Here is a 71,368-nt window from a genome sequence, read left to right as displayed (position 1 = left end):
ACCAGTGGGAAACACGTGGCTGGGAGGCCGGAGAATTCCGGCCATAGTGTGTTTTATAATGTTTCAGGAGAACGTTGTAAAATTCATTTTTTTCTACAGGCAGTTGGTATGTCTGGAGGGAATGCAGCTCAGATGCTGGGAGAGCAGGATAATTACATATTTTAGCCATGTAGTGTTTACTTAGGAGAGAGCTAATGAATGCTTGTTTACAAAAGTAAGAGTCTCCAGGCTTTTTGATTAAAGGAAAGGAAGATGGATTTAGGTCAGGTGGTAATGTGGTTAATAGGAGGAGCTAGGTATGTCGCAGAGAGAGTAAAAGATTTCTGTTTAGTTTCTGGCTGGGATTGTTTAAAGACAAAAGTCTGTAAACTTCTCTGAAATTCAAAACCTCTTTGAAAGCTTCAAGGCTGTTAATCCAATTTATAGCAAGTATGCCTGGGTTTGCTAACTGTATTCATGAGCTTTTGCGTCTCAGAGGAATGTTACCTGTTTGGAACTGAAATAATGATAAGTTAGAAATTAAAGTTATCTCCTTACATTTTTTGAACTATTGTTCAACTGTTAAAAGTTAAGCTGCTTCATTTTGTTAGAGTTATATTTAAACTGTGTTATGAGTAAAGCTTGTTTTGATAAAAGATCTCTAATTTGTCAGTGGAATTGGAGAGAGGCATCCTCTCCTCACATTTATGCCAAAATAAAAAAGTTGTTGGAGTCTGTTTTTCACACAGCGGGTGGTGAGTGTCTGGAACAAGCTGCCAGAGCTAGTAGTAGAGGCGGGTACAATTTTGTCTTTTAAAAAGCATTTCGATAGTTACATGGGTACGATGGGTGTAGAGGGATATGGGCCAAATGCAGGTAATTGGGATTAGCTTAGGGGCGGCACGGTAGCACAGTGGTTAGCACTGCTGCTTCACAGCTCCAGGGACCCGGATTCGATTCCCGGCTTGGGTCACTGTCTGTGTGGAGTTTGCACATTCGCCTCGTGTTTGCGTGGGTTTCCTCCGGGTGCTCCGGTTTCCTCCCACAGTCCAAAGATGTGCGGGTTAGGTTGATTGGCCATGCTAAAAATTGCCCTTAGTGTCCTGAGATGCGTAGGTTAGAGGGATTAGCGGGTAAATATGTAGGGATATGGGGATAGGGCCTGGGTGGGATTGTGGTCGGTGCAGACTTGATGGCCGAATGGCCTCTTTCTGCACTGTAAGGTTTCTATAATTTGGGGTTTTTTAAAAAAAAGGGCGGCATGGACAAGTTGGGCCGAAGGGCCTGTTTCCATGCTGTAAACCTCAATGATTCTATAACTATGACTCGTCTAGCTTCAGAATATACCTTGGGGGCTTGAACCAACAACCTGCTGTCTCAGGTGTGAGCGCTCCTCACTAAATCACAGCAACACCTCAGTCTTTCAGCTAAGCTTTGGTAAAGATTGTGAGCAATGTCCCCATTAAACTGCGTGTGTATGCAGCCACACAGTACGGTGCAGATGTTGCTCCTTGCTAACTAATCCATGTATAAGACTGTGCAAAAAAAGTTTAAAAAGGTCGCACATTGAAAATAAAACTAGCCACGCACAACCAGAACCTCTTCAAGGGAAGGTTCATTGTGAGCCTCAGGTTAAACATTCACCCTGAGGTGCAAACACTTGGCCCATTTCTTCATCCATATCTCAGCCTGTCATGATATCACTTCCACTCTCCATTACAGTGCCTCCTCTCTAACCCCTGCCCCATCATCTGCCCCATTCCTCCATCCCACTGTCCCATTTCCCCACCACCTGCCCCATTTCCCCATCCCCCTGTCCCAATCCCACTGCTCTCTGCCCCATTCCCCATCCCTCTGCCCTGTCCCATTGCCACTACATCCTCAATTTATGCATTCAGCACCTTGCAATTGGTGACATCCTTGGCCCGTCACCAACACTCTTCTCCCCGAGCTGCTAAGTATCACTCGTAAACCATTAGCCACCCACGAACTCTCAGTCCTGGCCTTCTCTAATAATAAGTTCCACTTCCCCTGCCTGATGCAGTCTCGGGCAGATGGGCACACCCAGCAGGGATGGAAAGTGTTTCTACTCTGGTGGAAGCTGGCACTGGGCACCTGGCACGAGGAGGAGATGGAAGGCTGAGTGATGTGTGTCCATTCAAGGTCCAAACTGAGGAAAGTGCACCACTGACACTGGGTTGTTATTGGAGGAGCATTGGCTCCCCTGTGACAGGGCCTTGTCTTCATGTGACTGGAACCCCTGACTAATGAGCTGCCAACAATCATTATCAATGTGATTCCAACACAACAGAGAGCTCCTTCCACTGTTAACGGGGATATCTACCACCTCTATCTACGGGTATTGTGTGTGAGACAATAGATTCAGCAGGCTGAGATATCCATTGTATAAACATTAGCTATTACTGATACTCTGTAACTAATCTCTGGAATATCCTTCCGTCCTGTAATCCTCTGAGATCTCGGCAGAAAAGGGACAGAAAATGGAGGACAAGTTGAGCAAGTGTGTGTTACCCGGAATTTTCCAGCAGGTTTGCCCGCGGCGGGTGTGGCGAGCCTTTCAAACAGTCACTGACTTGGTCTCGCTGGCAGAAGGCTTTGGAAAGTTCCAGCCATGGGATCTATCCTGACACGCCTGTATTCCCAGTTCTCAAACAATCCAACCGTCCCATCATCTCCACAACACTGCATCCTCCAATTCCATTCCACCGATTGGACAATATTTCCACCACAGAAACAGGCCCTTCGGTCCAGCCAATCAGTGCTGGTGTTTAAGCGTTGTCATGGAAAAAGCCACGAGAGATCGATGGGCTGCCCAAACTCCCGGATGATTCAACCAAGCTGCTTTCTCCATGGCAACTCCTCAGCCAATTAGAATCCATAGAATCCCTACAGTGAATAAGGAGGCCATTCGGCCCATTGAGTCTGCGTCGACTCTCGAAAGAACCTCTCACCCAGGCCGTTCCCTTGCTCTATCCTTGTAACCCCACACATTTAGCATGGCCAGTCCACCTAACCTACACATCTTTGGAGTGTGGGAGGAAACCGGAGCTCCCGGAGGAAACCCACACAGACACAGGGAGAATGTGGAAGTTTGCACAGTCACCCGATGGCGGAATTGAACCCATGTCCTTGGCACTGTGAGGTAACAGTGCTAACCACTGTGCCACTATGCTGTCCTACTTAGAAGTGACTTGCCAACCAATCAGCACCTTTTCCTCCTGTAGTATAAATTGCTGTGATGGTCTGAAATTTGGTATTCCTGTGTTTGTCCTGATGAATGCAAAGATGAAAACCTTTACGAACACGTCTCACCTTTCAACAACATTCCCGTTCTGGACAGACAAGCGGCTGATTGGTGAAGACTCCCATCTGCCTGTTGGGTTGGGGTGTGTCGGGGCCTTCAGGCCTGCAGCAGGTTCAGAACAATACGTGGGGTTTAAAAGGAAGAGCAGGGAAGCGCAAACGGATCCGATGTGTTGAATGGCCTCCTGGTCTGTTGCACCATCCTCTAATCCTGCAATCAGGTGGCACCACTGCCACTCAAGGGGCAAACCGGATGATGGAATCATAGAGGTTTACAGCACGGAAACAGGCCCTTCAGCCCAACTTGTCCATGCCACCCTCTTTTTTAAAACCCTAAGCTAATCCCAATTGCCTGCATTTGGCCCATATCCCTCTGTACCCATCTTACTCATGTAACTGTCTAAATGCTTTTTAAAAGACAAAATTGTACCCGCCTCTACTACTACCTCTGGCAGCTTGTTCCAGACACTCGCCACCCTCTGTGTGAAAAAAATTGCCCCTCTGGACACTTTTGTATCTCTCCCCTCTCACCTTAAACCTATGACCTCTACTTTTAGACTCCTCTTCCTTTGGGAAAAGATATTGACTATTTACCTTGTCTATGCCCCTCATTATTTTATAGACCTCTATAAGGTCACCCCTCAGCCTCCTACGCTCCAGAGAAAAAAGTCCCAGTCTATCCAGCCTCTCCTTATAACTCAAACCATCAAGTCCCGGTAGCATCCTAGTAAATCTTTCCTGCACTCTTTCTAGTTTAATAATATCCTTTTTATAATAGTGTGACCAGAACTGTACACAGTATTCCAAGTGTGGCCGTACCAATATCTTGTACAACTTCAACAAGACGTCCCAACTCCTGTATTCAATGTTCTGACCGATGAAACCAAGCATGCCGAATGCCTTCTTCACCACTCTGTCCACCTGTGACTCCACTTTCAAGGAGCTATGAACATGTACCCCTAGATCTCTTTGTTCTGTAACTCTCCCCAATTCCCTACTATTAACTGAGTAAGTGGAGTGGCTACAATTCCTGGTGCCCATGTCACAGGCACGGTCAGAGGGAGAGAGAAGCTGTAAGTAAAAGTTCAGCTCAGAATCCACAAACAGGCCGTTAGTGGTCAGCTCTATATACACCCTGCTAAATTCTCACTTATTAAGAGTTCCAAATGACAGGCAAGGAATAACAGTCCCTCACGGAATAAAAACAGTTTGATGATGGAGGGCGAATGGTATGCAAAGCTGTTCCACAACCCACACCTCCTCGTAAGTGACACGACCTCGTGTGCAGCGCAGACAGAGAAGTCTTTATAAGTTGTACTATATTTTTTTCTTCCTGCTCCTGTTCTGTGCTGAGTGGGATGGTTCCAGTCTGTGAAACAGCAGTTCCACAGAATTCTGCACAGGGGTGGTTCGCACTGCTGCCTCACAGCTCCAGGGACCCGGGTTCGATTCCAGCCTTGGGCGACTGTGTGTGTGAACTTTGCACATTCTCCCTGTGCCTGCGTGGGTTTCCTCCGGGTGCTCCAGTTTCCTCTCACTGTCCAATGATGTGAGGGTTAGGTGGATTGGTTAAGCTAAATTGACCCTTAGTGTCAGGGGGTAAATACGTGGGGTTACTGGGATGGGACTATTGCCGGTGCAGGTTCAATGGGCCAAATGGCCTCCATCTACACCCTAGGGATTCTATGATTGTTCTATGTGCAGATTAAGTGGATTGGCCTTGCTAAATTCTCCCTTCATGTCCAAAGATGTGCAGATTAGATGGATTAGCCATGATCAATGCCTGGGATTATGGGGATAGAGTGGGGAGTGGGCCTAGGTAGAGTGCTGTTTTGGATGGTCGGTGCAGACTTGATGAGTTGAATGGCCCTTCCTTCTTATCAGGGTCCCCGACCAGAACCAATATGCTATATTGGGAAGTCAGACTAGACCTCGAGTTTTGTTTTGTGAGGGTCGGATATTCCTCTCCAGGAGTGATCCCACTGACAAAGCAGAGATCTTCTACAGTGAAACAAACTTTATTTAATTACACAGTTTAAATATAGCTCTAACAAATGAAGCAGATTAACCATTAACAGTTGAACAATATTTAGAAAGGAAAGTCAACAACTGCTAGCTTAGTCCCAGTTCCAAACAAACCCCATTCATGTATAAAATCAAATCCACTTTTAAATAAATAGTTAGCAAACCCAGGCATACTTGATTTAACATTTAACAGTCTTGAAGCTTTCAGAGAGAGGTAGATTTCCAGAAGCAAAATCCTTCTAACTTGAACCAGGCGTCAGCTGCAACTAAATTACTTTCTGCAAAAGCGTTTTTTTCCTGCTACACACCCAGGGCTGCACATAAACCACATCATCACATGACCCTGTCAATCACTCATCAGAAATCTCAGGGGAATTTAAGCAAACAAAAGTCCATTAGCTCTTCTTAACATAACCACTTGCAAGGCTGAAATGAGTAATTATCCTGCTCCCCCACATCTGAGTTGCATTCCTCCCAGACATACCAACTACCTCTAGAAAAAAGCTGAATTTTTAAACATTCCCCTTAAACACAATTATATGTATATATCTATATTGATTGCACTATCACCACATTCTGAACTGTAGGGATTATGTGAACAGTTCCCACTCAATGCTCGTGTTTAGTATCTACATGAACCTCTTTCCAATTCTTCCTGCCCTTTGCTCAAACTCCCACCCACCATATCCCTGCTTCCTCATCCAGACATCAAGCCTTCTGTTTAATTGGGTGACCAGAAGAACGCAGACCACGTCCCAATTGTGGGCGGCACGGTGGCACAGTACTGCTGCCTCACAGCGCCAGGGATCTGGGTTCGATTCCCGGCTTGGGTCACTGTCTGTATGGAATTTGCATGTTCTCCCGTGTCTGCGTGGGTTTCCTTCAGGTGCTCCGGTTTCCTCCCATAGTCTGAAAGATGTGCGGGTTAGGTGCATTGGCCCGAACAGGTGCCGGAGTGTGGCGACGAGAGGATTTTCACAGTAACTTTGTTGCAGTGTTAATGTAAGCCTTCCCGTGACTAATAAATAAACTTTAACTTTAAATAAACGTTACTTTAATTATCCAATTCAACCCCTCCGCTACACTACACTCGATCCCTACCTGTTCCCCCACCTGATAAAAGTCCATTGTGGAGCTATGCAAATTCAGCATTGAAGGATCCCAATACGTCTTCACTCTCTTCCCAACCACTAACCACCCCCCCATCCCGGCAGTACACTACAGAGTTGCCAACTGTGATTAAAGTGTATTCCTGGAGGTTTCATCACATGACTTGCCCCCCACGCTCCAGCCATTAGACTGCCCACACATCCATCCTTGTGACACACTGACCTTCCTACACCAATTGGAAAGCAAGAACACTCATTACCCAATTGGATGAAGCCTGACCGTCGGACAAACAGCTTTTTTCCACAATTGTCAATATTTCTACATCTGATAGAGAAATGTTCAAAGAAAATGGACAAAACAATTCCCAAAAATGTCCCGATGAGGTTTCTCCAGGGTGGCACACAGCAGTGTCCCAGAGACTCATCTTCAATTCCTGGAGGCTCCAGGCCAATCCTGGAGGTTTGGCAACCCTATGAACTCCCCGCCCCCTCGAACAGGGTTTCCTCTTCCACATTTTCCAATTCTCCCTGGTAACTGGTATCCTTGTTCCTCCCTCAACAACTTCTTGTGACAACTGTTACCATATTCTAAATAGGCCCTTTGTATAAACAGATCCCTTTAATTCTCACTCTTGCCCTCTACCCTAGCCCAGAGATCCTTTCCACTCCGCCCCCCCCCCCCCCCAACCCCCCTCCTTCAACAAGATAAAATCCTTCACATTTCAACCTCCCTTCAGCACTTTGAATATCGTGCACAGTTTTGGTCCCCGTATTTGAAGAAAGATGTAGTGGCATTGGAGGCAGTTCAGAGGAGGTTCACTAGATTGATTCCAGAGCTGAGGGGTTTGTCGTATGAAGGGAGATTGAACAGTTTAGGCCGATACTCGCTGGAGTTTAGAAGAATGAGGGGGGATCTAATTAAGGTGTACGGGATGATAAAAGGTTTTGACAAAGTAGACGTGGAGATGATGTTTCCTCTTGTGGGGCAATTGAGAACAAGAGATCGTAGTTTTAGGATAAGGGGTGGCAGATTTAAAACAGATGAGAAGCGGTGAGTCTGTGGAATTCACTACCCCAGAGTACGGTGGACGTCGGGACTTTGTGGGGGAGGGGGGGCAGATTTTTAACGAGTGAGGGTTTGAAGGGCTCTGGTGGACAAGCAGGAAGTGGAGTTGAGGCAGAGATGAGATCAGCCATGATGGTATTGAATGATGTACCAGGAATGTGGTGTCTGGGGTGTTATCTGTAAGGTATGATTCTGTGAGAGTGACTATGTCAGGCTGTTGCTGACTACTCTGTGAGACAGCTCTCCCAATTTCGGCACTAGCCCCCAGTTGTTAGTGAGGACTTTGCAGGGTCGACAGGGCTGAGTTTGCCGTTGTCTTTTCCGGTGCCTCGGTCGATACCGGGTGGTCCGTCCGGTTTCATTCCTTTGGCTGGACTTGCGGATAGCGAAGAGCATTGTCGGGCAATACAGCAGGATATAAATAGGCTGGAAAATTGGGCGGAGAGGTGGCAGATGGAGTTTACTCCGGATAAATGCGAAGTGATGCATTTTGGAAGAAATAATGTAGGGAGGAGTTATACAATAAATGGCAGAGTCATCAGGAGTATAGAAACACAGAGGGACCTAGATGTGCAAGTCCACAAATCCTTGAAGGTGGCAACACAGGTGGAGAAGGTGGTGAAGAAGGCATATGGTATGCTTGCCTTTATAGGATGGGGTATAGAGTATAAAAGCTGGAGTCTGATGATGCAGCTGTATAGAACGCTGGTTAGGCCACATTTGGAGTACTGCGTCCAGTTCTGGTCGCCGCACTACCAGAAGGACGTGGAGGCGTTAGAGAGAGTGCAGAGAAGGTTTACCAAAATGTTGCCTGGTATGGAGGGTCTTAGCTATGAGGAGAGATTGGGTAGACTGGGGTTGTTCTCCTTGGAAAGACGGAGACTGAGGGGAGATCTAATAGAGGTGTACAAGATTATGAAGGGTATACATAGGGTGAACAGTGGGAAGCTTTTTCCCAGGTCGGAGGTGACGATCACGAGGGGTCACGGGCTCAAGCTGAGAGGGGCGAAGTATAACTCAGATATCAGAGGGACGTTTTTTACACAGAGGGTGGTGGGGGCCTGGGATGCACTGCCAAGTAGGGTGGTGGAGGCAGGCGCGCTGACATCGTTTAAGACTTACCTGGATAGTCACATGAGCAGCCTGGGAATGGAGGGATACAAACGATTGGTCTAGTTGGACCAAGGAGCGGCACAGGCTTGGAGGGCCGAAGGGCCTGTTTCCTGTGCTGTACTGTTCTTTGTTCTTTGTAGCGATTGATACAACCGAGTGTCTCGCTCGGCCATTTCAGAGGGGAGTTAAGAGTCAACCGCATTGCTGTGGCTCTGGAGTCACATGTCGGCCGGACCGGGTAAGGACGGCAGATTTCCTTCTCTAAAGAACATTAGTGAACCAGATGGGTGCTTTTCAATGACAATCGACAATGGTTTCACAATGATGATATTCACGGAGGGGTTGAGCTGGAGAGGATGGTGTCAGTGCCATCTAGAGGCCACCTCTACTAATTGCAGGGTTTGCTATTTTCTCTGCATGTGGAGATGCCGGCATTGGACTGGGGTAAACACAGTAAGAAGTCCAACAACACCAGGTTAAAGTCCAACAGGTTTATTTGGTAGCAAACGCACTAGCTTTCGGAGCGTGCTGCTCCTTCATCAGGTGGAGTGGGAGATATGCTCACAAACAGGGCATACAGAGACACAAACTCAATTTACTCTGGAGACAATACACATCTCTTTAACCTGTACTTAATGCTCTCTCCACTCACATTGTCTGTACCTTTAAGACTTGATTAGCTGTATTAGCATTGATTAGCTTGATAGCATTCCAATCATTATTCTGTAAATTGAGTTTGTGTCTCTGTATGCCCTCTTTGTGAGCAGATCTCCCACTCCACCTGATGAAGGAGCAGCACGCTCCGAAAGCTTGTGTGGCTTTTGCTACCAAATAAACCTGTTGGACTTTAACCTGGTGTTGTTAAACTTCTTACTGTATTTTCTCTGCACTCAGTGTTTGACCGAATACAAAACGTGTCCAGAAGCCACGGGCTCCACAGATTGGAGCAGTTTAAGAGCGGTTCTACACAGCTACCTGCAATGATGTGGGATCTGGAACATGCCGGCATTAAACTCTCAAAACATTCATCAGGTACGGAGGCAGGCTTATCGAAGGGAGATGTATTAAAGAAGAACGGAGTCAATAATTATCGGGGGTCAGTGCCAATGTGAAGTTGAGGCCACAATCCATCAGCCATAATGGCAGGCCGGGCTCAAGGGGTCGAATGGCTCACTCCTGCTCCTTATCTGTGTGTTTGCATCAATCCCCCAACCCCTCAATGAATGTTCTCTTCGAGTACCTTCTCCACTCTGGTGGTTGAGCTGTCAAGTCCATGTTGTAGAGGTCACTGGACAGACTTCAAGGGGTCACAGACTCTCACAATGAGGAGACAAAGTCAGTCCCCATTGATAATCATTCACCAGTACAGGGATCAAACTGCTTTGTGGCTTCATCATCTGTTCAGCATAATTTACACACAATATTCAAAAAGGCAGAAAAATTAACAAATGTTAAATACAGAGTAAAGCTCCCTCTACACTGTCCCCCATCAAACACTCCCAGGACAGGTACAGCACGGGGTTAGATACAGAGTAAAGCTCCCGCTACACTGTCCCCATCAAACACCCCCAGGACAGGTACAGCAGGGGATTATTTACATGTAAAGCTCCCTCTACACTGTCCTCATCAAACACTCCCAGGACAGGTACAACACGGGATTAGATAGAGAGTAAAGCTCCCTCTACACTGTCCCCCATCAAACACTCCCAGGACAGGTACAGCACGGGGTGAGATACAGAGTAAAGCTCTCTCTACACTGTCCCCATCAAACACCCCCAGGACAGGTACAGCACGGGATTAGATACAGAGTAAAGCTCCCTCTACACTGTCCTCATCAAACACTCCCAGGACAGGTACAACACGGGATTAGATACAGAGTAAAGCTCCCTCTACACTGTCCCCATCAAACACTCCCAGGACAGGTACAGCACGGGGTGAGATACAGAGTAAAGCTCCCTCTACACTGTCCCCATCAAACACTCCCAGGACAGGTACAGCACGGGATTAGATACAGAGTAAAGCTCCCTCTACACTGTCCTCATCAAACACTCCCAGGACAGGTACAACACGGGATTAGATACAGAGTAAAGCTCCCTCTACACTGTCCCCATCAAACACTCCCAGGACAGGTACAGCACGGGGTGAGATACAGAGTAAAGCTCTCTCTACACTGTCCCCATCAAACACCCCCAGGACAGGTACAGCACGGGATTAGATACAGAGTAAAGCTCCCTCTACACTGTCCTCATCAAACACTCCCAGGACAGGTACAACACGGGATTAGATAGAGAGTAAAGCTCCCTCTACACTGTCCCCATCAAACACTCCCAGGACAGGTACAGCACGTGGTTAGATACAGAGTAAAGCTCCCTCTACACTGTCCCCATCAAACACCCCCAGGACAGGTACAGCACGGGGTTAGATACAGAGTAAAGCTCCCTCTACACTGTCCCCACCAAACACAGTAAGAGTTTTAACAACATCTGGTTAAAGTCCAACAGGTTTATTTGGTAGCAAATGCCATTAGCTTTCGGAGTGCTGCTCCTTCGTCAGATGGAGTGGAAATCTGCTCTCAAACATACAGACACACAAAATCAAGTTACAGAATACTGATTAGAATGCGAATCTCTCCAGCCAACCAGGTCTTAAAGATACAAACAATGTGAGTGGTCGAAGAGAATGATGCTCCACTTCTCCAGCTTCCACCCTAAACACGTTAAAGAAGCCATCCCCTACGGACAAGCCCTCCGAATACACAGGATCTGCTCGGATGAGGAGGATCGCAACAGACACCTCCAGACGCTGAAAGATGCCCTCATAAGAACAGGATATGGCGCTCGACTCATAGATCGACAATTCCGACGCGCCACAGCGAAAAACCGCACCAACCTCCTCAGAAGACAAACACGGGACACAGTGGACAGAGTACCCTTCGTCGTCCAGTACTTCCCCAGAGCGGAGAAGCTACGGCATCTCCTCCGGAGCCTTCACCATGTCATTGATGAAGACGAACATCTCACCAAGGTCATCTTCTTGCCCCACTTCTTGCCTTCAAACAACCGCACAACCTCAAACAGACCGTTGTCTGCAGCAAACTACCCAGCCTTCAGGAGAACAGTGACCACGACACCACACAACCCTGCCACAGAAACCTCTGCAAGACATGCCGGATCATCGACACACATACCATCATCTCACATGAGAACACCATCCACCAGGTACACGGTACCTACTCTTGCAACTCGGCCAACATTGTCTACCTGATACGCTGCAGGAAAGGATGTCCCGAGGCATGGTACATTGGGGAAACCATGCAGACGCTACGACAACGGATGAATGAACACCGCTCGACAATCACCAGGCAAGACTGTTCTCTTCCTGTTGGGGAGCACTTCAGCGGTCACGGGCATTCAGCCTCTGATCTTCGGATAAGCATTCTCCAAGGCGGCCTTCACAACACACGACAGCGCAGAGTCACTGAGCAGAAACTGATAGCCAAGTTCCGCACACATGAGGACGGCCTAAACCGGGATCTTGGGTTCATGCCGCACTATCAGTAACCCCCACAGCTTGCCTCCTGGGCTTGCAGAATCTCACTGGCTGTCCTGTCTGGAGACAATACACATCTCTTTAACCTGTGCTTAATGCTCCCTCCACTCACATTGTCTGTATCTTTAAGACCTGGTTGGCTGTAGAGATTCGCATTCTAATCAGTATTCTGTAACTTGATTTTGTGTCTCTGTATGCCCCGTTTTGAGAGCAGATTTCCACTCCATCTGACGAAGGAGCAGCGCTCCAAAAGCTAATGGCATTTGCTATCAAATAAACCTGTTGGACTTTAACCTGGTGTTGTTAAAACTCTTACTGTGTTTACCCCAGTCCAGCGCCGGCATCTCCACATCATGACTCCCATCAAACACTCCCAGGCCAGGTACAGCACGGGGTTAGATACAGAGTAAAGCTCCCTCTACACTGTCCCCATCAAACACTCCCAGGACGGTACAGCACGGGGTTAGATACAGAGTAAAGCTCTCTCTACACTGTCCCCATCAAACACTCCCAGGACGGTACAGCACGGGGTTAGATACAGAGTAAAGCTCTCTCTACACTGTCCCCCATCAAACACTCCCAGGACAGGTACAGCACGGGGTTAGATACAGAGTAAAGCTCCCTCTACACTGTCCCCCAAACACTCCCAGGACAGGTACAGCACGGGGTTAGATACAGAGTAAAGCTCCGTCTACACTGTCCCCATCAAACACTCCCAGGACGGTACAGCACGGGGTTAGATAAATGCTCGATGTAACATGGTGCTGTAACTGTTCCCGGTGTGGTCCTGCTCTCTTTACTGAGCAGAGACTAACTCTGTGCCAATCCCATTCGCTGCAGCAGGGTTATAAATAAGGACAATGAGAGAACGAGTCCAGTGAACAAGGAGCAGAGTTGAGATCACCGTTGGTGCCATAACTTTTATTAATGTTTGTTAGTATAAAAAGATGATATTCACAACCCAATTACAAATTAGAAAAAGACTATTCTATTCACTGTCGGTCAAACAGCAAAGTAACTTCATCAATGGAGCTTCGGAAAGACGGCAAAGGCACCCCCACGGTATCCATGCTGAAACGGAAACACCTTTTAATCCCCTGCTACAAGTATTCAGTCTCTCCAGCAGCATCTCTCTTTAGATTAGTTCACACAATCTCACTCCCCTGGGACATCAGACCCAGGTGCCTGGATCTGGCCAGGAAGCTTCCTGAACTAGTCCGCATCGCAACACCCTGTGTCAAAGTGTCAAGCCTGGGCCGCATTGATCTAACCTCTCGCTCCTTTACTATCCAAGTGCACTAAAATGTGAAGGCTGGCCAGGTTTGAACGGGAGGGGCAGCGGCGAAGTCGTTTTCCTTGGGATGCATCTAACTGTAGCTGTGTACACAATGCGGAGGGGAGGGGAGGGGAGGGGGGTTGTGGAGATGTGACCCACACCGATTGAGTTTTCTGCATTTAGCACAGAGGATAAAGGTGTGAGTCGGATCTTCTATATTGGGCAGGGGAGGGGAGTGAGAGAGGATGAAGAAAGCAGGGCTGCATTAGGGACAGGCTGCTGGGGAGAGAGTCCAGCCGGAAAGGGAACAGGCAGGTTCATGATTCAAACAGGACTGAGATATTCCTCTGCGTCACTCAGTAACACTGACGCACAGTATACACAACAACATCTACCTCTGTCTGCCTGGAACCACCCACAAGAATTCACTCCCAAATTAACACAGCAATAGGAAGGAGAGAGAGACAGAGGCAGAGAGAGAGAGAGACAGAGGCAGAGAGAGACAGAGGCAGAGAGAGACAGAGGCAGAGAGAGACAGAGGCAGAGAGAGACAGAGGCAGAGAGAGACAGAGGCAGAGAGAGACAGAGGCAGAGAGAGACAGAGGCAGAGAGAGACAGAGGCAGAGAGAGACAGAGGCAGAGAGAGACAGAGGCAGAGAGAGACAGAGGCAGAGAGAGACAGAGGCAGAGAGAGACAGAGAGAGACAGAGGCAGAGAGAGAGAGAGACAGAGGCAGAGAGAGAGAGAGAGACAGAGGCAGAGAGAGAGAGAGACAGAGGCAGAGAGAGAGAGAGAGACAGAGGCAGAGAGAGAGACAGAGGCAGAGAGAGAGACAGAGGCAGAGGCAGAGAGAGAGAGAGAGAGAGAGACAGAGGCAGAGAGAGAGAGAGACACAGAGGCAGAGAGAGAGAGAGACAGAGGCAGAGAGAGAGAGACAGAGGCAGAGAGAGAGAGAGACAGAGGCAGAGAGAGAGAGACAGAGGCAGAGAGAGAGAGAGGCAGAGAGAGACAGAGGCAGAAAGAGACAGAGGCAGAAAGAGACAGAGGCAGAGAGAGAGACAGAGGCAGAGAGAGAGAGAGACAGAGGCAGAGAGAGAGACAGAGGCAGAGAGAGAGACAGAGGCAGAGAGAGAGACAGAGAGAGACAGAGGCAGAGAGAGAGACAGAGGCAGAGAGAGAGAGAGAGAGACAAGAGGCAGAGAGAGAGAGAGACAAGAGGCAGAGAGAGAGAGACAAGAGGCAGAGAGAGAGAGAGACAAGAGGCAGAGAGAGAGAGAGACAAGAGGCAGAGAGGGGGGGGGGGAAGTGAGACAGCAATATCGAAGCAGAGTGAGAGATGCAGAGGGACGGAGGGATAGTGAGGAGAGTCAGGCAGAGACGCTCAGTGGTGTTCACTTACTCGGAACGAGAAAAAGTGGTGAAATGTTGCAATCCACATTGAGATGTTCCTGAAATACAGAAATTTGTAAAGGGAGAGAGAGAAATAAACCATAAAAATAAACTCCTGAAGATAGAGAGCGAGTGCTGTGAGGAATAATCTCGGGATTGCAGTGTGTGTTATTACAGTAACTGACTGGGATATACTCTCCCCAAGATGTGTGTGTGTGTGTCTACCCTCTCACCAGACTGAATGGCTGAGCGCAGCCAGCAGTATAACTCACAGCCCACTCACATAACCCAAAGATTAAGGCCCCTCAAACTGACTGGTGAAGATTAAAAATGAGGAGAAACACCAAGGAGCTGATCCCTCCGGGATCCGGGATCCCACGTCACGGCTCCCGATAGCAGCATTCCCAACAAGTGTCCGTGCTCTCAGGCTGCTTCCCGGAGGAATCTCTGCACTGCCCTTTGTGTCCTGGCCGTCCCGTAGGTCTGAGCCAGTGTCAGGGCCCGGTCTCGGAGCTCACACGGGAGGATGGAGGGAGCGAGCGAGGAGATGGACAGGAGAACGAGGCTGCTTTCCACAACATCGGGAAAGGGATGAAGCTGGAAGAGAGAAAAGCAGTCAGTAACTGGGAGAGGGAAAGGAGCAGAGTACAGGGAGCAAGCGGGGGGAGGGAGAGAGAGTGGGGGGAAGAGAGGAGAGCGGGGGGGGGGGGTGGAGAGAGGAGCCAAGACATTTACTAAACATCCACAAATTACAACCCAGTTAATTCAGTGTCAGCTGATGGCATCTATCCTAGACTGCTCAGGGAGACGAGAGATGAAATTGCTGGGCCTCTGACGGAAATCTTTGTCGCTTCTTTGGACACAGGTGAGGTCCCTGAGGATTGGAGGATAGCGAATGTGGTCCCGTTGTTTAAGAAGGGTAGCAGGGATAACCCGGGAAATTATAGGCCAGTGAGCTTGACGTCCGTGGTAGGGAAGTTGTTGGAGAGGATTCTTAGAGACAGGATGTATGTGCATTTAGAACGGAACAATCTCATTAGTGACAGACAGCATGGTTTTGTAAGAGGGAGGTCGTGCCTTACAAATTTGGTGGAGTTTTTTGAGGAAGTGACAAAAACGGTTGACGAAGGAAGGGCCGTGGATGTCGTCTATATGGATTTCAGTAAGGCATTTGACAAAGTCCCACATGGCAGGTTGGTTAAGAAGGTTAAGGCTCATGGGATACAAGGACAAGTGGCTAGATAGGTGGAGAACTGGCTTGGCCATGGGAGACAGAGGGTAGTGGTCGAAGGGTCTTTTTCCGGCTGGAGGTCTGTGACCAGTGGTGTTCCGCAGGGCTCTGTACTGGGACTTCTGCTACTTGTGATAGTTATAAATGATTTGGAAGAAGGTGTAGCTGGTATTATCAGCAGGTTTGCGGATGACACAAAGATGGCTGGACTTGCGGATAGCGATGAGCATTGTCGGACAATACAGCAGGATATAGATAGGCTGGAAAATTGGACGGAGAGGTGGCAGATGGAATTTAATCCAGATAAATGCGAAGTGATGCATTTTGGAAGAAATAATGTAGGGAGGAGTTATACAATAAATGGCAGAGCCATCAAGAGTATAGAAACACAGAGGGACCAAGTCCACAAATCCTTGAAGGTGGCAACACAGGTGGAGAAGGTGGTGAAGAAGGCATATGGTATGCTTGTCTTCATAGGACAGGGTATAGAGTATAAAAGCTGGAGTCTGATGATGCAGCTGTATAACGCTGGTTAGGCCACATTTGGAGTACTGCGTCCAGTTCTGGTCGCCGCACTACCAGAAGGACGTGGAGGCGTCAGAGAGAGTGCAGAGAAGGTTTACCAAAATGTTGCCTGGTATGGAGGGTCTTGGCTATGAGGAGAGATTGGGTAAACTGGGGTTGTTCTCCCTGGAAAGACAGAGAATGAGGGGAGGTCTAATAGAGGTGTACAAGATTATGAAGGGGATAGATAGGGTGAACGGTGGGAAGCTTTTTCCCAGATCAGAAGTGACGATCACGAGGGGTCACGGGCTCAAGGTGAGAGGGGCGAAGTATAACTCAGATATTAGAGGGATGTTTTTTACACAGAGGGTGGTGGGGGCCTGGAATGCACTGCCAAGTAGGGTGGTGGAGGCAGGCACGCTGACATCGTTTAAGACTTACCTGGATAGTCACATGAGCAGCCTGGGAATGGAGGGATACAAACGATTGGTCTAGTTGGACCAAGGAGCGGCACTGGCTTGGAGGGCCGAAGGGCCTGTTTCCTGTGTTGTACTGTTCTTTGTTCTTTAGCTGTGGCTCAGAGGGCAACACTGTCACATCCGAGTCCGAATATTGTGGGTTTAAATCCTAATCCAGATGCAAACTCCTGGCGCAGTAACGAAAGAATGCCGCACTGTCAGAGGTTCAGTACTGAGGGAGTGCCGCACTGTCAGAGGGTCAGTACTGAGGGAGTGCCGCACTGTCAGAGGGTCAGTACTGAGGGAGTGCCGCACTGTCAGAGGGTCAGTACTGAGGGAGTGCCGCACTGTCAGAGGGTCAGTACTGACGGAATGCCGCACTGTCAGAGGGTCAGTACTGAGGGGGTGCCGCACTGTCGAGGGTCAGTACTGAGGGAGTGCCGCACTGTCAGAGGGTCAGCACTGAGGGAGTGCCGCACTGTCAGAGGGTCAGTACTGAGGGAGTGCAGCACTGTCAGAGGGTCAGTACTGAGGGAGTGCAGCACTGTCAGAGGGTCAGTACTGAGGGAGTGCCGCACTGTCAGAGGGTCAGTACTGAGGGAGTGCCGCACTGTCAGAGGGTCAGTGCTGAGGGAGTGCTGCACTGTCAGAGGGTCAGTGCTGAGGGAGTGCTGCACTGTCAGAGGGTCAGTACTGAGGGAGTGCCACACTGTCAGAGGGTCAGTACTGAGGGAGTGCTGCACTGTCAGAGGGTCAGTGCTGAGGGAGTGCTGCACTGTCAGAGGGTCAGTACTGAGGGAGTGCCGCACTGTCAGAGGGTCAGTACTGAGGGAGTGCCGCACTGTCAGAGGGTCAGTACTGAGGGAGTGCCGCACTGTCAGAGGGTCAGTACTGAGGGAGTGCAGCACTGTCAGAGGGTCAGTACTGAGGGAGTGCAGCACTGTCAGAGGGTCAGTACTGAGGGAGTGCCGCACTGTCAGAGGGTCAGTACTGAGGGAGTGCCGCACTGTCAGAGGGTCAGTACTGAGGGAGTGCTGCACTGTCAGAGGGTCAGTGCTGAGGGAGTGCTGCACTGTCAGAGGGTCAGTACTGAGGGAGTGCCGCACTGTCAGAGGGTCAGTACTGAGGGAGTGCCGCACTGTCAGAGGGTCAGTGCTGAGGGAGTGCCGCACTGTCAGAGGGTCAGTACTGAGGGAGTGCCGCACTGTCAGAGGGTCAGTACTGAGGGAGTGCCGCACTGTCGAGGGTCAGTACTGAGGGAATGCTGCACTGTCAGAGGGTCAGTACTGAGGGAATGCTGCACTGTCAGAGGGGTAGTACTGAGGGAGTGCTGCACTGTCAGAGGGTCAGTACTGAGGGAGTGCTGTGCGGGGGGGGGGGGGGGGGGGGGGGGTCAGCACTGAGGGGGAGTGCTGTGCAGTCGGGGGGCGGGGGTCAGCACTGAGGGAGTGCTGTGCAGTCGGGGGGGTCAGCACTGAGCGAGTGCTGTGCGGGGGGGGGGGGTCAGCACTGAGGGAGTTCTGTGCTGTCAGAGGTTCAGTTCTCAAGGAGTGCGGCGCTGTCGGAGGGTCAGTATGTCAATACTGCAGAGCACCTTTTGGTCGTTGGGTCAGTATTTAGGGAGTGCCGCACTGTCAGAGGGTCAGTACTGAGGGAGTGCTGCACTGTCAGAGGGTCAGTACTGAGGGAGTGCAGCACTGTCAGAGGGTCAGTACTGAGGGAGTGCAGCACTGTCAGAGGGTCAGTACTGAGGGAGTGCCGCACTGTCAGAGGGTCAGTACTGAGGGAGTGCCGCACTGTCAGAGGGTCAGTACTGAGGGAGTGCTGCACTGTCAGAGGGTCAGTGCTGAGGGAGTGCTGCACTGTCAGAGGGTCAGTGCTGAGGGAGTGCCGCACTGTCAGAGGGTCAGTACTGAGGGAGTGCCGCACTGTCAGAGGGTCAGTGCTGAGGTAGTGCCGCACTGTCAGAGGGTCAGTACTGAGGGAGTGCCGCACTGTCAGAGGGTCAGTACTGAGGGAGTGCCGCACTGTCGAGGGTCAGTACTGAGGGAATGCTGCACTGTCAGAGGGTCAGTACTGAGGGAATGCTGCACTGTCAGAGGGGTAGTACTGAGGGAGTGCTGCACTGTCAGAGGGTCAGTACTGAGGGAGTGCTGTGCGGGGGGGGTCAGCACTGAGGGGGAGTGCTGTGCAGTCGGGGGGGGGGGGGGGTCAGCACTGAGGGAGTGCTGTGCAGTCGGGGGGGTCAGCACTGAGCGAGTGCTGTGCGGGGGGGGGTCAGCACTGAGGGAGTTCTGTGCTGTCAGAGGTTCAGTTCTCAAGGAGTGCGGCGCTGTCGGAGGGTCAGTATGTCAATACTGCAGAGCACCTTTTGGTCGTTGGGTCAGTATTTAGGGAGTGCCGCACTGTCAGAGGGTCAGTACTGAGGGAGTGCTGCACTGTCAGAGGGTCAGTGCTGAGGGAGTGCTGCACTGTCAGAGGGTCAGTACTGAGTGAGTGCTGCACTATCAGAGGGTCAGTACTGAGGGAGTGCTGCACTGTCAGAGGGTCAGTACTGAGGGAATGCTGCACTGTCAGAGGGTCAGTACTGAGGGAGTGCTGCACTGTCAGAGGGTCAGTACTGAGTGAGTGCTGCACTGTCAGAGGGTCAGTACTGAGGGAGTGCCGCACTGTCAGAGGGTCAGTGCTGAGGGAGTGCTGCACTGTCAGAGGGTCAGTGCTGAGGGAGTGCTGCACTGTCAGAGAGTCAGTGCTGAGGGAGTGCCGCACTGTCAGACGGTCAGTATGGAGGGAGTGCTGCACTGTCAGAGGGTCAGTACTGAGGGAGTGCTGCACTGTCAGAGGGTCAGTACTGAGGGAGTGCCACACTGTCAGAGGGGCAGTACGGAGGGAGTGCCACACTGTCAGAGGGGCAGTACGGAGGGAGTGCCGCACTGTCAGAGGTTCAGTACTGAGGGAGTGCTGCACTGTCAGAGGGTCAGTACTGAGGGAGTGCCGCACTGTCAGAGGTTCAGTACTGAGGGAGTGCCGCACTGTCAGAGGTGCTGTCTTTTGGATGAGATGCTGTATTTTTAGGTGAATGTAGATCCCTACTTACAGGAGCAGGGGGTTCTCCCCAGTGCCTCAGCCAATATTTATCCCTCAATTAACATCACAAAAACAGATTATTTGGCTATTATTACACTATTGTTTGTAGGAGTTTGCTACGTGCCAACTGGCTTTATTTATTCATTGAAAGGGTGTGGGTGACACTGGTAAGGCTGGCATTTACCCTCCATCAATAACCACCCTCGAGAAGGTGGTGTTATCTCCTCAGAGCTGCAGTCCGTGTGTTGAAAGTTCATCCACAGTGCTCCCTATTTCCTGAATGTAACCGAGTGACTCGTTCGGCCTGTTCAGAGTCCCCCACATTGCTGCGGCTCTGCAGTCCCGTGTAGGCCAGACCGGGTAAGGACGGCAGATTTCCTTCCCCAGGGGACCTCCCTCACGACAGTTCAGTAACTTACTTGTTGACCAATTACTGAGGCATTCCAGATTTGCTCTAATGAACGGAATTGAAATTCCCCTCACTACCCAGCTGGGATTTGAACTCGTATCTCCAGAACACTGGTCTAGGCCTCTGGATCACTCATCCAGTCACATAACCACCCGTAGCTGCTCTGTCTTCACCATGACAACACTGACTACCCTCCGGGGGGGCGAGAGCAGGGGGGCGAGGGCAGGGGGGCGACGCTACAGCTGCTGGAGATGGGGACAGTGCAGTGAAATGTTTGTACCTTCACACCCTCAGTCAGCTCTGACTGTTGCTGGGTAACGTCACGTAACTGTTCCATCAGAGTCGTCATGGAGTCGGGCCCTTCTTTACTGTGGAGGCAAGAGGAAGGAAAGACACTTATTTTTGGAATTATCCTTTGGTCCCCCCCACCCGGTCCCCCCCCACCCCGTTATTCTCCTGGTGCCAGCTTGGGTTGCGTGTTGTACAACAGCGGCGCAGTCTCTCTGGCTTTGACATCCTCCCTTCATCATGGTCACTTTGGGAAGAGTGACTGACTCCTGTCCATGGCTGTTGGGTAGGTTATCACAGCTGTGGCCCAATGTCCCAAACTGGCACTCTCGGCCCAGGCCCAACGCATCCCCTGGGCCCGACGCAGACCCAGGAGGCCAAAGGCCATCCTCAGCCCCTTGACCCCAGACCACAATGCAAGCCTGAGAGAAAGCATCCTTCTTTTTCAAACCTTAAAAGTTTCTGCCACTCCCAGGAGATCAGTGAGCTGCGGGAATGTGTGGAAACGTTGGCTAGTGGAGCAAGGCAGTGTTGAAGTTGCCAAGGAGTTATGGGAAACCTGGCAAGCTTCCTCTCATCAGGTACACCAAGGTCACTCTCACAACCTGTTTACCGCAGCCAGACATCTCCAGGAACCAGCTAACTCGCCAACCAACCGGGAACTGAACCCTCGGTGTCTCTCTGCTCTCTGTCACCCGGTTACCATGCGCTATCCCGGGACAATAAGGAACAAGAGCCGGTCACATGCCCCCTCGGAGCTGCTCCGCTAATCATGGCCGACCTTCTCCCCGGATCCCTCACGGCCAAAATTCCACCAAACGTAATCATTGGCTGAACATTCCCTGGGATTAAGAATTCCAAAAATTCATAATCTTCTAAAATTTCTCATCTCGGTGGGAAATGGCCCATCCCTCATCCCGAGTCAGTGATCCTCGTGTCCCAGACTCTCCAATCAGTGGGATACAGCCAGCCCCCATCGACCCGGTCAAGCAGCTCGAGAATTCCGGCTGTTTCTGCGCACTGACTGCTCATTCTTCCAAACTCCAGAGAATTCCGGTTCAGTCTACACAATCTCTCACCCTGGACAATCCTCTTGCCTCAGGAACCAGGCTGGTAATTAGACACGGTTGTGTCACAATGCAGCGGAAGCAGAGTTATTCAGTATTTTTAAGGCAGAGCTAGATAGACTCTTAATTAACGAGGGGGTGAAAGGTTATTGGGGGTCGGCAGGAATGAGAGTTGTAGTTACAATCAGACCAGCCGTGATGTTATTGAATGGTGGAGCAGGCTCGAGTTATAAGGAGAGGCTGGATAGACTGGGACTTTTTTCTCTGGAGCATAGAAGGCTGAGGGGTGATCTTATAGAGGTCTATAAAATAATGAGGGGCACAGATCAGCTAGATAGTCAATATCTTTTCCCAAAGGTAGGGGAGTCTAAAACTAGAGGACACAGGTTTAAAGTGAGAGGGGAGAGATACAAAAGTGTCCAGAGGGGTAATTTTTTCACAGAGGGTGGTGAGTGTCTGCCAGAGGTAGTAGTAGAGGCGGGTATAATTTTGTCTTTTAAAAAGCTTTTAGACAGTTACATGGGTACGATGGGTATAGAGGGATATGGGCCCATCTGGCCTGTAATGTGGATGTCATACCTTAGAGGAAGCTCAGAGCTGCGATGGTTTGGGGTGGAGCTCTCTGCTGGCTCAGCTTGCGGCCCGGTGTTCTGGTCTGGTTCTGCCTCGCTTTCCGGCGTGCCCTCTGCCTCAGACGATCGCATCTGATGCTGACTGACCAACTCCGCCACAGCCCGCTGGACATCAGCCAAGCGTCTCTGCAAGGCTTGGTGCCTGGCATGGTCAGGCGAGAGACAGCAAGCGCACCTGGCCAGGAGCTCGCCAGCTGCGGTCAGGGACTCCCGCGTTGTGTCGGGCAGGCCGGAGGCTTCAGTCGATAGGCCTGGGCTTGCCCGCCCTCCCCCTGCCTGGGAATCCTCCTCCTCTTCTCTGCCTACTCGCTGCACTTCAGCCTGCTCCTCTGCGCCATTCTGCTGCCTGCCCGCCGGTGACATTCCAGAATGATCTTTGGCCAGTTTCCACCACAGCTCGTACACCTGTCCGTAACACAGGAATGCGCGCAGGCTTTGGAGAGCTGCTAGGCCGAGGGGGTCAGTGTCAGCCAGCTTGTCCCCCAGGTCAGAGTCGAAATCTGCTCCTAGCAAAGAGAGAGCAGCAGTGAGACAACAGCATGAACTCAAAGTATTTACAGCAAAAAAAGGTAATTTAACCAAAACTGTGCCAGGCTGATGTCTCCACTCCATGTGGCCTTCCTCCAACCCCTTCTTCAGCTGACTCTACCATCATATTCTTCTAAATATTGAGATTGCCCTGAATTCCATCTCTGCTTGAAGTACTCCCTGTGGTAGCGAGTTCCACATTCTCACAACTCACTTGGAAAGTTTCTCCTGAATTTCCAAATTTATTACTAGAGTCAGAGCATGGAAACAGGCCCTTCGGCCCAACTTGTCCATGCCACCCAGTTTTTACCATTAAGCTAGTCCCAATTGCCCGTGTTTGGCCCATATCCCTCTATACCCATCTTACCCATGTAACTGTCTAAATGCTTTTTAAAAGAAAGAATTGTCCCCGCCTCTCCTACTACCTCTGTCAGCTCATTCCAGACCCTCACCACCCTCTGAAAAAATTGTCCCACAGGTCCCTTTTATATCTCTCCCCTCTCACCTTTAAGTGTTTGATGGGGACAGCATAGAGGGAGCTTTACTCTGTATCTAACCCCGTGCTGTACCTGTCCTGGGAGTGTTTGAGGGGGACAGTGTAGAGGGTGCATTACTCTGTATCTAACCCCATGCTGTACCTGTCCTGGGAGTGTTTGATGGGGACAGTGTAGAGGGAGCTTTATTCTGTATCTAGCCCCGTGCCGTACCTGTGCTGGAAGTGTCTGGTGGGGGACAGTGCAGAGGAAGCTTTACTCTGTATCTAACCCCATGCTGTACCTGTCCTGGGAGTGTTTGATGGGGACAGTGTAGAGGGAGCTTTATTCTGTATCTAACTCCGTGCTGTAGCTGTCCTGAGAGTGTTTGATGGGGACAGTGTAGAGGGAGCTTTACTCTGTATCTAACCCCGTGCTGGGAGTGTTTGATGGGGACAGTGTAGAGGGAGCTTTACTTACCTTCAGGTAGAACGATCTTGCTGATTTCCTGCATCAAAGTGAAGTCTTCTGCGTTGACACAGCGAAGGACAGCTTTGAGCCGGATAGTGACCCCTTGCGCCCAGTCTGATTGCAGCATCCAGGTTATGGCAAGACTCAGTTCCTGAGCCAAGTGGAGCATCAGCTGAGAGAGAGGAAGATTCCTGTTACTTCCACCGCAATATTAACATCTATCCCTGGATATCTGGATGGAATATTCCTCCGCCTTCTACTCATGGACTACCGAAACTCACCACGATCTTTAAATCAACATCATCTCTTTCCACAGCTTCAGAAGCTCTCTCCATCTCTCCTCCACACTAGAACATTCAAGTTTCACTCTTAAGACTTAAGACTATAACTGCACTGGAAGTATTTCAGAGAAGGTTCTGGGATGAAAGGGGTTTGTTTTGGAGGAAAGGTTTAGCAGATTGGGCCTCTAATCATTGGCTTTTAAAAGAATAAGAGATGACCTTATTGAAAAGTTGAAGGGTCAGTCACGAGGGGACACAAGTTTAAAGCGAGGGTGGGAGGTTTAGGGAGGATCTTTTACCCAGAGGGTGGTGAGGGTCTGGAATGCGCTGCCTGGGAGGGTGGGGGAGGCGGGATGCCTCACATCCTTTCAAAAATATCTGGATGAGCACTTGGCACCATCATAACATTCAGGGCTATGGGCCAAGTGTTGGAGGATGGGATCAGGTGGGAGTTTCCGGTGTTGGTGCAGATTCGATGGGCTGAAGGGCCTCTTCTGCGCTGTAGTATTCTGTGAAAAGATTCTGAAGGGGATTTGAGAGGGTAAATACTGCGAGGATGTTTCTCCTCTGGGGGAATCCAGAACCCCACACATTGGCAGTCTCCCATTCAAGGTTGGAGATGATGTGATTAATCTTTGGCATTCCCTCCCCCAGGGCGCAGTGGGGACTGGGTCATCGAGAGCACTCCATGCTGAGCTGGACAGATTTTTGATTGACAAGAGAGTTAAGGGGGACAGGCAAGAAAGTTGAATTGAGGCTACAATCAGATAGATCAGCCACGATCGTATTGAGTGACAGAACAGGCTTGAGGGGCCGAGTGGCCTACTCCTGCTTTCTTTTAAATGTTATGTTCCATTCTCTCAGATTGGCTCCTCCAAAACGAGGCATTGTTCCACCCGTACTAAACTGCAGCGTGACCCCTCGTACAGCAAACGCAGGGGCCCCACCTGCTCTCTCCAGGCACCAGCCTGACACAGGGCTGAGGAGCTTATCCTTCAGCCAACAACAGTGACAGAGATTCACCATCCCAACTTGGAAATGTAACGATCTTTCCTGCACTGTCACTGGGTCAAAATCCTGGAACTCCCTCCCTAACAGCTGGGCAGGGAGAGGGGGTTGGGGAGAGATAAAACCCAATCACACTCCTGTCAGCGCTCAGTCTCCCACTCACATCTGTTGGGTATTGAGATGTGGACCTCGGGCAGCCCTATCCACGATGCCTCCAGCAGTCAATCAGCCCAGGGAGACTCTCGGGTTCAAAACAGGAGTCAGCTGCTTCAGGAAACGAAGAGGGTAAACGGTTCGGGTGAGGGATGGAGGGAGAATATGCCAGATGGAGGGAGCAAGAGAAAAGTAGTTACCAGTCGAGGGGGAGTGTTGGGAGAGGCTTCTGGACGCTCCGTCGTCCTCAGCTGCTGATGAGCCATCTGCAGCCGCTCCGTGGCATCCCGCGTGATGCCAAACTCGCTTTCCCAGACCGAGGTCACCGAGGTAACGAGCGGCTCGCCTTCAGGCAAGGTCCAGTTGTTGTAGCACGGGGTGTTCATGCTTCTCCACAGAATCAGACCCCTATCAGCAAGATGCCGGTACAGTAACTCATACGTACACAGCACCAACCGCTGTCCCTAAGAGCACAGAGTGAAAACACAATTACAGCTGGAACGCACCTTGGGAGCCAGATGTTAGACATTGTCGGCATGCTGAAGGCGTGACTCAGTGAAAAATCAATAGACAAACACAGCTGGTGATTAGAGTTACACACACACACCCGCCCCCACACACCTACCCACCCACACACACCATCCTGTAGCAGCTTTTCCCTCATCCAAATCCTGAAGCTGTCTCCTGGGCAGCACCGTTGGAGCACCTTCAGCACAAAGGCACCCTGAGGTGCTGTCATCAACGCAATGACTGTGGCGCAGTTGGTAGCATGCGCCTCCGAGTCAGAAGGTTGTGAGTTCGAGTCCAGCCCTCGGACTTAAGCACAGCGTTCCGGTCTGACACTCCCACTGCAGTACGGACAGAGTGCTGCACTGCCGGAGGTGCTGTTTCTCAGAGGAGATGTTAAACCCAAGCTCCATCTGCCCTCTCGAGTTGGACACAAAGAAAAGTTCCTATTTGGAAGGAGGTCAGAGCAACCGTGCCCTGTATCCGGAACAATCCTCATTCCTCAATCAACATCACAAACATTCCCCGAGTCATCGTCACACCACTGCTTGTGGGATCCTGCTGTGCACTCATCAGCTGCCGTGTTTCCCAATTTCCAGAAGAGGCCACACTTCCCAAGTATTTCAGCAGCTGTGATGCACTTTGGGATAGCTAATGGTTATAAAAGGGCTTTGCTTATCTTGCAAGGAAAAGTTGGGTCTGTATCCAGTTTAGCAGAATGAGAGGTAATCGTAGAATCCCTACAGGAGGCCATTCGTCCCATTGAGTCTGTACCCAAGCCCTATCCCCGTAACCCCATGCATTTACCCTGCTAGTCCCCCTGACACTAAGTGGCAATTTAGCATGGCCAATCCACCTAACCCACACATCTTTGGACTGTGGGAGGAAACCGGAGCACCCGGAGGAAACCCACGCAGACACGGGGAGAATGTGCAAACTCCACACAGACAGTGACCGAAGCCGGGAATCGAACCCAGGATCCCTGGTGCTGAGAGGCAGCAGTGATAACTGTGCCACCCCATGTTTCTCGCTGAAACATGTCAGGTCCTGAGGGGATTTGACAGGGTAGCTGCTGAAAGCATCTTTCCCCTCATGGAAGGCACTAGAACCAGGAAAGCACTTCAAAAAGAAGACGCCTCTCATTTAAGATGGAGATGAGGGGGAATTTCTTTCAGAGGGCGGTGAGTCTGTGGCGCTCTCTTCCCCAGAGACTGCTGGAAGCAGAATCTATGAATATTTCTAAGGCCGAGTTAGACAAATTAAAGAGGGAGCCAATCAGGGGACACAAGAAAGTGGAGTTGAGGCCACTATCAGATCAGCTACAATCGTTTCAATGGGGCAAGCAGGCTCGAGGGGCTGAATGGCCAACGCCTGCTCCAACATCATATGATAAAGTGCAAATTCTCATTTTTCTCCTCCTAGAGTCCCGACAGTGCAGAAGGAGGCCATTCGGCCCATCAAGTCTATACCAATCACAATTCCAACCAGGCCCTATTCCTGTAACCCCACACATTTACCCCGCTAATCCCCCTGACATTAGGGTCAATTTACCTAACCCGCACACCTTTGGACTGTGGGAGGAAACCAGAGCACCCGGAGAAAACCCACGCAGACACGGGGAGAACATGCAGACTCCACACAGTAAGAAATCTCTCAACACCAGGTTAAAGTTCAACAGGTTTATTTGGAATCACGAGCTTTCAGAGTGCTGCTCCTTTCTCATTCACCTGATGAAGGAGCAGCGCTCCGAAAGCTTGTGATTCCAAATAAACCTGTTGGACTTTAACCTGGTGTTGTGAGACTTCTTACTGTGACCACCCCAGTCCAACGCCGGCATCTCCACATCATGACTCCACACAGACAGTGATCCAAACCGGGAATTGAACCCGGGTCCCTGGTGTTGTGAGGCAGCAGTGCTAACCACTGTGCCACCCAAAGAGACTGAAGACCCAGCTGTTTACACGCTTCAATGGTCACACCCCTCAGTTCTAATTCCCTGGGGATTCAGGACCCAATCGGGAAAGAGGCTGAAAATTAATACTCTCCCTCGTACTCACCAACAAACTCTCCTGTGAGCGCAGGACATCTTGGGCCCCCAGCCAGTTGTGCAGAGCCAACAGATCCAAGGCACATCTGGAGGAGAATAAGGAAGACAGCTCCTTCTCACTGACTATGGAGGCAACCTCTGCCGCAGTCCGCAGCGAAGCCACGTCACCTTTCTTTGCCAAGATCTTGGCCGCATCATACGGCGAATTGGCTGTTAGATAGCTGCAAAATGAGTAGGGATTGGACAATCACTGTTACTCAAACCATGAGATCTCAGATCCAACCCCCCTCCCCACAGTGTACCCCCTCATTAATCCCCAGCACATTTCGGAATCAATTCCTGCAGGGGTGATGTATGAGGAGATGATTCCGGGGATGGCGGGATTGATGTATGAGGAGAGATTGACTAGGTTAGGATTGTTTTCGCTGGAGTTCAGACAAATGAGGGGGGATCTCATTGAGACTTATAAAATTGTAACAGGACTAGACAGGGTAGATGCAGAGAGGATGTTCCTGATGGTGGGGGAGTCCAGAACCAGGGGTCACAGTCTGAGGATTCAGGGTAGACCATTTAGGACGGAGATGAGGAGACATTTCTTCACCCAAAGAGTGGTGAGCCTGTGGAATTCATTACCACAGGAAGTAGCTGATGCCAAAACATTGAATGTATTCAAGAGGCGGCTGGATATAGCACTTGGGGTGAATGGGATCAAAGGTTGTGGGGAGAAAGCAGGATGAGGCTATTGAGTTGGATGATCAGCCATGATCGTGATGAATGGCGGAACAGGCTCGAAGGGCCTCCTCCTGCTCCTATCTTCTATGTTTTCACGTATCAGCCAGGGTTTCCCCTCGTTGGTCACCAGTAACCCCCTCCCACCCCCCCCACCTATTTACACTGAGGTTCCCAATGGAAATAGGCCACTGGGTCAAACCACTCCCAGGACCGTGTCAACCCACCAACCCCACCACTCCTGCCAACCCTGCCACTCCCGCCAACCCCACCACTCCTGCCAACCCTGCCACTCCCGCCAACCCCGCCACTCCCACCACTCTGCTGTCTTCCCTTTTCTACAGTAAAAAGCTGCAGTCAGTTCAAGCTTTCCCGATGGGTAAAATCTCTCAGCTCCTTCTGGTGAATCTATTTCCACCTCCCCGCACGCCCGATGGTGTTTCCACTTCCAGCTGAGACGAGAACAAGGGACATTCAGCCTTCCCTCGTGTCATTTCTGCCCTTTCACAGCAACGTCTGACTGGGGGGTAAATCACCTTCTCTAAATGATGCTCTGTACTCATCCCGAGATCACCTCGCAGCACTGGGTCTGAGCATCAAACCTGGCACCTCGCTGGTCAGTCTGAAACCGAGCGGGACATTTACCCCGGCCGTCAACCACAGAGCTCGACTTTCCAATGCAAAAGAAAGGGAGACCAGGACGACAGGTTATTCCTTCACTCAGAAGCCAGATGTGACCAGGGATGCCGACACATGGGCGGCACAGTGGCTAGCCTACTGCCTCATAGCGCCAGGGACCAGGGTTCAATTCCCGGCCTCGGGTCACTGTCTGTTTGCACATTCTCCCCGTGTCTGCATGGGTTTCTTCCTGGTGCTCCGGTTTCCTCCCACCGTCTAAAGATGTGCGGGTTAGGTGGATTGGCCTTGGGAAATGTGTGGGGTTATGGGGATAGGGCGAGGGTAGGGGCGTGGCTCAGCACTCTGTCAGAGAGTCGGTGCTGACCCGATGGGCCAAACGGCCTCTTCTGCACTGTAGGGATTCTATGAACCCTCCCAAAATGAAAGACAGATCTTAAATAAATATTCGGTGTGCTTTCATTTCCTTTTTTGCGTTTTGGTGATAAAAATACTAGAAATTGAATTTAAAAAGGCCGTTTGACAGACGGTCAAGTATCATCCAATCAGCTGCAGAGTTTGCTGGCCTCCCAATTGGCTGGGGGAGGGGGAGGAGACGGGCTCCATGACGACGAGTGGGTCAGTTGACCAATGGCGGGGGGAGGGCAATTGGCGGCAGCTGGTCACGTGATGACTCCTCCATGGATAATTCCACCCAGAGTTGGGAACTGGCGGGTGCGAGGCAATCTGGGGAATGTTCCGGACAGTTTCTTTGCCGCGGCTGAAGTCTTACCATTTAGCAGCGAGGGTGTAATGGCCGTCTCGCTCCATGACGCCGGCACAGTTGGTATAAAGCTCCTTCAGCAGTGGGTCGTCGGGTTGTAGACGGGCTTTGGCAATGGCGATGGCCTCCCTATTGAAACAGGGACAGCGTCATACACAACAACAACAACTTGCATTCATGTAGCATCTTTAACGTCGGAAAATATCCCCAAGACATTTCACAGTAGCACGGCCAGGCAAACTATGACATAGAGTCACAGAAGGAGATACCGGGACTGAGATGGATTTTAAGGAGCATCTTAAAGGATGAGAAGGAAAGGGAGGGAGAGAGGGAGGGGATTTAGGGAGGGAATTCCAGAGCTGCGGACTTTTTAACAGCTGAAAACACAGCCTTGTGGTGGAGAGATGGAACTCGGGGATGCTCAAGGAGTGAGTTGGACGGTTACAGATATCTCGGAGGGGTGTAGGAGATTACAGGGATAGGGGAGGAGGGGAAAATGCCACACAGGAATTTGAAAATACTGATAAAGATTGTAGATGGAGACATCATCAGGATCAATGAGGATCAGTGAGCACAGGATTGATGGGTGAATGGGGTCCGACACAAGATGCTCTGTTGGAGAGCCGGTGCAGACACGATGGGCCGAATGGCCTTCTGCATTGTTGGGGTTCTACAGCACTGGGAATTGCCAGTTTGGAATTGGTACTCAAGTCAAAAGGGACTGGCACTTGAACCCATAGTTTGCAGGAGCAAGAGCTACGTCCCACACACCAACATCGAACCCTCGTCCCAATACAGACCCCCCTCACCACACCCCGCCCACCCCCCTCAGTACCCCACCCCCCGTCGCCCCACCCCTCCTACCGAAACAGCTGGTGAGATTGGAGCAGTTTCACAGCTTCATAGACCTTGTGAATGGACAGGAGGTAAGTGGCAGCCTTAACGTACTGTTCCTGGAAACACAGCTGTTTGGAAAAAGCCTCAATCGTCTTCATCCAAACGGCATAGCCAGCTGGAAGGAAGGAAGAGATTTGTTTAGGATGGAGATTTCCCAGTGAGCTTCACGATAGATATATATTTCCAAGTCAGGATGGTGGGTGACTCAGAGGGGAACCTCCAGGTGGCGGCATACCCAGGTATCTGCTGCCTTTGTCCATCTAGATGAGAGAGTTGACGGGTTTGGAAGGTGCTGTTGAAGGATCCTGGATGAGTTGTGCATCTTGGAGAGGGTTCACACCGTCTTTCGGTGGTGGAGGGGGTGAATGTTGAAGCCATGGGGCTCGGAGTACCGGTAAAAGAAAACTTACCCATAGGTGCCATAGCAACTAAAGTGTCGTTCAGCTCCCCCCTCTCGGTGGCCATCTCCAAGGCTCCTCGAACATCTCCTTTCCACAACATCAGCTGGTAACAAATCTCAGGGTGGCCGGCCTCTAGATGATTCCGACCTGTTCAGTATCAAGCAAACACGTACAGAACTCAAACTGCAGCAAGAAATAAAGGTCATTTTTATAAAATCTAAACGTCAGTGCGTTGATGCGGACAGCTCAGTCTAGACGGAGCTAGTGCTCCGGCATGGACAGCTCAGTCTAGACGGAGCTAGTGCTCCGGCATGGACAGCTCAGTCTAGACGGAGCGAGTGCTCCGGCATGGACAGCTCAGTCTAGACGGAGCGAGTGCTCCGGCATGGACAGCTCAGTCTAGACGGAGCGAGTGCTCCGGCATGGACAGCTCAGTCTAGATGAAGTGAGTGCTCTGACGCAGACAGCACAGTCTAGGCGGAGCGAGGGCTCTGACGCAGCCAGTTCAGTCTAGACGGAGCGAGGGCTCTGGCGCAGACAGCGCAGTGTAGACGGAACGTGTGTTCGGACGCAGACAGCTTGGGCCTTACCTTCCTCTTCAAACATCCTGTACAAAGCGGGTCTGTCCACAAAGAGACCCAGCTGGATTTCGTCCTGTGCCCCCGGACGGCTCTGTCTCGCTGTGTCTACAGTAACATGGACAGAAAACACAGTTAGAGAGACAACCTTCCAGACAGAACAGGCAATCGCACGTGCTGAGGGGTAAGCCAGCATTGTGGTTACGTTACAGGACCGGTTCAGAGGCAAGAACTAATGATTCAGAAACACAAGTTTAAATCCCAGCATGGCATTTGGAGAATTCCGTCAATGAAATAAATCTGGAATAAAATCCCATCTGGTTCACTAACGTCCTTTAGGGAAGGAAATCTGCTGTCCTTATCCAGTCTGGCCTACATGTGACTCCAGAGCCACAAAGAACAGTACAGCACAGGAAACAGGCCCTTCGGCCCCCCAAGCCTGTGCCGCTCCTTGGTCCAACTAGACCAATTGTTTGTATCCCTCCATTCCCAGGCTGCTCATGTGACTATCCAGGTAAGTCTTAAACGATGTCAGCGTGCCTGCCTCCACCACCCTACTTGGCAGCGCATTCCAGGCCCCCACCCCCCTCTGTGTAAAAAACATCCCTCTAATATCTGAGTTATACTTCGCCCCTCTCACCTTGAGCCCATGACCCCTCGTGAACGTCACGACCCCTCGTGAACCGCAACAATGCGGTTGACACTCAACTGCCCTCTGGAATGGCCGAGCGAGATACTCGGTCATATTTATGGAGATGGCAGCTCACCACCACCTTCTCAAGGACAGTTAAGGACGGGTGATGATGGCTGGCTTTGCCAGTGACACTCGCATCCTGGGAATGAATTGTAATATTCAGTGTGCTGTCCCCATGCACAGGTTTTAACCAGGAACATGCAATGAAACCAACACACGAGTTAAACATTCACATATGGGAGGGGGTGTTGGGGGGGTGGGGGGTGAATACTGTGGAAATTTGCTCTCTGGTTATTTGGACACAAGCAACACCGCAGCTCCCGTTCCTATTAGACTTGTTTTTATTCTTTGATGGGTTGTGGGATTGCCCATCCCTAATTGCCCTTCAACTGAGGGTCTCGCTCGGCCATTTCAGAGGGGCATTTAAGAGTCAACCACATTGCTGTGGCTCTGGAGTCGCATGTAGGCCAGACTGGGTAAGGACAACAGATTTCCTTCCCTAAGTGAACCAGATGGGTTTTTATGACAATGAGTGGCACAGTGATTAGCGCTGCTGCCGCACAGCGCCAGGACCCGGGTTCAATTCCAGCCTCGGGTCACTGTCTGTTTGGAGTCTGCACGTTTTCCCCGTGTCTGCACGGGTTTCCTCCGGGTGCTCCAGTTTTCTCCCACAGTCCAAAGATGTGCAGGTTAGGTGGGGTTAGCCATGCTAAATTGCCCCTTAGTGTCTCAAGATGTGTAGGTTAGGTGGGATTAGCCATGGTAAATGAATGGGGTTAAAGGATAAGGCGGGGGTGGGCCTGGGTAAGATATTCTATCAGCAAGTCAGTGCAGGCTCAATGGGCCGAATGGCCTCCTTCTGCACTGTAGGGATTCAATGATAGTCAATGATAAATGACAGTTTCATGGTCACTATTACTGACTAGCTTTATAATTCCAGATTTTTAATGAACTGAATTTAAATTTCGCCAGCTGCCATCGTGGGATTTAAGAACATAAGAAATAGGAGCAGGAGTAGGCCATCTAGCCCCTCGAGCCTGCCCCGCCATTCAATAAGATCATGGCTGATCTGACGTGGATCAGTACCACTTACCCGCCTGATCCCCATAACCCTTAATTCCCTTACCGATCAGGAATCCATCCATCCGCGCTTTAAACATATTCAGCGAGGTAGCCTCCACCACCTCAGTGGGCAGAGAATTCCAGAGATTCACCACCCTCTGGGAGAAGAAGTTCCTCCTCAACTCTGTCTTAAACCGATCCCCCTTTATTTTGAGGCTGTGTCCTCTAGTTTTAACTTCCTTACTAAGTGGAAAGAATCTCTCCGCCTCCACCCTATCCAGCCCCCGCATTATCTTATAAGTCTCCATAAGATCCCCCCTCATCCTTCTAAACTCCAACGAGTACAAACCCAATCTCCTCAGCCTCTCCTCATAATCCAAACCCCTCATCTCCGGTATCAACCTGGTGAACCTTCTCTGCACTCCCTCCAATGCCAATACATCCTTCCTCATATAAGGGGACCAATACTGCACACAGTATTCCAGCTGCGGCCTCACCAATGCCCTGTACAGGTGCATCAAGACATCCCTGCTTTTATATTCTATCCCCTTCGCAATATAGGCCAACATCCCATTTGCCTTCTTGATCACCTGTTGTACCTGCAGACTGGGCTTTTGCGTCTCATGCACAAGGACCCCCAGGTCCCTTTGCACGGTAGCATGTTTTAATTTGTTTCCATTGAGATAATAATCCCATTTGTTATTATTTCCTCCAAAGTGTATAACCTCGCATTTCTCAACGTTATACTCCATTTGCCATATCCTCGCCCACTCACAGCCTGTCCAAATCTCTCTGCAGATCTTCTCCGTCCTCCACGCGATTCACTTTTCCACTTATCTTTGTGTCGTCTGCAAACTTCGTTACCCTACACTCCGTCCCCTCCTCCAGATTTGAACCCGTGTTCCCAGTGCATTACCCTGGGTCTCTGGATTACTAGTGACGTTACCACTACACCAGCACCTCCCCCAATTCCGGCTAGTTGTCGAAAGGCAGCATAAAACAATTCCTGTTGCCATTTAGATGTCCAAACACAGACAGGGAGGAGGGGTAATCAGATATTGGACAATGTCACAGGGAGGGTAGGAGGGCCCTTGAAAGGAGATTTCCCCAGGATGGTTCGAGGGATGAGGGAAGTTAGTTCCAAGATTAGGTGGGAGAAGTTGAGGTTCTTCTCTTTGGAGCAAAGGAGATCAAGGGGGAGATTCAAGAGACATGTTCAAGATTATGACAGCTTTAGGAGTGAGAGACCCCATTCAGTGATGGCACGGGAGCTAGGAGGGTAAGTGTGACGATACTGTACCTTTAAGAAATGTATTTGTGCCATGTTTCTTGTGCAGGATTTGTTTGAGCAGGCAGTTCTAATTACCCGATGCCATTTTGTCTGTAACTGGCAGCCCCTGATGATACTGCAGAAGCATAATTAATCCTAATCGCTAGAATGTTTGTTTTAATCTGGGCTAATGTTGGTCTGATATTTTAGCGTTTTCCCCCCGGGTTTTTTCAGAGTAGGGCTTGATTAAGTTGATTGACAGGAAAAATCATGCGACTCGGCTTCGAGAGAGAAATCAAGTCAACTGCTGCTTGGGATCTTTCAAGAGAGGTAGCTTTCTCTGTGTCTCTTTCTCTCTCTGGATTTTGGAAGCTGGGATCTACAGGAAATATGTCTCTTTCTCTGAGTTTCTGCTGTTTGGGGGTGGATCTTTCTCTGGAGGCTGCTGTATGGGAGTCAGAGAACAGGTGTATCTGTCCAGAAGTGTTAAAAGGCTGGAAATCTAGTATCCATGTGAGCCTATATATTGTTTGAACTAACTCAGTCTGAAGAGGGATTTATGTAGTGAGGTTATTGCTTAAATTGGAACAATAGAGGAATTAGAAGGGCAACAAGGGGTCACGAAATGTCCTTGGCAGACAGGATTAAGGGGAATCCCAAGGCATTTTATTCATACGTTAGGAACAAAAGGGTTGTCAGGGAAAAAATCGGACGTCTCAGGGACAAAAGTGGGGAATTATGCTTAGAGCCCAAAGAAGTAGGGGAGATCCTAAATGAATACTTTGCGTCGGTATTCACAAAGGAGAGGGATGTGTTGACTGGGAGTGTCGCGGAGGGGAGTGTTGACCTGTTAGAGAAAATCTCCATTACAAGGGAGGAAGTGTTAGGTTTTTTAGGGAATATAAAGACTGACAAATCCCCAGGGCCTGATGGAATCTATCCAAGGCTGCTTAGGGAGACGAGAGATGAAATCACTGGGCCTCTGACGCAAATCTTTGTCTCGTCACTGGACACAGGTGAGGTCCCAGAGGATTGGAGGATAGCTAATGTGGTCCCGTTATTTAAGAAGGGTAGGAAGGATAACCCGGGTAATTATAGGCCGGTGAGCTTGACGTCCGTGGTAGGGATGTTGTTGGAGAGGATTCTTAGAGCTCTGTATTGGGACCTCTGCTGTTTGTGATTTATATAAACGATCTGGAAGAAGGTGTAACTGGGGTGATCAGTAAGTTTGCGGACGACACGAAAATGGCTGGACTTGCAGATAGTGAGGGACATTGTCAGAGGCTACAGAAGGATATAGATAGGCTGGAAATTTGGGCAAAGAAATGGCAGATGGAGTTCAATCCAGATAAATGCGAAGTGATGCATTTTGGTAGAACTAACGTAGGGGGGAGCTATACGATAAATGGCAGAACCATAAAGGGTGTAGATACGCAGAGGGACCTGGGTGTGCAAGTCCACAGATCCTTGAAGGTGACGTCACAGGTGGAGAAGGTAGTGAATAAGGCATATGGCATGCTTGCCTTTATAGGACGGGGCATAGAGTATAAAAGTTGGGGTCTGATATTGCAGTTGTATAGAACGTTGGTTCGGTCGCATTTGGAATACTGCGCCCAGTTCTGGTCGCCACACTACCAGAAGGACGTGGAGGCTTTAGAGAGACTGCAGAGGAGGTTTACCAGGATGTTGCCTGGTATGGAAGGGCTTAGTTATGAGGAGAGATTGGGTAAACTGGGGTTGTTCTCACTGGAAAGACGGAAGATGAGGGGTGACGTAATACAGGTGTATAAAATTATGAAAGGCATAGATAGGGTGAACGGTGGGAAGCTTTTTCCCAGATCAGAGGTGACGTTCACGAGGGGTCATAGGTTCAAGGTGAGAGAGAGAGAGAGAGAGGGGGGGGGGGGGGGGGGAGTTTTAACCCAGATATCAGAAGGACGTATTTTACACAGAGGGTGGTGGGGGCCTGGAATGTGCTGCCAGGCAAGGTGGTGGAGGCGGACACACTGGGAACGTTTAAGACTTATCTAGATAGCCACATGAACGGAGTGGGAATGGAGGGATACAAAAGAATGGTCTAGTTTGGACCAAGGAGCGGCGCGGGCTTGGAGGGCCGAAAGGCCTGTTCCTTTGCTGTATTGTTCTTTGTTTTTTTAATAGATAGTTAAGAATTACACCTTGTCATGTTTAAATATTATAATTGGTAAAAGTTATGCTGATTCTTTCTGTTATATTCTAACTGTGTTGTTAAATAAAGTTTGTTTTGATAAAAGCTTCCCAATAGGTCACTGGAGTCATCGCTGGAGTGAAACATCTTATGCTCACCCTAATGCCAAAATCAAATAAAGTTGGGGTCTAGGCTAACTCCATAATATACCCTGGAGTTTCCGATCTGGTCGCCAACATAAACCATACAGGGGGAATAAATGAAGGACCATTTTTTTTATTGATACAAGGAGAGACTGTGTCCCTGAATATATTTACTCAGCAGTGAAGTGCTTGGGGATGTCTCGAGGCAGTGAGAGGTGCCATATAAATACAGATCCTTTCCTTCCACACTCGGTGTGTGGTGGGATCTCCCTGTGCGTGGCTCACCTTTCGAGTAGAGGATGTTCGCGAGATTCACGCAGTCCGCATGGAGCTCATCCTTTGATCGGTGATCGTTGGCCGTACTGAGCGGGAGGGCTGATCGTCCTTTCTTCTTCCTCACTACGACCTCTGCAACACAAGGAAGCACCTCAGACGCTGGGTCACTGCTCCCGAGAAGTGGATCTGAGACCTTTTACACTCACGGCGCCACAGAAACGCAAGTTCTTGGTAGTTGTTAACATCACCCATCTAAATATTTTTAAGGCAGACCCAGGTAAATTCTTGATTAACAAGTGGGGGGAGGGCGGGGGGAGGTGAAAGGTTTTCGGGAATGGGTGGGGTTGTGAGATTGAGGCCACATTCAGGTCAGCCCAATGGCTCAGTGGTCAGCACTGCTGCCTCGCAGCACCAAGGACCTGGGTTTGATTCCTGCTTGGGTCACTGTCTGTGTGGAGTCTGCACATTCTCTCCGCGTCTGCGTGGGTTTCCTCCGGGTGCTCCGGTTTCCTCCCACAGTCCAAAGATGTGCAGGTTAGGTTGATTGGCCATGTAAATTGCCTCTTAATGTCAGGGGGATTAGCAGGGTAAATACGGGGTTATGGGATAGGGCCTGGGTGGGATTGATGTCAGTGCAGGCTCGATGGGCCAAATGGCCTCCATCTGCACGATTCTAAATAAAGAGGGAGAAATGTTGGAGATGTTGATGGGATCAGGTGGAGCAGGGTGGGAGAGGCTGGGGTGGAACACAAACAGCAGCACAGACTGGTTCAAAAGATTCAGCACTGTAAACAGCTGCAATTATCTCCAACAGTGACTGCTCTCTCGAGGGTGTTTCTACATTCCAACAATATTAACGGCGCTATACAAATTCAGATTATTTTTAACTTCATTGCCACAGACAGCTGGTAGATTTGGCTAAACGCAAAATACTGCGGATTCTGGAATCTGAAAGAGAAAATGCTGGAAAATCTCGGCAGGTCTGACAGCCTCTGTGGAGAGAGAACAGAGCCGATGTTTCGAGATGACCCTTCGTCATGACAAAGTTCTATTCTCTCTCCACAGATGCTGACAGAACTGCTGAGCTTTTCCAGCATTTTCTGTGGTAGATTCAGAACCCGGTAACTGGTTTGTTGATTTGAATTGAGTGGCACAATGAGTATCGTCCCTACCTCAGGGCCAGGAGCCCTGGGTCAAACACCACTTCAGGACTTGATGGCCACGGGAGACGTGCGACCAAACACATTGGTTATCAGTCGGTAAATCCTTCCAGTGTGCCTGATGGCAGGCAGTCAGTGTTTCCTGGTCAGCTGCGCCACTGAAGGCAACAGCAAACCGCTGCAGTGCCGAGTGCACTCATGGGCCAACGCAATGGAACCCCCTGTTCATAACACCCTCTCAGGATGTGCTACTGGCTGGAGGGCAGCACGGCGGCACAGTGATTGGCACTGCTGCCTCACAGCGCCAGGGACCCGGGTTCAATTCCTGGCTTGGGTCACTGTCTGTGTGCAGTTTGCACATTCTCCCCATGTCCGCATGGGTTTCCTCCAAGTGCTCCAGTTTCCTCCCACAGTCCAAAGATGCGCGGGTTAGGTGGATTGGCCATAATAAATTGCCCCTTTAGTGTCAGGGGGACTAGCTGGGGTAAATGCATGGGGTTATGGGGATAGGGCCTGGGTGGGATTGTGGTCGGTGCAGACTCGATGGGCCGTATGGCCTCCTTCTGCACTGTAGGAATTCTATGATTTCAGATTTGATGGAATTAACCTCACGTTGTCACAGTGAAAGGGGGAAGGGGAAAGTTCAGTGGAGAGAGGCGCTGAATATACATTAGCGGAGAGTGTTTAACTCTACACGGAGCCGCTGGATACATGATGCTCGGGTTTCAGAATCCTCACAGGGACAAGCAGAAACCTCTCAATGTGTCTTCTCAGCCAAACAAGAGAGTTACCTGGTCTCTCCCTCTTCCTCTCATCTTTCAGTCGTTCCTTCGTCACCGGCGGAGTTTGGTTTGTTGTGGTTGTCGGGGTGTTGGGAACCATGGGACCCATCTTCTCCTGTGCCCCGGGCTCTTCCAGTGATGCTGCCAGGGAGGAATGGAGGAGAACAAGAGAGAGAGGGAATGAGAAAGCGAGAGAGAGAGAGAGAGAGAGACAGACAGAGAGGGGGCGAGACACAGAGAGAGAGAGAGAGAGAGGGAGTGAGAAAGAGAGAGAGAGAGAGAGAGAGAGGGGGCGAGACACAGAGAGAGAGCGAGAGAGAAAGGCAGACAGAGAGGGAGCGAGACGCAGAGAGAGAGAGGCATAAGTTTTACATTGAAATAATGTAAATTCACATAGCATCAGAAGAGGTTCACAAGAATGATCCCGGGAATGAAAGGTTTGTCATATGAGGAGCAGTTGAGGAGTCTGAGTCTATACTCGATGCAGTTTAGAAGGCTGAGGGGGGGGATCTAATTGAAACTTACAGGATACTGAGAGGCCTAGATGGAGTGGACATGGAGCGGATGTTTCCACCAGTGGGAGAGACTGGAACTCGAGGGCACAACCTCAGAGTGAAGGGACGCTCCTTTAAAACTGAGATGAGGAGGAATTTCTTCAGCCAGAGGGTGGTGAATCTGTGGAATTCATTGCCACAGAAGGCTGTGGAGGCCAAGTCATTGAGTGAATTTAAGACGGAGATAGATAGGTTCTTAATTGGTAAGGTGATCTAAGGTTACGCAGAAAGGCAGGAAAATGGGGATGAGAATCGCATCAGCCATGATTGAATGGCGGAGCAGACTCGATGGGCCGAATGGCTTAATTCTGCTCCTATATCTTATGGCCTTAGATGCCGTGGTGGGATTTGAACCCATGTCCCCAGAAAATTAGCCTAGGCCTCTGGATTACCCATCCAGTGACATTACCACAAAACCACAGCCCCCATCTCCCCTGCCAAATGCCACCCGAGGGAGCAGGCTGCAATGGGCAAACCAGGTTCCCTCGACTCCACCTCCGAGTGTGCAGCACTCCCTCTGTATTAATGCTAGAACGTAATCAGCATGGGTTACAGAGGCTCCAGTCGCTGGAGTGGGATTTGAAGCCGTGTGCTCCAGGAGATGACAGCACTCCCCCACCCCACCCCACCCTGTCACTGAAACATGGCCGACGCCACATTGAACGCCAGGAGGGAGGGGTCAAAGAAGTCAAACTGGTACCTGGAGCTTGGGAGATTCCATTGACCAGTCTTGGGCCTTCACCCTCGTCCTGACAGTCTTCCACCTCCTCCTCCTCCTCGCGGTCAGCAAGACTGTTTCTGCTGCTCACAACGCTCTCCCGATTCTCCTCTTCCTGCCCTGCACTCCCTTTCTCGTTTCGCTTCTTGGTCTTTTTCGATTTGGGTTTGGAGCAGTTGGTCCTTTTCTTCTCCAGCTCCACCGCCTTCTTTCCTGGTTTGAAAAAGAACATTTCGTATTGCTTCGCCCTCAACCTTTTCGAATCAAAGCATCAGAATTAGCCACGCCCAAACCACTGCTCCATAATCAGGCACGTTTGTAACATCCAGACCAGGAACAGGAGATGGCCATTCAGCCCCTCAAACCCACCCCTGCCATTCAATGAGGCCATGACTGATGTCCATTCACCCGCCTTTCCCCTGTACCCCTCGATCTCCTCACCGAATAAAAATCTGCCAATCTCACTCTTGAAAGTTCCAATGATCTCCCAGCATTCTCAGGGCTTGGGGAGCTGGAGAAGGGTGTTACGAGACAGAGACTAATCCCCTTTACCTCACGTCGTAATCTGGTAAAAATATTTGGGAAGGCGTTATCTGTTCTTAATTAATGCTTAGAGGTTCATTAATATAAAGGCCTGACACTCACTTTACGTGAATAATTAACAAGGTATTTTGTTTAAATAACCAGGAACTTTAATTAAACAGGTAACATAGTAACTGAGGTATGGTTCGACTGAAACGCTGTTCGACTAATACAAGGAACATTCATTACCAAAACAGTAATAACAGAATTTTCGTCACTCTCAAAGAAATTATACAACCAGGCCTGATGGAATTCAGAAGCTTTTGGAATTTACCTGTAGTTGTCTGCTTTCTGTAAGGTCTTTCTGACTCAGTATCCCTCTATTAGACAGCTGGATAATTCTCTGAAGAGATGTTTAAACTGGCAGCGGTGAAGAGCTGCTCTAGAGATGAATGCTGGCTTTTTGACTGGCTGCCCTGGCCTCTGGAGATGTTCTCCCAGAAAAGGCTGTTGCTTTGGCCTTTATGCCTGCGATGACCTCGCAATTTTCTCACACCAGGATTGGTTTGATGCTGTCGACACTATCAAAATCAAATCTAATAGGCTCTTAATAGTTGATGGTCCTTTTAAAACTGGCAGAATGTGAAAACTGGTTACCAAGTCAGCCCTGATGATCGGTCCTATTGAAACGAGTGTTGCAACCTGGAATCTCTGTGTACACTGCATTTTAGTACCGAACTCAAAAACAGTATTTAAAGGGACCACGCGTTGTTTTCTTTCCCTCTCGCATTTCTTACAATTCTCTTATATCTTTACAAACTCAACTTCACAACAAGGGGAAAGAGAAAATTCCAGATTTCTACCAACTATTGAGTGGGGCAAGTGCTTCCCAACTTCACTCTTGAATGGTTTAGCAGTGAAGTCATCGCCTCCTATCCACATGGGTGTCCGCATTGAACATTGGAATTCGGAGTAGGCCCCTCGAGCCTGTTCCGCCAGGCAATAAGATCCTGGCTGATCTGACTGTAACCTCCCAGCCACCTCCAATAACCTTTCACCCTCTTTGTTAATCAAGAATCTGTCTAGCTCTGTCTTAAAAATATTCAGAAACTCTGCTTCCGCCGCCTTTTGAGGAAGAGAATTCCACAGACTCTGAGAAAAACATTCTCATCTTCATTTTAAGTGGGCGACCCCTTATTTTTAAACAGTGGCCCCTGATTCTAGTTTCTTTCACGAGAGGAAACATCCTCTCCACCTCCACCCTGTCAAGGCCCCCAGGATCTTATACGTTTTAGAAACATAGAAACTAGAAGCAGGAGGAGGCCTTTCGGCCCTTCAAGCCTGCTCCGCCACTCATTGTGATCATGGCTGATCATCCAATTGAGTAGCCTGATCCTGCTTTTTCCACATAACCTTTGATCTCCTTTGCCCCAAGTGCTATATCCAACTGCTTCTTGAAAGCACTCATGTTTTGGCCTCACCTGCTTTCTGTGGTAGCAAATTCCACAGGCTCACCGCTCTCTGGGTGAAGAAATGTCTCCTCATCTCTGTCCTAAACGGTCTATCCTGAATCCTCAGACTGTGACCCCTGGTTCTGGACACCCCCACCATCGGGAACATCCTTCTTGCATTTACCCTGTCTAGTCCTGTTAGAATTTTATATGTTTCGAGGAGATCCCCTGTCATTCTTCTGAACTCCAGAGAATACAATCCTAACCGACTCAATTGGGCGGCACGGTGGCACAGTGGTTAGCGCTGCTGCCTCACAGCACCAGGGACCCAGGTTCGATTCCCGGTTTGGATTACTGTCTGTGTGGAGTCTGCACGTTCTCCCCTTGTCTGCGTGGGTTTCCTCCGGGTGCTCCGGTTTCCTCCCACAGTCCGAACAGGTGCCGGAGTGTGGCGACTAGGGGATTTTCACAGTAACCTCATTGCAGTGTTAATGTAAGCCGACTGTGACACTAATAAATAAACTTTAAAACTGAAAAGGCGCGACGATAACTAGACAACATTCGGTATAGTGAAGCGGCGGTCAGCACCTTTGGGTGGTCGGGTGTGCTCCTGTTTGGAAATTTCCCACAGCCGCACCGTGAAGTCGTCGCCTCCTGTCCACACGCAGTCAGCATCAACCGGAGACCACTGGACCCCAAACAGCCTCCCGATGTGTCCCCGAAAGTTACACAAAGGCTCCTCCTTCAGTACATCCCACACCTGCAAAACAGGAGACATTCCACAAGGGTTTCACAAAGGGAGCTTGCAACAGGGGATAAAGCACATCACCTGAAAGGGACAGCGTCATGATCTATCCTGCTACTCCCATAGTCCACAAACACCTCCTCATGAACCTCTGTCCAGAATTCCAAAGATGTGCGGATTCGGTTGATTGGCCATGGAAAATTGCCTCTTCGTGTCAGAGGGATTGGCAGGGTAGATATGTAGGCTAAAGGGGATGGGGTCTGGGTGGGATTGTGGTCGGTGCGGGATTCTGGTGCAGGCTTGATGGGCCAAATGGCCTCCTTCTGCACTGTAGGGATTCAACAATCTGTCGCACACTCGGAAACACGGGAAGGTTTTGGAGAGGAGCGCGGAAAAGATTCAGGGATGAGGAAGCTTCGTGATGTGGACAGATTGGAGAAACTGAGGCTGCTTCCTTTGAAGAAGAGAAGAGAAAGTTGTGAGGAAATCTGTAGCTGGTTCACGAGGAGTGTGGACAGATTAGAGAGAGCGAGAAACTGGTCCCATTGGTGGAAGTGTGGCGAATCATAGGACACAGATTTGAGATAATTGATAGAAGCAGCGCTGGCGACACGAGGAGAGACATTTTTCACGCAGCGAATGGCTCATTTCTGGGCTGCGCTGCCTGAGAGTAGCAGATTCAAATCGGGAATTTCAAATAGGAATTGAATAATTAAAGAGAAAACATTTGCAGGGCTACAGGGTGAGGTGGGGAGTAGGACCGTCTTAGTTGCTCTTGCACAGCCAGCCAACCAGCCAGCATGGAAAGGATGGGTCGAATGGCCTCTTCCTGTGCTGTAACCACTCTATAGAATCCGTAGAATCCCTACCGGGCAGGAGGCGGCCATTCAGCCCATCGTGCCTGTGTCAGCCCTTTAGAAAAGAGCTACATGCAGGACTGGGATACAAGCAGTGGTGCCTCAGTCATTCAGATCCCTGGTTAGACCTGGAGTCACTGCGAACAGTTCTGGACACCACAACCAGGGAAGAAAATTCTCGCCTCAGAGGGAGGGAGGTGTGGATTTATCAGAATGATAGCTGGATCCCAAGAGGCAAATTAGGAGCAGAAATTAAATAAACTAGGATTGAATTCCCTGGAATTTTGAAGGTTAAAGGGCGATTTGATTGTTTTCAGGGGGAACTGATAGGATCGGTAGAGAAATTATTCCCGCTGGTTGGGGAATCCGGGATTCGGGCAGAGTTCAAAAATCACAGCCAGACTTTCAGAAGTGAAATTTAAAAACTCTCCTCACAACGGGTGTGAGAAACACTTCAGTAAACAGTCATTCACACCGGATCAATGTCAATTTTAAAACGGAAATCACTGAATTTTTGTTAACCAAACTGGGGCTGGCGGGTGACAAGGTTTTTTTTTTGTATTATGGGATGTGCAGGTTAGGTGGATTGGCTGTGCTAAATTGCCCCTTAGTTTCAGGGGGACTAGCTAGGATAAAAGCATGGGGTAATGGGGATAGGGCCTGGGTGGGATTGTGGTTGGTGCAGACTCGATGGGCCGAATGGCCTCCTCCTGCACTGTAGGGATTCTACGGGGCAAGTAGTCTCCTCATATTCCAATTTTTCTATTCACTTCCCGGAACTTTCTCCATAAGATCACAAGACTTAAGAGCAGAGTTAGGCCATTCAGCCCATCAAGTCTGCTCTGCCATTCAATGAGGTCATGACCGATCTGATGTGATAATCCTCAACTCCACTTTCCCACCCTCGATTCCCTTACTGATTAAAAATCTGTCCGCCTCAGCCTTGAACATACTTAACGTCCCAACCTCTACAGCCCTCTCCGGTAAAGAATTCCACAGATTCACTCCCCTCTGAGAGAAGAAATTCTTCCTCATCTCTGTCTTCAGTGGGCGACCTCTTCACTCTGAGATTCTGCCCCCGGGTCCTAGACTCTCCCACAAGGGGAGACAGCCTCTCAGCATCTATGCTGTAACTTTCTCGTGTCTGTATCTAATTCCCCTTTTGAAAGTCATCTGCTTTCACCACTCGTTCAGGCAGCGCTTTCCAGCTTCCACATCACTGTGCAAAACCTCTTCGTCTTCAACTCACTTCCAGTCAGTTAATCGCCTTAAACCCGAGACCCTCCGCTTATCGAACCTTTTTGCCACAGCAACCAGTTTCTCCTTATTGATCTGGACGGCAGTGGTTCAAAACAGCGGCTCACCATCACCTTCTCCAGGGCAATTAGGAATGGGCAATAAATGCTGGACTAGCCACACCCCGTCAGTGAATAAAAAAAACCTCATTATCATAAACATTCATGGTCTTGAATCTGGCCATTAAATCAACCTTTAGCCTTCTTTGGTCCAAGGGTCACATTAAACCCCAGCATGGCATTCCCGAAACTCGGGCCCCGCGCTCCCAAAACCCCGGCACGGCATTCCCAAAACCCTGGCACGGCATTCCCAAAACCCCGGCATGGCATTCTGGTAAATCTCCTCTGCACTCTGCTAAAGCCTTGACACCCCTAAATGCAGGAAGGTGGCGGCTTTGCAGGTCAATTAGGGATGGGCAATAAAATACCAGCCTTGCCAGGAATGCCCGCCCCGAGAAAAGTCTCCGGTTTAAGCGCTTCCGTCGTTTTTCCACCTGAACGAGCCGGGAACGTACCTGTGCCGTGCCGTCGTAACAGGCGGACGCCAGCATGGCGTCGTGGTGCGGGCTCCAGGCCAGGCTGGTGATCTTTGCGGTGTGTCCCGGCAGCGTTCTGAACGGTTCAGTCACGGTCAGCGGCGTGTCCGGGGGATCCTCTGAGACACACAGAGAGGGAATTACTGGCTTTCTTTCAGGGCGGTGCCTCGACCCGTCTCGTCTCACATCACGCGGGAGGAATCGCCACAATAAACCAACGCGGCGCTCGGTGTTACCGAAAACCCGTCACCCGCCAGCCCCAGAGACTGAACAGCCCTGAGGCTGACCGAGGCTGCACCTTCATCCCCACACTGCATGATCCAGTGGTGAAGATACTGTGTGAGCAGGTTTGTGTGTGATAGGAAGGGAGCGAGTGAGAGTGTGTGTTAAACCCCCCTCCCCGGGGGCACGCTGACACTCATGCAACTTGTTTGGTGTACACAGCAGACTGAGTCTGTTCTCAAGCCTCCAGCAGCTGTTGGTGATGGCAGGAGAGAGCTGGCAGCAGGAGCCCACGGGGAGCTCAGTCATCTGCGCCCACTGTGTACACCCGGAGAACTCCCTGCCTACTCTCGCCATGAGGAGGAGGCCATTCAGCCCCTCACAACCATTCCTCCTCACTCACTGTTACTCTCAGACAAAGGCGGCTTAGGAGTGGCACAGTGGTTGGCACTGCTGCCTCACAGCGCCAGGGACCCTGGTTCGATTCCGGCCTCAGGTCACTGTCTGTGTGGAGTCTGCACGTTCTCCCCGTGTCTGCTTGGGTTTCCTCCGGGTGCTCCGGTTTCTTCCCACACTCCAAAGATGTGCAGATTAGGTGGATTGGCCATGGTAAATTGACCCTTAGTGTTAGGGGGACTAGCTATGGTAAATGCATGGGGTTATGAGGATAGGGCCTGGGTGGGATTGTGGTTGGTGCAGACTCGATGGGCCAAATGACCTCCTTCTGCACTGGGGTACAGGGTGAACAAAAACAGGAACCAGAGGTGGGTTTTGAAAGAGTAAAGCATGCTTACCCAGCACGCTCTTGACGTTATGAATGTGGATGTTGGCACTGTTGGAACCAGAGGCGATCAGGTAGCTGAGGTCAGGCTGCGTGCCGTGCGGGTGATGCCAGCGGATGGCATTCACCAGCTTGTGGTGGGTCTGGATGCTACACAGCAACTTCAAGCGAGGAGCCTGGAAGATCTCAATCGACCTAGAAGCGAGGTGTGGGAAAATATACACAAAAACAGGATAGCAAACCAACCGACACACAACAGGCCCCGACGCCGAGGGAGAGAGGGGGTCAGATTAACAAGTGAACAGCGATGAGGTAAGAACACGATTAAAAACATTCCAATCTCCGCCCCCACCATATCTCGGCCAATCAGCAGTGGGACAAATTGGATTGCTCTTTCGAGGGGCTGGTACGGGCACAATGGGCCAAATGGCCTCCTTCCACACCCACACTAGTGAAGAAAGCCCAACAACGCCTCTACTTTCTCAGGAGACTAAGGACATTTGGCATGTCAGCTACGACTCTCACCAACTTTTACAGGTGCACCATAGAAAGCATTCTTTCTGGTTGTACCACAGCTTGGTATGGCTCCTGCTCTGCCCAAGACCGCAAGGAACTACAAAGGGTCATGAATGTAGCCCAATCCATCACACAAACCAGCCTCCCATCCATTGACTCTGTCTACACTTCCCGCTGCCTCGGAAAAGCAGCCAACATAATTAAAGACCCCATGCACCCCGGACATTCTCTCTTCCACCTTCCGTATGCAGCACAGTAGCACAGTGGTTAGCACTGCTGCTTCACAGCGCCTCAGTTTGATGCCCAGCTTGGGTCACTGTCCGTGTGGAGTTTGCACATTCTCCCCGTGTCTGCGTGGGTTTCCGGATGCTCTGGTTTCCTCCCACATTCTGAAAGACGTGCTGGTTAGGTGCATTGACCCGAACAGGTGCCGGAGTGTGGCAGCTAGGGGAATTTCACAGTAACTTCATTGCAGTGTTAATGTAAGCCTTACTCGTGACTAATAAATAAACTTTTAAAAACTTTTCTTCTATCGGGAAAAAGATACAAAGTCTGAGATCACGTATCAACCGACTCAAGAACAGCTTCTTCCCTGCTGCTATCAGACTTTTGAATGGACCTATCCCACATTAAGTTGATCTTTCTCTACACCCCAGCTCTGACTATAACACTACATTCTGCACTCTCTCCTTTCCTTCTCAAAGAACAGTATGCTTTGTCTACATAGCACGCAAGAAACTACAATTTTCACTGTATACTAATACATGTGACAATAATAAATCAAATCAAATCAAAATGCTCTCCTTCCATACTAAAAGAACAAGGTCCTCCAAGCCTGCACCGACCATGCTGCCTGACTTAACTAAAACCCCCTACCCTTCCGGGGACCATATCCCTCCATTCCCATCCTATTCATGTACTTGTCAAGACGCCCCTTAAAAGTCACTACCGTATCCGCTTCCACTACCTCCCGCGGCAACGAGTTTCACACCCACCACCCTCTGTGTAAAAAATCTGCCTCGTACATCTCTTTTAAACCTTGCCCTTCGCACCTTAAACCTGTGCCGCCTCGTAATTGACTCTTCCACCCTGGGAAAAAGCTTCTGACTATCCACTCTGTCCATGCCTCTCATAATCTTGTAGACTTCTATCAGGTCTCCCCTCAACCTCCGTCGCTCCAGTGAGAACAAAAATACTGTACAATTCTGTGAATCCGACATCTGTTGGACAATGATTAGGGTCCCCTTTACACTTTTCCCCACGAATACAATTCTCCTGTACTCCGTCTATATCGCCATTCCTTCACTGTCACTGGGTCAAAATTCTGGAACCCCCACCTAACAGCACTGTGAGTGTACCTACACCACATGGACTGCAGCGGTTGAAGAAGGCAGCTCACCACCACCTTCTCAAGGGACAATTAGAGATGGGCAACAAATGCTGACCTGGCCAGTGACGCCCGCGTCCCACGAAGGAATAAAAAAACGTAATGATCAATAAACCAGCCATGATCTTACTAAATAGCAGAACAGGACCGAGGGGCCGAGTGGCCTACTGCTCCTAATTCATATGATTTGAGAGGGCTAGGTTTCATAGAAACAAAAACATAGAAACTAGAAGCAGGAGGAGGCCAATCAGCCCTTCCAGCCTGCTGCGCCATTCATCTTGATCATGGCTGGTCATCAAATTCAATATCTCCCGTTGAGGGGGAGAGTTGACTGGTGGTGACTTAACCTGAGGGTCACCTGAGGGGCAAGGTTGAGAAGGCGGAGCCGTCATGAATAACCCCGGCTGGTTCGGGAATTGAACCCACGCTGTTGGCATCGCTCTGCATCACTGACCCGCTGTCCAGCCAACTGAACTAAACCGACCTCAGTGCCCCTTGCACTGAATTACACTGAAGCCACCCGAAACTGACTCCGAGCGCAAATGCTGCAGCCATTTTTGCAAATTGCACAACCCCAGCGAGGCTTGTGGATGTGCCTACACCTCAGGGACTGCAGCTGTTCAGGAACCACCACCTTCTCAAGGGGCATTAAATGGTAGTCTAGAAAAATCCCGAGAAAATGGAAAAGACTCCGTAAAGGTAACAGGAGCATATAAAAGCTTACACTAATCTATCTCTAAATAAAGGATGAAGCAGATTGAGAAATAAGATATTTTTGTCTCACCCGTCATCATTCCCAATAGCCAGGATTTTACCATCAGGTTTCCAGTTCAGTTCACTGCGACCGGGGAGTTTATGCTGAAGCGGGCAGGAAGGCAATAAAGAGAGAGAATTTATCAATAAAACGCAGGGATCATCCATTCTCTCCCATTGTCTGGATGGGTGCAGCTCCAACAACACCCAAGAACTCGCACGGTGGCACAGTGGTTAGCACTGCTGCCTCACAGCTCCGGGGAGGCGGGTTCGATTCTGGCCTCGGGTCACTGTCTGTGTGGAGTTTTCACATTCTCCTCGTGTCTGCGTGGGTTTCCTCCGGGTGCTCCGGTTTCCTCCCACAGTCCAAAGATGTGCGGGTTAGGTTGATTGGCCGTGCTAAATTGACCCTTAAGTGTCAGGGGGACTAGGAGAGCAAATATGTGGGGTTACAGGGATAGGGCCTGGGTGAGATTGTGGTCAGTGCAGACTCGATGGGCTGAATGGCTTCCTTCTGCACTGTAGGATTCTACAATCTTTCTATAATCTATAACTGGACACCATACAGGACAAAGCAGCCCGCTTAATGGGTATCCCATCTACTACCTTCAACATCCAATCACTTCACCACCAATGTACAGTGGCATCCGTGTGTACCATCTACAAGATGCACTGCAGGAACTCACCGAGGTTCCTTAGGCAGTGCCTTCCAAATCCACGACCACTACCATCTAGAAGGACAAGGGCAGCAGATACATGGGAACACCCCCACCTGCAAGTTGCCCTGCAAGTCACTCACCATTCTGGCTTAGAAATATATCGCCGTTCCTTCACTATCACTGGGTCAGGATCCTGGAACTCCCTCTCTAACAGCACTGTGGGTGTACCTACATCACAGCGACTGCAGCGATCCAAGGCAGCTCACCACCACCTTCTCAAGGGGCAAGTAGGGATGGGCAATAAATGCACAAATAAATGTGCATCAATAAATTAAAAATTTAAATTTCACCACAGACTCCTCCTTCCCCCCAGTAAAGTCTCAAATATTCCCCTCACTGCCTCTCCCCACTTCAACGCCACAGACTATTTGTTTTCTATTCTGGGAGAAATTACTGATCTCCGGTGTCAGAGTGGCTCAGTCAGCCCTACTCTCACCTGAAGGTTATGGGTTGGGAGGGTGCTGGGGGGTTAAACCCCACTCCAAAAACCCCAGCACTTAATCCCAGCTGACCCTCCCCACGTGGTATGGAGGGCGATTCTGCAGCCACCATTCCGTAGAGGAAGTGATCCCAATTTCCTGGCTCAATACTTATCCCTCCATCAATTGTGAAGTTGTTGTTTGTGGGAGCTTGCTGTGCACATTTCTACATAACAAGTGACTCAATTTTAAAAATATCGACACTTAGAGTCAGAGAGGTTTACCGCATGGATACAGACCCTTCAGCCCAACTTGTCCATGCCGCCCTTTTTTTAAAACCCCGAAGCTAGTCCCAATTGCCCGCATTTGGCCCATATCTTTCTATACCCATCTTACCCATGTAACTGTCTAAATGCTTTTTAAAAGACAAAATTGTACCCGCCTCTACTACTACCTCTGGCAGCTTGTTCCAGACACTCACCACCCTCTGTGTGAAAAAATTGCCCCTCTGGACACTTTTGTATCTCTCCCCTCTCACCTTAAACCTATGCCCTCTAATTTTAGACTCCCCTACCTATGGGAAAAGATATTGACTATCTAGCTGATCTGTGCCCCTCATTATTTTATAGACCTCTATAAGGTCACCCCTCAGCCTCCTACGCTCCAGAGAAAAAAGTCCCAGTCTATCCAGTATCTCCTTATAACTCAAACCATCAAGTCTTGGTAGTATCCTAGTAAATCTTTTCTGCACTCTTTCTAGTTTAATAATATCCTTTCTATAATAGGGTGACCAGAACTATACACAGTATTCCAAGTGTGGCCTTACCAATGTCTTGTACAGCTCCAGCAAGACGTCCCAACTCCTGTATTCAATGTTCTGACCAATGAAACCAAGCATGCTGAATGCCTTTTTCCACCTGTGACTCCACTTTCAAGGAGCTATGAACATGTACACCTAGATCTCTTTGTTCTATAACTCTCCCCAACACCCTACCATTAACTGAGTAAGTCCTGCCCTGGTTCGATCAACCAAAATGCATCACCTCACATTTATCTAAATTAAACTCCACCTGCCATTCGTCAGCCCACTGGCCCAATTGATCAAGATCCCGGAGCAATCCTAGATAACCTTCTTCAATGCCCACTATGCCACCAATCTTGGTGTTATCTGGAAACTTACTAACCATGCCTCCTATATTCTCATCCAAATCATTAATATAAATGACAAATAATAGATACCCAGCACCGATCCCTGAGGCACACCGCTGGTCACATGCCTCCAGTTTGAAAAACAACCCTCTACAACCACCCTCTGTCTTCTGTCATCAAGCCAATTTTGTATCCATTTAGCTACCTCTCACTGGATCCCATGAGGTTTAGCCTTTTGCAACAAGCTACCATGTGGTACCTTGTCAAAGCCTTGCTAAAGTCCATGTAGACAACTTAAAACAATTTGGGACATCCCGAGATCATAGAATCAGAATTCCTACAGTGCAGAAGGAAGCCATTCGGCCCATCAAGCCTTCACTGACAACAATCCCACCCAGGCCCTATCCCCATAATCCCACGTATTTACCCTGCTAATCCCCCTAACACTAAGGGGCAAGTTAGCGTGGCCAATCAACCTAACCCGCACATCTTTGGAATGTTGGAGGAAATCAGAGCACCCGGAGGAAACCCATGCAGACACGGGGCGAACGTGCAGACTCCACACAGACAGTGACCCGAAGCTGGGAATCGAACCCGGGTCCCTGTGAGCAATGCTAATCACTGCCGCGCATGGTGAGATTTACTTTTTTTAATTTACAGATAATGCAATCTAGATAAAAATCTCAACATTGAACACTTATTGGAGACAAATACAGAGGGGGAAACATAGATCCACTATTCAGTCAGATCAAGTAAGCTGCATCTTCCCGAGGTTCCCCACGAAGCACCTGGCATCACACCCACCTTGATTCCATTGGTCTCTCGGATTAACCGGTTAATGTCCTGGGCGTCGGCTGTCAGCTTCCAGGGGTTGTGCTGGAGGATGATGCCCTCTCCCGCACAGCTGTACAAGGTCATGCCCGGTCCATCGCCATCTGCGCCTGGCAGAAAGAGGAAAAAACCCAGAGGCTGTCAGGGTTAGGTCAAGGGTTAATCACATGTATCACGTCACAGTATGAAGTGGGCACTCACCATTCACAATGGGGGGCAGGGGGGGTCCCCAGGCCAGTGTGTAAACAGTCTTCCTGTGGTAGGAGCTGGAAATGTGAGGCGGCCTGTAAGGAACGACGGCAAGTTAATATCCAGCGTGGGCAGGTGAAGTGTACGGTTGGAATGGCGAGGCAATGGCTTAGTGGTATTATTGCTAGATTATTAATCTACAAACTTAACTAATGTTCTGGGGATCCGGGTTCGAATCCCGCCATGACAGATGGTGGAATTTGAATTCAATAAAAAAATCTGGAATTAAGAATCTACTGATGACCATGAAACCATTGTCGATTATCGGAAAAACTCATCTGGTTCACTAATGTCCTTTAGGGAAGGAAATCTGCCATCCTTACCCGGTCTGGCCTACATGTGACTCCAGAGCCACAGCAATGTGGTTGACACTCAACTGCCCTACAAGGGCAACTAGGGATGGGCAATAAATGCTGGCCAGCCAGCGACAACAGTGTCCCATAAATGAATAAAATAAATACAAGAGGACAGGAATCTTACTGCAGTATATTGGAGAGACCACCTTTGGAATATTCTGTAGAGTTTGGGCCTCCTCACCCGAGGAAGGATATAGCTGTCAGAGAGCAGGAGCAAGATAATTCACAAAACCGCACCCAGAGATGAGCGGGTTATCCTATGAGGGAAGGTTGAGTACAATGGGCCTGTATTCTCTGGAGTTTAGAATAATGAGAGGTAATCTCATCAAAATGTATCAAATTCTCCAACAGGGCAAATGCAAAGAGGCTGAGGAACTAGGACTATTGGGGGGAGGGGGGGTCACAGTCTCTTGACAAATGGGTCAGACATTCTGGACTGGGATAAAGAGAAATTTCTTCACACTCAGAGGGTTGTGAATCGCCTGGAATTTTCCACTCGAGAGCAGTGGGTATTCAGGTTGGCGGGTAGGTTCACGGCAGTGGGAGATTGACAGTCCAAAGATGTGTGGGTTAGGTTGATTGGCCAGGTTATAAAAAAAAATTGCCCCTTACCCGAGTCCTGAGATGCGTAGGTTAGAGGGATTAGGGGGTAAATATGTGGGGGTAGGGCCTGGGTGGGATTGTGGTCGGTGCAGACTCGATGGGCCGAATGGCCTCCTTCTGCACTGTAGGGATTCTATGATTCTATGACAGATATTTGGACACTGCAGAGAATCAGATATAGAGATGGGGCAGGAATGTACAAATTGTCTCCTGTGCTTCCTATGTTATGACACAAGGCCACACTTCAAATTATTTTCTAAAAGACACAGAGTGACTCGTATTCAGACCTCTCCCGTGGCCTCAGAGGTATTACAAGGCACGCTGAAGTAATTCTTCACTGTTCTAATGCAAGAAACACAGTGGCCAATTTGCAGACAGCACGATCCCACAAACTACAATATGATAACGACCCAGATCAACTGTGTGATATTGGCTGAAAGATATATGCTAGCCAGGACACCAGCGAGAATTTCCGTGCTCTTCCAGCAACACGTGGGATCTTTGAAATGCCGATCGGATGGGAGACGAGGACCTGGTTTGACGTCTCGGTGGAAAGTCTGCACCTCCAATAGTGCAGCACTCCTGCAGCGTTGAGCAAGAACTGTCAGCCTCGATTTTTAATATTCAAATCCTGGAGTGGGACTTGAACCCAAAAGCTCCTGAATCAGAAGCGAGAGCCACGGTTGATATTCCTTTGGAATACTCTGAGGTAGTGAAAGGCGCTATACAAATCTGTGTTCTTTCTTTACTTACTTGTTTGAATAAATGTCAAAAATGCCCACTTTGCCATCATCAGTTCCAAATGCCAGCGTGCCCTCCTTGGTCGGATGCCAACACAACTGCAACAGAAACACAATCAATAAAAGCTCAACGAACAATTTTCTTTCATGGGGATGTGAGTGTCGTTGGCTGGGCCAGTATTTATTGCCCGTCCCTAATTGCACTTGAACCGAGGGCACTCAGGAATCAACCACATTGTGGTGGATCTTTGGCGGCACGGTGGCACAGTGGGTTAGCACTGCTGCCTCACAGCGCCAGTGACCCGAGTTTGATTCCCGGCTTGGGTCGCTGTCTGTGTGGAGTTTGCACGTTCTCCCAGTGTCTGCGTGGGTTTCCTCCCACAGTCCAAAGATGTGCAGGTTAGGTGGATTGACCATGTTAAATTGCCCCCTTAGTGTCAGGGGGACTAGCTAGGGTAAGTGGGCCTGGGTGGGATTGTGGTCGGTAATAAAAAAAATAATTGCAGGGCAGTGGTGAGAGTAGAGGAGTGGAACTGACTGGCAAACTCTTTCAAAGAACTAACCAAATGGCCTCCTGCTGTGGGCGCAGTGCAGAATTTAATATTCTGCTGCGAAGGTGGAGGTGAAGAGTTATAGATTCTCTGAATGTCTGTGGCACAGAGGAGGCCATTCAGCCCATCATGTTCATGAAGAGAAAAGAAAGGCTGATCCAGCCTATCGGCACTCCCTAGCTCTAGTCGCCCTGTAGACTACAGCATATGAAGTGCTTATCCAAATGCTTCATTTTAAAACGCGAGAAAGGTTCTCCCACTCTTTCAGACAGAGAGGTGCAGACACCCACTGGGTGCAAACATCACTCATATACTTTTAATTCTTAAACCAGTCACTTTCAATCTGTGCCCAATATTTACTGACCTCTTCATTAATTGGTGTGGGGAGGTTGGAATGAAATGATAAGTAAAGAATTGGATAAAGAAGCTGACAGGGATTTAGTTGCACTGACGACGTGTGAGAACTACAAAAAGTGGTGAATGTCACCCAATCCATCACATCGCCCGTCCACTGACTCTGTCTACACTTCCCGCTGCCTCGGAAAAACAGCCAGCATAATTAAGGACCCCACGCACCCCAGACATTCTCTCTTCCACCTTCATAGAATCATGGAATCCTTACAGTGCAGAAGGAGACCATTCGGCCCATTGAGTCTGCTCCAATCACAATCCCACCCAGGCCCTACTCCCTTAACCCCACATATTTACCCTGCTAATCCCCTGACACTAAGGTCAATTTAGCCTGGCCAATCAACCTTCTTCCGTCGGGAAAAAGATACAAGAGTGTGAGGTCACATAGCAACTGACTCAAGAACAGCTTCTTCCCTGCTGCCATCAGACTTTCGAATGGACCTGCCACGCATTACGTTGATCTTTCTCTACACCCTCGCTATGACAGGAACATCACATTCTGCACTCCCTCCTTTCCTTCTCGATGAACGGTATGCTTTGTCTGTAAAGCACGCAAGAAACTTTTCACTGTGTACTAATACTAGTACTAAAAATTGCCCCTTAGTGTCCTGAGATGCGTAGGTTAGTGGGATTAGCGGGTAAACGTGTAGGGATATGGGGGTAGGGCCTGGGTGGGATTGTGGTCGGTGCAGACTCGATGGGCCGAATGGCCTCTTTCTGCACTGTAGGGATTCTGTGATTCTATGAATACATGTGACAATAATAAATCAAATCAAATCAAATGAGTTTTGTAGCAGGGTGAAACAGAGACTTTGTTAAGCAGAGTGGAGACTAGCGGCCTATGGACCTAGACCATAGCAGGTGTCCTTACATCATAGGCAAGGACACCGAAGGGTCTGTAACCCGCGGCCAGTTCACTTTACAGGAGGTCTTTGGGTTTACCTACGTTGTGCACCCGAGCCAGTGCAGACATGACTGGTTTAGCAATGTGTGTGCGCTGATGGAATGAATACACTCCAGGATCTGAGAGTTGGGTCTAGAGTCAGTGGTACAGTCTGTAGCACCCGTTCTTTACACTCATAACGCTATCACTCATAACTGCTGTCTCTCGTGCTGTGTTAACACTGCAGTGAAAATCGGAACGCCCCCTTCAGGGTACAAGCCCGGGAAACATTTATCACGACCCTGGGCACCCAAACATCAGGGTTCGACCCCTCGACCTCCCAGGCTAGTTCTAAAGGAATGCCGATCATTACGCTTGGCAACGGTTTGGTTACAGAATTTGCCAGAAAGATGACCGCCGGAAGCCTCCAGCCTCACCCGCGGTTGGGATTCTCCAGTCCCGCTGCAGTGAACGGAGATTGGGCTGAGCGCCGAATTCTCCATTCTCGCTGGCAGCGGGGCGGGCTCGGAGAATCCCGACCGACACAGTGAGACATCAGCCCGTCTTTCGTCTCCATTCCAGATTTTATTTTTGCCGGGGTTTACTCCCCAGAGTCTTCAACTCTCCCACTGAGCAGTGAGGTTAGTCACCCATTGCTGGGAGTTTGGTTAATGAGTGCCAGGGCTTATCTACATGAGCCTGCACATTAGAGCGTGAGGAGAGCGAGGGAGAGAGGGGGGGAAAAGAGGGAGGGAGCGAGGGAGAAATGAATGGTCAGCTACTTACAGATGTCACCTTGGATTTGATTCCTTGCCAGAGGGTCTTGATGTCGTAGGCACTCTGAAGGGACAGGGTGTCCCACACCCTGATCATACTGTCCCCTACACCGATAGCAAGTGAGCCGACATTCACAGGTGAGAAAGCCAAGCTGTAGACAAAGCCACCAAGTGTGGGCTGTGTCCAAGAACATTCCAGTGAGTTCAGATCCCAACACTTCACCTAGGACACAGGAGAGCAGCAGTCAATGAGGTTTTTAATTTACTGGAGACAGGTACAGAGGGGGAAAACATAGAAAATAGGAGGAATGGGCCATTCAGCCCCTCGGTAATGCTCCACCACTCAGCTAGATCATGGCTGATCATCCACCTCAATGCCATTTCTCACACTATCCCCATCTCCCTTAATATCTGTAATATCGCAGGATGTATCGATCTCTTGTGTTGAGCACACTCAGCGATTGGGCCTCTCCAGTCTCTGAGTTAGAGATTCACCACCCACCGAGTGAAGAAATTCCTTGCCTCGGTCCGAAATGGCCTGCCCCTTATTCTAAGACTGTGCCCCTTTATTCTAGACTGGCACCCCCCTCCCTGACCCCACCCACCCTTGCCAGGGGAAACCTCCTTGCTGCATCTACTCTGCCAAGCCCCATAAGAATTTTGTACGTTTTAGTGAGATCATCTCTCATTCTTCTAAACTCCAGAGAACACAGGCCCACTCTCCTCACAGAACAATTCCACCAATTAGTCTGGTGGACATCTGTTGCATTCCCTCTGTGGCTAGTATATCCTTGTATTTCCTCTCTCAAACTATAGCCGGTGGCACAGTGGTTAGCACAGCACCAGGAACTGAGTTGGATTTCCAGCCTGGGTCACTGTGTGTGTGGAGTCTGCACGTTCTCCCCGCGTCTGCGTGGGTTTCCCCCGAGTGCTCCGGTTTCCTCCCACAGTCCGAAAGACGTGCTGGTTAGATGCATTGACCATGCTAAATTCTCCCCCATTGGACCCGAACGTGGTAGAGTGTGGTGGCAACGGAATCTTCATTGCGTAACACAGTAACTTCATTGTGGTGTTAATGTAAGCCTACTTGTGACACTAATAAACTTTAACTTTTAAAAACTTAAACAGTTGGTGCCCCCTACCTGATATAAGCAGCTGGCAGTGAAGGAGGGTCAGAGTAAGGAGCAGGGGGCTAAATGTAAAATCGATTAAAACGAGATGTGTAAAGTGGCTGGAATGTTTGTTTACAGTAAGACACAGCTGGATATGACTGTATTCTCAGAGAGACCAGTGCAGCAGCTTTGGAAATGATTTGAAGCACTCACATCTCGGTCCATCGAAGTCGAGAGCACGAGCTCACTGCTATCCGGGGGGGACACTGAACTCAGGTTGAAGACAATCCTGTTGTGGTTCTGTCCTTCCGATGTCGACCCCAGCAGAGTCCATTTCTGCTTCCCAGATTTAGTCAGATCCCAGAGCAGCAGCTCCCCTCTGCAAAGAAAGGCAATCAGGATCACACTCTATAGAGCACAGAATCAGGCCATTCTGCCCATTGGGCCCATGCTGGCCTCCTCTCATCCTTCAATATATCCTTAGATTCCTTTCTCTCAGGGGAGGCGGTGGCTGGTGGCAGAGTCACTGGCCTAGTAATCCAGACACCTGGTGTAATGCTCTGGGGGCCCAGGTTCAAATCCCACCACAGCAGATGGCGAAATTGGGATTGAATAAAAATCTGAAATTAAAATTCCGATGTGACCGCATTTGGCATAAAAACACACCACTGTCCTTTGGCGAAGGAAATCTGCCATCCTTACCCGGTCTGGCAAGCTTTACTTTGATATGGTTTTCAGTAAATTTCGTGATCTTATTGAATGCTGGAGCAGACAAGATGGGCTGAATGGCCTCAATTATATGTTTGTATGAATCAGCTTCTACAGGCAGCACATTCCAGATCCTACCAACTCGCTGCATAGCAATATTCCTCCATTAACATCACTGGAAATGACACGCTCAGGAGATTTTGGGAGTTTGAAGTATAACTAATTAGTGAGACTGCGTTCTGCAGACAGCTCACTGAACCAAGCGGGAAGCTTCCGACAATATCATTAGCAAAAGAGTCAAGTTCGTTAAGTCCACCCATAATTCCGCTCCCCCTTGGGGTTTTGATTTTATCTATTCAGCGCCAGGGACCAGGGTTCAATTCCCGGCTCGGGTCACTGTCTGTGTGGAGTTTGCACATTCTCCCCGTGTCTGCGTGGGTTTCCTCCGGGAGCTCCGGTTTCCTCCCACAGTCTGAAAGACGTGCTGGTTAGGGTGCATTGGCTGTGCTAAATTCTCCCTCAGTGTACCCGAACAGGCGCCAGAGTGCGGCGACTCGGGGATTTTCACAGTAACTTCATTGTGGTGTTAATGTAAGCCTTCTCGTGACACTAATAAATGAACTTCAAACTTAAAAAAACCTGTCTTTTAATGGGATGCGAGTGACAATGGCAAGGCCAACATTTGTTGCCCATCGGAGTGTCTCGTTCAGCCATTTCAGAGGGCAGTTGAAAGTCAACCACATTCCTGTCGGTCTGGAGTCACATGTAGGCCAGACCGGGTAAGGACGGCAGATTTCCTTCCCTGAAGGACATTAGTGAACCAGATAAATTTTTACAACAATCAATGATAGTTTCACAGTCTCCATTACTAAGACTGGCTTTCAATTCCAGATTTATTAATTGACTTTACCATGGTGGGATTTGAACGCATGTCCCCAGTGCAATAGCCTAGGCCTCTGAATTAGTGCTCCACTGACAATACCACATTGCCACTGTCTGCCTCTACGATTTAACCCTTAAATATCCTGTCTCTAATTTGATTAGCACCACTGCCTCTCAGCGCCAGGGACCAGGGTTCAATTCCTGCCTCGGGTCACTGTCTGTGTGGAGTTTGCACGTTCTCCCCGTGTCTGCGTGGGTTTCCTCCGGGTGCTCCAGTTTCCTCCCACAGTCCAAAGACGTGCAGGTTAGGTGGGATGGCCATGCTAAATTGTCCCTTACTGTCAGGGGGTTTAGCAGGGTAAATATGTGGGGTTACAGGAATTTTGCCTGGGTGGGATTGTTGTTGGTGCAGGCTCGATGGGCCGAATGGCCTCCTTCTGAACTGCAGGGATTCTATGAAGGTTATGCCCCCTTGTTCGGGACCCCTCCCCAAACAGACTTCTTTCCTTTTCCTCCATCAATTCTTTTAAACTCATTTTGTAAACCTCAATTTAGATTTTCACAGAACCTTTATAGGACATTCAAAAGGTGTTGAAGGGGGGAAGCGAGGTGGAAGGGTGTCGGGAGGGAATTGCAGAGCTTGGAACCCAGGCAACTGAAGACTCGGCCACCAGCGATGCAGCAATTCTTATTGGGAACGCACAAAAGGCCAGAATTAGAAATCTTCGGAGGGTTCTGGGGCTGGTGCAAATTAGAGATAAGGAGGGATTTATAGAATCATAAAATTCTACAGCGCAGGAGGAGGCCATTCGGCCCATCGAGTCTGCACCGACCACAATCCCACCCAGGCCCTATCCCCATCCATTTATCCTAGCTAGTACCTCGCCACTAATTTAGTGCAATTTAGCATGGCCAATCCACCTAACCCGCACATCTTTGGGCTGCGGGAGGAAACCGGAGCACCTGGATGAAACCCATGCGGACACGGGGAGAACGTGCAGACTCCGCACAGACAGTGACCCAAGCCGGGAATCGAACCTGGGTCCCTGGCGCTGTGGGGCAGCAGTGCTAACCACTGTGCTGCCACAAATTTGAAATTAAGAATCTGAATTTAACATCAAGATGTTGCTTGTGCAGGAGCTAATGGAGGTCAGACAGCACGGGGGGGGGGGGGGGGGGGGGGGGGGGGGGGAAGGAGTGGGGGGGATAGTTTGATTAAATCACCCGCCAAACTCGATGGGAAAACCCCCTTCCCAAAATGTAAATCCTTGTAATCCCACTGTTATTCCAGTAGATTGGCACTGTATATCGTCCCATGCTTTTCTATGCTGAAACCTGTTCCGTGATCAGCCTGTGTAACAGATCGGGAAACCGAGGGGAGTCTCTTTACCCAAAGCTGCTGGAGATCAGTTGAGTGACACGTGTTCGAGGCCAAAGCACGGTGAGCCAAATCCGTTCCTTCATTCCCAGATCAGCCACTCCTCTGCGCTTCATTGATGGCAGCTTCAGAGTCAGCACGCCTGGAAGGAAAGAAAAGCATTTCAAGATGCTGCTCGGTCACTCGCTGTGAAGTGTCATGGGGAAGTTTTACATTAAAGGCGCTATATAAATGCACCTGTTGTTGTTGCTGCTTTGCACAATGCCCATTGGAGCGAGTGTGAAGCTTCCTCTGACATCATTACCAAAAGAATCGAGTGATCCAATGGCAATGTTGCACATTGAGGATCTTGCCTCAGATACCCGCATTTTAATCGTGCTTTCAAGTGAGGGATGAAGCTGCATTTCTATAGCACCTTCGGTGACCTCAGGGATCCCAAAGCCAATGTGACCATTTCCCTAATATGGGAAATGTGTCAGCCAATTAGCACACAGCAATTTCCCACAAACCGCAATGTGGTAATAACCCAGTGGGTTTTGATGCTGATGTTCCAGAGCTGACTATAGAAACACTCAAACAGCAAGAGGCCATTCGACCCCTCAAGCCTGTGCCACTATTCAATGAGATTATGTCTGACCTTTGCCACATTTCCCTCGATTGCAGATTTAACATTAATAACTGATCAAGCATCAATTCGAGGGAGCGTGTTCCAAATTCCTTGCACCCTTTGTGTGTAGAAATGTTTCCTAATTTCACTCCTGAAAGGTCTGGTTCTATGTTACATATTTGATTACATGATTACTTCAATGATTTGATAATGATGTCATTAGGGTGTTGCACAGGCTGCTGTTTTCCTTTCAGTATGTGTGCTCGGAATGGAGAACATCTCTTTGAATAAACTTGTTGCGTGTTACTTTGAATCTGCATGTGCAAATCTTATCTCTTCATTTTGCTTAAAACTCACAACCCCTCATATAGTTCAGACATTACACTCTCATTTTTAGACACTCTTCCCCTGAGTCATAGACTCTCCACCCAGCAGAAATAGGACAGAAAGAAACTCTGTCCCTCTTTGATCAAATCACCATTTATCCATCTAGGTTCCAGGGGAGACACCCCCAGCTTGATTAATCTCTCATTGTAATTTAACCCTTGCAGTCCAGGTATCATTCTAGCAAATCTACACCGCAATCCCTCCAAGGCCAACACATCCTTTCTATGATGTGATACCCACAGTATGCCAGGTGTGGTCTAACCAGGGCTTGTATCGCTGAACGGTAACTTCTACCTCATGTTCCAGCCCTGCACCTCGCTCAGTGATTTTCGTTTTTATTCATTCGTGGAACATGGGCGTCGCTGGCTGGGCCAGGATTTATTGCCCATCCCTAGTTGCTCTTGTTCAGAGGGCAGATGAGAGTCAACCACATCGCTGTGGCTCTGGAGTCACATGTAGGCCAGACCGGGTAAGGACGGCAGATTTCCTTCCCTAAAGGACATTAGTAAACCAGATGGGTTTTTATGACAATCGACAATGGTTTCATGGTCATCAGTAGATTCCAGATTTTTTACTGAATTTAAATTTCACCATCTGCCGTGGTGGGTCCCCAGAGCATTACCCTGGCTCTCTGGATTACTAGCCCAGTGCCAACACCGTGGCATCCACTGCCTCCCAATGCCATTTTAATGATTGGTGCACCCGGACATCCAAATTTCTTTGCACCTCCACTTGTTGAGCTTTAGAAAGACCCCAATTCTATCCCTTTCAGGCACCTGACGCCCTCACATTCTCCCGAACTGAAATCCATTCATTTAATCTATCAACGCCTCACTGGAATTTTATGCTTCATTTGACATAATCTTTGTGCTTTCAGCAATTCTGGATTTGTGACTTTCTTTCCCAGCACTAATTCCTTTCAGGAATGGAGACTTTAGACTCGTTTGCTCAGTTCCATTCTTTTGGAGAAAGAAATAACATTCAAAGAAACAGGAGAACAACTTAATTGAAAATCACCTTTGCCGTTTGTGGAGTTCCAGATGCGGATTGTCTGGTCCCTGCTCCCGGATGCCAGGAAACAGTCCTTGGCAGTGCCCTCTTTCACAAGCTCACCATTCAGCCCCTCCATTTCTAGGCGATAAACAAAATAACATCAATTCAAATTTACACTGGTGAATCTATGGTGCATCAGTGACGAGAAATAAAATAGCATCCGACCTGAAACTGAACATTCCCAGGACAGGTACAGCACGGGGTTAGATACAGAGTAAAGCTCCCTCTACACTGTCCCCCATCAAACACTCCCAAGACAGGTACAGCACGGGGTTAGATACAGAGTAAAGCTCCCTCTACACTGTCCCCCATCAAACACTCCCAGGACAGGTACAGCACAGGGTTAGATACAGAGTAAAGCACCCTCTTCACTGTCCCCATCAAACGCTCCCAGGACAGGTACAGCACAGGGTTAGATACAGAGTAAAGCTCCCTCTACACTGTCCCCATCAAACACTCCCAGGACAGGTACAGCACGGGGTTAGATACAGAGTAAAGCTCCCTCTACACTGTCCCCATCAAACACTCCAAGGACAGGTACAGCACAGGGTTAGATACAGAGTAAAGCACCCTCTTCACCGTCCCCATCAAACACTGCCAGGGCAGGTACAGCACAGGGTTAGATACAGAGTAAAGCTCCCTCTCCACTGTCCCCATCAAACACTCCCAGGACAGGTACAACATGGGGTTAGATACAGAGCAAAACTTTCTTGACATTTTTTACAACAATAAGCCTTTGATCCAATCTCAGCAGAACACCACCTGCTGTTCTATAAAAATATACAGGTTGAAAAAGTGCAATTAAAATTCCAAATACAGCACTGCGGATAATTCTACATAGAAAAAAATAGTTATCTATACTTTGGTTTGGTCACACTTCGACACTATGGACAGTTCCGGTCTCCATATTGCAAAAAGGATATAGTGACTGGAAGGTTTAATGAAGATTTATGAGGATGATACCAGAAATGAGAAGTTATATCCATCAAGAAAGATTGATAATTTTCACAAGAAAGGAGGAGATGAAAGGCTGATCTGATAGAGGCCTGTAAAATCATTGAAGCTTTTGACAGGGCAGACGTAGAGAATATTCGTCCACTTGTAAGGGAACTAGATGCCATCAATATAAAATGGTCATTCAGAAATCTGATAGGAATTCAGGAGAAACATCTTTACTCAGCGAATGGCGAGAATGTGGGACGTGATGCTGCAGGGAGCAGTTGAGGTAAATTGTTCAGACACATTTCAAAGGGGGGAGTTGGACAAACATATGATAAAGGAATAGAAGGATATGGTGATGAGGTTAAATGAAGGCGTGCAGACGCTAGCATTCACTGGTCAGTCCAAATGGCCCATTAATGAACAGTACCCGGTAAAGCTGTTAATTCTGTTTAGGCAGTGCCAAGTCCAGCCCCTGTTGAACGCCGTGGGGTTAACTTGTTACTGCAGTGCTGGAGGTGATGGTGTCTGGTTGTCCTACCTGAGGTGGGGTCGCAGTGGCCCAACAGGCCTTTCTCACAGAGCTGTGGACACCAGGAGAGAAAGTGAATCTCGCCATCGTGACCCCGCAACCTGCGAATCACCTCCCCCTTTCGGTTTATATCGATGATGACAATCATCCCGTCTTTGTACCTGCAGGGAAGAGGAGGAAGGAAAGTGAAGTTTGAATTCAGTAAAAATCTAGAATTAAATAGTGACTGACGCCATTGTCGATTAATGTCCATTAGGGAAGGAAATCTGCCGTCCTTACCCGGTCTGACCTACAGGTGACTCCAGGCCCACAGCAATGTGGTTGATTTTTAACTGTCTTACTCAGCCGTTTCTGAGGGCAGTCAGTTAAAGGGCAATTAGGGATGGGCAATAAATGCTGGCCCAGCCAGCGATGCCCACATCCATGATAGAATTTTTAAAAACTTATTATTTATATGCCTACAGAAGGCTTTGGGTTTCCTGATAGCTGCCCAGTTTCTTCTTCTACTCTCCTCAAAATCTATACTCGGCCTGATTCCCAGTTCTGTTATCCAATGTGGGCATTTGCTGTGTGCAGATTTACTGCCACGTTTATTGTACCACAACAGTGACTACACTTCATAAAAAAGTACATAATTGATCTTAAAACACTTTGGGATGTCCCGTGGCTGCTAAAGAAGCTTTAGAAAAGCTTGGAGCTTTGACAAAGGGTCATCTGGACTCGAAACGTCAGCTCTTTTCTCTCCTAACAGATGCTGCCAGACCTGCTGAGATTTTCCAGCATTTTCTCTTTTGGTTTTAAGAATTGATTCACCATTGAATTACTGGATTGCAATAAAACCCATCTGGTTCACTAATGCCCTCCAGAGAAGGAAATCTGCCGTCCTTACCTGGTCCGGCCCTACATGTGACTCCAGAGCCACAGCAATGTGACTGACTCTTAACCACCCTCTGCGATGGCAGAGCCCACTCAGTTGCATTCGGTAGAATCCATACAGTGCAGAAATAGGCCATCCGGCCCATTGCATCTGCATCGACTCTCCACAAGAGCCACCCAGGCCATCCCCTCTGCCCTATCCCCATAACCCCGTACATTTAGCATGGCCAATCCACCTAGCCCGCACATCTTTGGACTATGGGAGGAAACCGGAGCACCCGGAGGAAACCCACGCAGACGCGGGGAGAATATGCAAACTCCAGACAAACAGTGACCTGAGGCCGGGATCGAACCCGGGTCCCTGATGCTGTGAGGCAGCAGTGCTAACCACTGTGCCAACCGGTATTCAGGTTTGCTCACCACCACTTTAAGAGGGCAATTAGTGATGGGCAACGTGGCCACGTGAATGAATAAAAACACACTAGGTTAAATGGATCTCACTGACTGGCGACAATTTATGTCGAGCTGTTTGGAAAGATCGGGCGCACACGGTTTCCTCTCTTACCCCACTGCCACATGGTCTTCATTGTGAGGAGAGCAGGACAGGCAGAAAATGTTTCTGGGTTCTGGGAAGAAGTGGTGGATGTCATTTTTGTTGTACCACCAACAGATCACAATCCCCTTCTCATCCCCGGACACCACCAACTCCTTCTTCAGGGGAGACCAATGGACAGCGGTGATGGGACTCTGCAACAAATTAAACATCTGGGTTAATTATACACAGGGACATTGGAAAGAGCAGCTGGAGGCCGTGCGAACACCTCCCAGCCTGCTCCACCATTCTGATAAGATCAAGGCTGATCTACCTCAACTCCATCTTTCGGCACACTTTCCAAATTATTTTAGTGCCCAAAAATCTATCGCCCTGCTTCAAAAACACTCACCAACAGTTTAAGTTTATGTATTAGTGTCACAAGTAGGCTTACATTAACACTGCAATGAAGTTACTGTGAAAATTCCCTAGTCGCCACACTCTGCGCCTGTTTGGGTACATTGAGGGAGAATTTAGCACGGCCAATGCACCCTAACCAGCACGTCTTTCTGACTGTGGGAAGAAACCGGAGCACCCGGAGGAAACCCACGCAGACATGGGCAGAACGTGCAGACTCCACACAGACAGTGACCCAAGCCGGGGATTGAACCCGGGTCCCTGGCGCTGTGAGGTAGCAGTGCTAACCACTGTGCCACCCAGTGTCCCTTTAATGGGCTATCAAATTAATTTGATCATTTGGCCAGAGTTGCTTAAAAGAATATAAAGACTGCTGGGACTCTGGGTTGGTAGGTAAGAAGCAATTCTATTTCTCAATACAAACTCTGCAATTTGACTCAGGAATCCCTTCATACCGTTCTGGAAGACGTAAATGGCCATTCGACAGCCAAAATGTAAGTAAAGGCATTTAGACTTTAGATCCATTCAAACTGAAACATTAACTTTGCTTCTTCTCTCTCCATTCATGCTGCCTGACCTGCTGGGATTTTTGAGCACTTTCTGTTTTGAACCCCGGCAAAGCAGCTCTCGAAACCCAACCCACTGAACTATAGTTGCTTATATTTGTGGCTCCGAGCTCACCTCTGAGTTAGAACGTAATTGGTTCAAGCCTTACTCCAGAGTTCAGTATACGGTTTAAGCACTGTGGGTGTATCTACACCGCACGGACCGCAGCGGTTCAAGGTGGCGGCTCACCACCATCTTCTCAAGGGCAAACAGGAATGGGTAATGAATCATGGTCTATCCAGCTTGGCACAGTGGTTAGCACGGCGGCCTCACAGCGGCAGTGACCCGGGTTCAATTCCGGCCTCGGGTCACTATGTGGAGTTTGCATGTTCTCCTCGTGTCTGCATGGGTTTCCTTCGCGTGCTCCAGTTTCCCTCCCACAGTCCAAAAGACGTGCTGGTTAGGGTGCATTGGCCAAGCTAAATTCTCCCTCAGTGTACCCGAACAGCCGCCAGAGTGTGGCGACCAGGGGATTTTCACAATAACTTCATTGCAGTGTTAACGTAAGCCTACTTGTGACAATAATAAATAAATAGACTTAAATACTCACATCCCAGGAGCAAACAAACGTCTGTAAATTAGCTGCCACATTTCCTGCATTCCAACAGTTACTGGACTTTATTTGTTAAAAGCAGATTCATTGGCTGTAAAGCAATTTGGACATTCTGGGGGTTGTTGGAGGTCCCACAGAAATACTTTCTTTGGTACCAGTCAGAGCTGCAATAATGAACCAGTCAGAAAAATCAATGGGCAAATGATCAAAACCGCAGCTGGATGGTGACAGGGCGACTAACCTGATGGGCTGTGTGCTCCTTGAGAACAGTTTTAGTTTGAATGTCCCACACTTTGACAGTGCCATCATCAGATGTACTGGCGCAGGTATCTGTTAGTCCGGGGTGGTGATTAAAGGTGAACCCAGTGACCCTTTCGGTATGACCCACCAACTCTCCTGGAAAGATAAAAGAACAACACATGACAGTTAAACTCCACAATATCACTACACGCCAATTTAGCCCATAGTCTAAAACTCTCTGATAATCTTTCCCCTCCCCCTCTCCTGTTCAGCTATAAATCAGGAGGGGCTGAAAGATAACAGAGTTTAAAAAAGCAAACATCATCCTGATAAATACATGTCAGTGGAATCAAAATTTTCCCTAGCACGGAGGAGGCCATTTAACCCATCTTACCTATGGCTAGCTCTCTGACAGTTATTCCCCAGTCCCATTCCCCATTCATTACTGATCCAATTCCATTTGAAGATCATTAGGGGTTCTGTCTCCACTATTATTCCCAGTCTGGAATTTCCCCCAACAACCCTCCCAGTCTAAGGAATCTCTGATATTAGAATCATAGAATCCCTACAGTGCAGGAGGCAATTTGGCCCATCGAGCCTGCACCAACAACAATCCCACCCAGGCCCTATCCCCGTAACCCCACATATTTATCCTGCTAATCCCCCTGACAATTTAACATGGCCAATCCACCTAATCTGTACATCTTTCGGACTTGGGAGGAAACTGGAGCACCCGGAGGAAACCCATGCAGACACGGGGAGAATGTGCAAACTCCACACAGACAGTGACCCGAGGCCGGTATTAAACCCAGGTCCCTGGCACTGTGAGGCAGCAGTGCTAACCACTGTGCCACTCACTACTCCCCCACTATTCCCCCTTCAATATCTCTGGCTTTAGAATAAAGTTCACTACTTTCTGACCTCAACAATTTGTATCTATATAGCACTTAACACCCCAAACTACCTCATGGGGGGGCATTATAAAACAAAATTTGATCCGCGTCACATAAGGTGATATTAGGATAGGTTAAAGAGGGAGGTTTTAAGAGGAATCTTAAAAAGGGGGTAAGCGAGGCACAGAGGGGTAAGGAGGCGATTCCAGGCGTAGGTCAGAGGCAGCTGAAGGCATGGAAATACTCAAGAGGGCAGAGATTATGGAGGGCTGGGGCAATGGAGGTTGGGGTTACTGAGATAGGGAGGGTTGGGAGAGGGGGTTACTGAGATAGGGAGGGTTGAGGGGGAGGGGGATTGGGTCAGGGCAAAGGGAGGTGAATTTTGAGCCAGATTCAAGGGTGGAGGTGAATGTTGAGGATATTTAGAGGGTGGGGGTGGATGTTGAGGGTGAGGGTGGATGTTGAGGGTGAGGGTGGATGTTGAGGGTGGGGGTGGATGTTGAGGGTGAGGGTGGATGTTGAGGGTGGGGGTGGATGTTGAGGGTGGGGGTGGATGTTGAGGGTGGGGGTGGATGTTGAGGGTGGGGGTGGATGTTGAGGGTGGGGGTGGATGTTGAGGGTGGGGGTGGATGTTGAGGGTGGGGGTGGATGTTGAGGGTGGGGGTGGATGTTGAGGGTGGGGGTGGATGTTGAGGGTGGGGGTGGATGTTGAGGGTGGGGGTGGATGTTGAGGGTGGGGGTGGATGTTGAGGGTGGGGGTGGATGTTGAGGGTGAGGGTGGATGTTGAGGGTGAGGGTGGATGTTGAGGGTGGGGGTGGATGTTGAGGGTGGGGGTGGATGTTGAGGGTGGGGGTGGATGTTGAGGGTGGGGGTGGATGTTGAGGGTGAGGGTGGATGTTGAGGGTGGATGTTGAGGGTGAGGGTGGATGTTGATGTTGAGGGTGGGGGTGGATGTTGAGGGTGGGGGTGGATGTTGAGGGTGAGGGTGGATGTTGAGGGTGAGGGTGGGGGTGGATGTTGAGGGTGGGGGTGGATGGTGAGGGTGGGGGTGGATGGTGAGGGTGGGGGTGGATGGTGCCAGGTTGAGGGTGGGGGTGGATGGTGAGGTTGAGGGTGGGGGTGGATGGTGAGGTTGAGGGTGGGGGTGGATGGTGAGGTTGAGGGTGGGGGTGGATGGTGAGGTTGAGGGTGGGGGTGGATGTTGAGGGTGGGGGTGGATGGTGAGGGTGGGGGTGGATGGTGAGGTTGAGGGTGGGGGTGGATGGTGAGGTTGAGGGTGGGGGTGGATGGTGAGGTTGAGGGTGGGGGTGGATGGTGAGGTTGAGGGTGGGGCTGGATGGTGAGGTTGAGGGTGGGGGTGGATGGTGAGGTTGAGGGTGGGGGTGGATGGTGAGGTTGAGGGTGGGGGTGGATGGTGAGGGTGGGGGTGGAGAGTGAGGGTGGGGGTGTTTAGGGGGTGGTTGCAGAGGGACAGTAAAGGGCCTTTGGGGGGTGCTGGGATGGGAAAGGTGATATATAAATGCAGTTTGCCAGAGTGTACCGAGGATGAGGGGCTGCCTGGGGCTGGTGTCCAGCAGGAAGACGCTGTTCTTGGCCCCGAAGCCGAGGATGCCCCGGGGGCTGGTGTCGCTGCAGCGGCTGCAGTACCAGTTCGGGGAGGGAGTCAGCACCTTCCCCGGCATCTCCGCCGCTGCTCCCGGGCTCCGGCCCCGCTGCTCCCGGGCTCCGGCCCCGCTGCTCCCGGGCTCCGGCCCCGCTGCTCCCGGGCTCCGGCCCCGCTGCTCCCGGGCTCCGGCCCCGCTGCTCCCCGGGCTCCGGCCCCGCTGCTCCCGGGCTCCGGCCCCGCTGCTCCCCGGGCTCCGGCCCCGCTGCTCCCCGGGCTCCGGCCCCGCTGCTCCCCGGGCTCCGGCCCCGCTGCTCCCGGCCCGCGGCCTCCCGCACACCGGCCCGGCTCTGTGCAGCTGCCCCGCTCTCGGGCTGTGTGTCCCGGCCCGGCCTCTCCTCGTGTGAAGCTCCGGTTCCTCCCCCAGCCCCGGTCTCTGTCCCTCCCGCTTCCTCTGTATGCGCCTCCCCCCTGTCCCTCCCCTCAAACTACC

General features: G+C 49.8%; 1 protein-coding gene across 3 annotated transcripts; it reads right to left on the bottom strand.

The window, feature by feature from the left end:
- Positions 1 to 13,054: 13,054 nt before the first annotated feature.
- gemin5 (gem (nuclear organelle) associated protein 5) lies at positions 13,055 to 71,362 on the bottom strand. Of its 3 annotated transcripts, none has more exons than XM_078206356.1 (29): positions 71,205 to 71,362; positions 70,813 to 70,987; positions 68,380 to 68,534; positions 66,596 to 66,777; positions 65,164 to 65,315; positions 63,648 to 63,761; positions 61,649 to 61,778; positions 58,882 to 59,047; positions 57,567 to 57,779; positions 54,949 to 55,034; positions 53,189 to 53,271; positions 52,961 to 53,091; positions 49,901 to 49,974; positions 47,227 to 47,408; positions 46,190 to 46,329; positions 43,366 to 43,537; positions 40,787 to 41,017; positions 39,542 to 39,673; positions 37,600 to 37,722; positions 31,991 to 32,086; positions 31,410 to 31,547; positions 30,967 to 31,114; positions 30,112 to 30,231; positions 27,985 to 28,195; positions 25,621 to 25,884; positions 23,988 to 24,150; positions 22,454 to 23,012; positions 20,800 to 20,887; positions 13,055 to 15,427 (listed from the first exon to the last, which is right to left on the bottom strand). In XM_078206356.1, the coding sequence occupies exons 2-29, from the start codon at positions 70,952 to 70,954 to the stop codon at positions 15,254 to 15,256; spliced, it is 4,569 nt and encodes a 1,522-aa protein (XP_078062482.1). In that variant the 5' UTR covers positions 70,955 to 70,987; positions 71,205 to 71,362; the 3' UTR covers positions 13,055 to 15,253. The 3 variants fall into 3 exon arrangements, with proteins under 3 accessions (XP_078062482.1, XP_078062481.1, XP_078062483.1); XM_078206355.1 differs by having other exon boundaries at positions 52,961 to 53,097; positions 71,205 to 71,281; XM_078206357.1 differs by having other exon boundaries at positions 52,961 to 53,097; positions 70,813 to 71,271.
- Between the last annotated feature and the right edge of the window lie 6 nt (positions 71,363 to 71,368).

This window comes from Mustelus asterias, unplaced genomic scaffold (assembly GCF_964213995.1).
Source record: "Mustelus asterias unplaced genomic scaffold, sMusAst1.hap1.1 HAP1_SCAFFOLD_1452, whole genome shotgun sequence".
Classification (NCBI taxonomy): Eukaryota; Metazoa; Chordata; class Chondrichthyes; order Carcharhiniformes; family Triakidae; genus Mustelus; species Mustelus asterias.
Note: the sequence above shows the minus strand (reverse complement) of the source record. Positions and strands in the feature narration are given on the sequence as shown.

Coding starts and splice junctions, on each gene's coding strand:
- gemin5 (XM_078206355.1), bottom strand. CDS start 70,954: ATGCCGGGGAAGGTGCTGACTCCCTCCCCGAACTGGTACTGCAGCCGC. Junction 61,779..63,647: donor GAACTCCACAAACGGCAAAG/GTGATTTTCAAT, acceptor CTTTCCTTCCAG/GCGTGCTGACTCTGAAGCTG. Junction 39,674..40,786: donor TGGAATCTCCCAAGCTCCAG/GTACCAGTTTGA, acceptor CCTCCCTGGCAG/CATCACTGGAAGAGCCCGGG.